This window comes from Primulina eburnea, unplaced genomic scaffold (assembly GCF_022965805.1).
Source record: "Primulina eburnea isolate SZY01 unplaced genomic scaffold, ASM2296580v1 ctg424_ERROPOS1667910, whole genome shotgun sequence".
Lineage (NCBI taxonomy): Eukaryota > Viridiplantae > Streptophyta > Magnoliopsida > Lamiales > Gesneriaceae > Primulina > Primulina eburnea.
The window spans coordinates 449204-521292 of NW_027331236.1; the positions used below are offsets into that span (position 1 = coordinate 449204).

Here is a 72089-nt window from a genome sequence, read left to right on the forward strand (position 1 = left end):
GAGTATCGTTAGTGACAGAGATCCTCGATTTACATCTAGATTTTGGGGCAGCTTTCAGCAAGCTTTGGGCACTACCTTGAGTTTGAGTACCGCATATCACCCAGAGACTGACGGTCAGTCAGAGAGGACTATTCGTACTCTTGAGGATATGTTGAGATCTTGTGTGATGGATTTCGGGCCAGCTTGGCAGGATCATCTGCCGCTGATAGAGTTTGCATACAACAACAGTTTTCATAGGAGTATTGGTATGTCTCCGTTTGAAGCATTGTATGGTCGATGTTGTCGTACTCCTCTGTTCTGGGAAGAAGTCGGAGAACGACAGGTCGAGGGTCCAGAATTGATTCAGCAGGCCATGGACAAAGTTCTTGTGATCAAACAGCGGATTAAGACTGCTCAGGATCGACAAGCGAGTTATACGAACACCAAGCGCAGACCTCTTCATTTTGATGCAGGCGAGAAAGTGTTTCTCAAGGTATCACCTTTTCGGAGGATTCTGAGATTTGGACTCAAGGGTAAGCTATCTCCGAGATTCATTGGTCCTTTTGAGATCTTAGAATGTGTGGGAGATTTGGCCTACAGATTAGCTTTGCCACCGTATCTGTCTAGTGTTCACAATGTGTTTCATGTGTCCTTGTTGAGACGATACGTAGCGGATGAGTCTCATGTTTTGCATCCGACAGAAGTTCAGCTGAATCCGGATTTGTCTTTTGTGGAAAGACCGGTTTCGATCTTAGACCGTGTAGTAGCCCGAATTCCAAATTGGGTAATTAACGGAGTAATGGTGATTAAGAAGGTTTAATGTGTAATTTTGACCGAGTCATGATCGGACGGACCGAAGATGGTTCGGAAGCACCGAAGAGTTCGGAAGGTCCGAAGTGGGTTCGGTGGATCCGATCATGAGGTGTCAAGAGCAGCTGGACACGTGCATGTTCGGACGGTCCGAAGTGTATGATCGGAGGATCCGATCATGAGCTGTCAAGAGCCAATGGACACGTAGCGTTCGGACGTTCCGAAGTGTTGTTCGGAGGATCCGAACATGGCCTATAAATAGTGCTCGGATTTCTCATTTTTGACTTGCCAATTTCTTGAGTTTTCTCTCATTTTGGAGAGTTTGGAAGGTTTCTAGGGTTAGTTGTTGGTCGAGCGATAGCCAAGAGCTGCCAGGAGTAGTAGCGTAGCGGCGCCTGAGTTTCGAGGCAATCGACATCAAAGGGCTGTCGACGGACGAAGGTAAACCCTAAACCTTTGGTAGTACTAGGGAGTACTGGTTTTGCTAGTCGAGCATGGTAGTATTGATTGAGTATGCTTTTGATGCGTAGGCTTGTGCTAGACCTGATTAGCGGTGTTGCGTAAGGCTAGGCTTGCTGTGATAGAGGTACGAAAGTACTATCCGAGATATCCTGGTTGAGTATACATTCATATATGTGTTGCATGATTATGTGGTGCATTGATATATGTCATATGATGCATGCTATTATGTCACGTTTATTACTGCACGTTGCATTTCATGTTGAGCCGTATTCTCCTTCGAGATAGCCTTTACTGTTGAGCTGTATCTCTTTCGAGATAAGCTATATCTTGGGGCCGCTCAGCCCTGTCTTGTGGACGCATGGACACCGAGAGTACACAGTGGCCGACGGGTCGGGAGGGCTTCGGTGGTCCGGGACATTTTAGGTCCACGTCTGTCTTGTAGTGGATGCAGTGACCCAGAGGTGTACCGCGCGGCACTATCCACTTGGCGCCTCTAGACTGAGCATTTTGAGATCCTTTGTGATTCCTGTTTCTTGGACACCCCATTCCCACGGGGCAGGCCTCAGGTTGGACAGCTCAGGAGGAGCAGGAGGAGGACGTTGAGTAGCTGGTTGGTTTAGTTTATCGGTATTGTTTTGATTCGATATGGTTGTATTGGATATTCTATTTTGAGTTATTCTAGACTTCGATTGGGTTGTATAACCATTATTTTGTTGACTTTTTCCGCTGTTATCTCTGATTATAATTAATTAGGTTAATTGCATGCTTAGTTTTTGATTAGTAGGTGATTCTGGAACGGGTCACTACAGACCGGAAGGATAAGGTACTGCGGAATAAGACTATTCCTCTTGTCTTAGTGCAGTGGCAGCGCCGAGGTACTGAAGAAGCTACTTGGGAACTAGAGAGTCGCATGCGGTCAGAGCATCCAGAGTTGTTCTAGTTGTAGTATTTTCAGTAATGATTGTAATTTCAGTTGTACTTTCAGTTGTAATTCATTCTTAAGTTGAATGTATTGTTGTTCAGAATTGTCATTCTTCAGACTCGATTTCGCGGACGAAATCCTTTTTAGGGGGGGATAATGTAGTATCCCGATGCCTAATTTGAGTTAATTATTGGATTAATTATATTTCGGTGGGATCGGAAGGACCGAACAGAGTTCGGATCGTCCGAAGCGGGTTCGGATCGTTCGATCAGGGTTCGGATCGTCCGAAGACAGGTGTCTGGACACGTGGAAGACATGCAGAGTTCGGATCGTCCGATCAGGGTTCGGATCGTCCGAAGACAGGTGTCTGGACACGTGGAAGACATGCAAGGTTCGGATCGTCCGATCAGAGTTCGGATCGTCCGAAGTGTGCCGGATCGGATCTTCCGAAGTGGATCGGATCTTCTGATCGTTGTCTATAAATAGAGGCGCGAGGTTTCACTTTTTACTCGCCAATTCCGAGTGTTCCAGAGCGTTTTAGTCGTTTCTGATAAGTTTCTAGTCTTTTCCCGAGGTTTAGGCACTAGCGGGGAGCTACTGGTTTTGTAGCGGAGCTGTGCTCTAGTTGGGAGCTAGCGGTATCAGTGGGCTGACTACGGACGCAGACTTGATTCTAGGGCTGATTGCTAGGATCTACTGATTTGAGGTACGAAAGTACTATCCGAGATAGCAGGATTGAGTATGCTTTACTATGTGTTGCATGTTTATATGTTGCATTATTATCTGTCATATGATGCATGGTTTATTATGCGGCATTTGCATAATCATGTTGAGCCTGACTATTTTTGAGATAGCCTGTTGAGAGGGTGCTCAGCCCTCGTTTGTTGTGGATGGTTGGACCCCGTTGGCCGACGGTGGTCAGGTCACCGGTATATCCACAGGTTTATTTTGGTATGGGAGCCACCTCCTGGTGCGACGGCGCAGAGTGCTACATACCTTGACGTCATTTACCTGAGCAGTATTTCGTTATACCCAGATCCTGGTATCCAGTACATTTTGCATACATGCATGTCATAGTCTTGTATACTCATGCTTTCGGTGCTGAGCGTTTTATGCTCACGTCCTCGGTTTATCTCTGTTTTGGACACCCTATTCGATGGGGCAGGTCTCAGGTTGGGCGGTCCAGGAGGGAGTGGACAGGGAGCTGGCAGAGGTTGACCTATAGTTATTGGTATTTGTTCTTGGTATTTAGTTCAATCTGGTTGTTTAAGTATTTTGTACCTACAGATTCGATTGGGTTGTATTACTGTTTTTCCGCTGTTTTACCTGATTCAGTTTTAATGTTAATTTTGCATGCTTAAGTTCTGATTAGTAGGTGATTCTGGAACGGGTCACTACAGTGGATAAATCAAGGGCTGATAATGAGGTTCAAGGGCTTGAGGTTGGGAGAGATAAAATTGTTGTATCTCATTTACAATTCGCTGATGACATTCTATTCTTCGTCAAATCGGAACAAGCTGTGTTGGCCATCGTGAATATACTAGGTGTGTTTGGTAAGAATTCGGGGTTGAAAATAAATTTGTGTAAATCTGTACTGTTGGGGTTAAATAGATCGGAAGAGGAGGTTCATGAGATGGCATACAAAATTGGATGCATAAAAGAGAGTTGGCCTATTAAATATTTGGGAGTACCACTGGGAGACAACCCTACAAGAAATGGTTTCTGGGAACCGGTGTTGTCGAAGATGTCCAAGAAACTTGCAAGTTGGAAAAAATCTTTCTTATCTAGAGGGGGTCGGCTTAAGTTGATTAAGGCAAAGTGCCATTAAAGGTGGCTGCGAGAATGGAAAAAACAATGAGGAACTTCTTGTGGGATGGACACGAAGGGGAGAAACATTGCCACGTGGTCGGTTGGAAACAGGTTTGCAAACCAAAGGAATTAGGAGGTCTGGGGTTGGGGAATATAAGCCTAAGGAACAGGGCTCTTCTTGGTAAATGGTGGTGGAGATGTTCGGTGGAGAAGGGATCGTTGTGGCGAAAGATCATTCAAAGTGTCTATGGGCTTCAGGAAAATGGGTGGGACTTGGGTTTAGCGGAAACAACAACTTATAGAAGTCCATGGAAGTTATCTCTCGATCGTATCACGTTTTTCATCAACTTATTAGAGTGGTGCCTAGAGAGGGTAACTTAATTCGATTTTGGGAAGACATTTGGGAGGGGGACATTGCTTTTAATTTTAGATTCCCTTCATTGTATCGGTTGAGCAATTCAAAGAATAAGACGATTCGTTTTTTCTTAGAGGTCGTCATTAGGGGGGGCAACTCGACTTACGTATGGGATGTGAGGTTCAGGAGAGATCTTAACGAGTGCGGGTCTAGTGAGTTTGCTGTTTTGATAGGTGTTTTACATAACGTAAGAATTCAATTGGGCATCGAGGACTTTAGAGTTTGGTTGGGTGATTCATCGGGCATTTTCTCTGTCAACTCTTTTAACAACTCTTTCTTTCAAAATTCAAGTTTTCATACTTTCAATTACTCCAATTTCATCTGGAAAATACAAGTCCCACAAAAGATCAATATTTTCGCTTGGATTGTGGCATTGGGGAGGCTACCAACTTGTGAATTTATTCAAAGACGGTGGAAAGATTGCGCTTTAAGGCCTCAATGGTGTTGCTTATGTCGACATAATGAGGAGACTCAAGATCATATTCTTCTGCATTGCGAATTTTCCAGACGTATTTGGTCTAATGTCCTCAGAGAGTTGGGTTTTCATTGGGTATTCCCTAGAGAGGCAAGAGATATGTTTCGATCAGACTCTTTGTGCCCTATAGGGAATAAATTCAAAGATTTCTGGTATTTGACGGTTCATTGCGTTTTCTGGTCATTATGGTTGGAAAGAAATAGAAGGATTTTTGAAGACGGATCGGAGTCAATTGATCTAGTCTGGGATAAGATCAAATTTACAGTGGCCACTTGGACTATCAACTTGAAGGATTACAGACACTTGAGCATTACAGATATTGTTAGGGATTGGAAATTTGTAGGGTTGTGATTCGATTGTTTCGATGACCATCTCTAGTTTCTTTTAATCTTCTTTTAATTTTGGTGTTTGTAATTTCAGGCGGATTACTCATCCGCGTTTTGCTGTAATCTCTTATTATTATAATAAAGTTAGTTTTCTATCAAAAAAAAAAAAGATCATGAATTAGTAACTGCATCCAATTTCAAAAAAAAAATCCCAATATTATTGCCTTCATTGCTGCTCCTCCAGTAGATATTGATGGTATTCGTGAACCTGTTTCTGGATCTTTACTTTATGGAAACAATATTATTTCAGGTGCCATTATTCCTACTTCTGCAGCTATCGGTTTGCACTTTTACCCAATCTGGGAAGCAACATCCGTTAATGAATGGTTATACAACGGTGACTGTATTTAAAAAATCTGAGTTGCATTGTTACTACCAGCTATAGTTTTTAGCAAAATAGAAAGCACTCACTCCTACAATTGATATCAGAATAAATGTCACGAGTTCGATTCTCATTAATTTCAAAAAGTGCAATTATTGGGAGGAAAATTATTAGGTGCAATATTTGTCCATGCTAGATAGAGCAATCGAAACTTTTTACTTGAGTTGCAATATAATTTAAAAAGATTAGAATTGCATTGTTATTATTATCTATAACTTTTGATAAAATGACAAACAATCAGTCTTACACTAACAGAAAAAATGTTTCTCCTTTGGATCACGTGTGCATTTTCGGATGAAATTCAGTACAAAATATTGAAAATCTGGAATAAATATATGATATTTCAGAACTAAATATTTTAGATATGATACTAATTTATAATTTTTTAGTAACCAAATACGTATAACAAATTTTAATATATTCGGTTGAAAATTCTGTACAAACCCTTGAAAATCTAGTATTAATATATGATATTTGAGTATTAAAGTATCATGTATGAGAACAAATATATGATTTTTTAGTACACAAATATATATAATAATTTTTGTATTAATGACACGGTTTTTCGTACGAAAATTTGCAAAAAATGTAAATATATAATATTAATATATGATATTTAAGTGAAACTCTTTCAGATCGAGTATTAATATATGATATTTGAACACATAAATGAATACAGTAAGTATTAATATTAATATAATTGATCCAATTTTATAATCAAAGTTATATTTTTTCTAAAAAAACTAAACTAAATTGTTATAAAATAACAAATATATGTTTCAAAATTTCAAAATTTTGTATTATCCGAAAAAATAATTATGATCCATAGAATACAAAAATATTATTTTTATGAATTACAGATGGAAGGGAAAATTTTGATTTGACAAAAATTGAACAAATATTTAATTATGACGTTGAAGATTTAAAAAAACAACTATCACATAATTAAATGTGACATTGACAACTCCCCCACAGTCCATGTGGGGTCGAATGCCCCGACAACTTTTCATTATCCCATTTGGGAAAATTACTATAACCATAAAATCACACTAAGAAATTTCCATTAAAAAACACTATTTATTTATTTAATTTTTTAAATAAAAAGCCCCATCAAATCACAACTCTTTTTAGTTTTTACCCCCTAAAAAATAAAATGTCTTTGGTAAAAAAAAAAAAAAAAACCAATTCATAAAAAATATATTATTTTTTATGTTAAAATTATTGTTTTTCATTCAAAACATAGATCGTATCGATTCGTCTCAAATATATAGATTCGTGAAACCATCTAACATGAAACATATCCGACACGTATATTCATTAAGTGATGTTAGATTTCTCGGTTAGGAAAAATTATAAATGTTTGTAATAAATATTTGTATAGTACCTTTGGGTGGTTTCTCATTAATATTATTTTCCCGTATAACATAAATTCATTGCAATTAAGGATTTAACTGCCTCCCTCGTGGCTGTGGATATTTGGCTGAGGGCCCTCCAAATATGAATGATTTGGAAGAAAATTAAATGTTTCATTTAATGTACAACTTCATCTTTTTTGTTTTACCTTTCATATCAATTGCCTTTTAGACACACAAAAATCGCATTTTTGATTGTGTGTATTTTTTTTAATGACAGTAGTTGTTGATATTATCAAATTTCAGTTTTATTTTGTTATTTTTAGAAAAATTAAATATTTTTTCTGATTTGGAGTTGATGTGACACTGAACTTTGTAGTGCCACGTCAACACTCCTAACAAAATATAAAAATTACCCTCAAATCGAAAATACGAGATGAAGACTGAAATTTGATGATATAGAATAGGGGTGTCAAAATGATACACAATCCACCAACCCGACACGGTTCAAATAAAAAAAAAAGGTTTGGGTTTGATGTTTTCGGGTTCGGGTCAGATCAGGTTGGATCCGATAACTGACACGAAAAAATGATCGGGTTGAGTTAAGTTGCTTGACCCGAAAATTTAATTTTTTAAAAATATATATAATTAATAAATATTGCCTATATTTTTTTATATATATTTTATGTCTGAAAAATATTTATTGTATATTTATATCATAAATTTCCATAATTTAATATTTATTTTGACATTTTTTATTTTTTAAATAATTGTTTATTTGATTTATTAAATATACTTTATTTTTCTACGATTAGACTTTCAAATTTAAATCATATATATGAAGGAGATTTTGTTATTATATGTTTAAATTAAAATATTATTTTTTTTTTGAATTTTATTTAATTTTCTTTAAAAAAATTCAAAATCGGGTTATACGAGTTGATCGAATTGATTCAAGTTCAGGTTCGTGTTGAAAGTTTCGGGTCGGCTCGGGTTCGGGTTGATCAATTTTTGAATAGTACTGTTACTCGAACCGACCCAACCCACCCGACCCACCCGAATTGACACCCCTAAATTATAGAATATCAAAATTGTAAAATAATCAAACATAATGATTAAATTTCAAATTTTCTTTTCTAGATGTATGAAATGCTATTTAAAAATTAGAACAACATCTATTTATATTAATCAAAAGTAACCCACACAATTAGTTTTTAAAAATTATAACATTTCATCCAAAAATTAATTGTAACATTATTTTATACATTTATCAGGACAAAAAAAATAAAAATAAAACTATTGCAAGATTCTTTTAATTAGTATATAGTATAAAGAAATGATGACGTTGTTTAACTTTCTCTGAAATGCCATTAAAAGATGGACTACGATTGCTTAAAGTGGGCATTTATAAGTGGTTAAATTAAGTTTTATTTTCCTAAAAACGTGAGGTGGTAGGATACCTTTGATTTAATATAATATTTTACAGGAGCCCGAAGAATGGATATTGCTGAGAGTTTCCTCTGAAGGATCCGTTTCGTTTTGATTCGGAACGAGTCCAGACCAAAACGAAAATAATAGTACTTCTCTTTTGAGATAATTTCACGGAACTTTATCTATGAGACGAGTTAATTTTGTTGATATTTATAATAATAAGTAATATTTTTGACGTAAATAATAATACTTTATCATGAATGGCTCAATAGAATATTCATATCATAAAATTGACTCATAAGATCGTCTCACAACGGTTTTTGTGAAAAATTTCATATAAGATGAGAATTAATATGGGTAAACTTCAGTTTCGTTGTGTACACAAAATATTGATGTATTATATGATTTTTAATAAAAAAAAATTTAAAAAAAATCCCACGTTTGTGAACCAACCAAATTTACAAGTGGAGAAAGGTTGACACAGGAAATCCATTCTCCTTTGGAATCATTGTCACCAATTGAAAATAAAGTAAAATTGGTATCACAATGCATCTAAGAGATAAGCATTCATTGTCACAATTTTTTAACGTAAAAGATAAAATTACATCAATTCCATGTAAATTTCTAGGTCGGATCAAATTATATATATATATATATATATATATATATATATATAAGTCAAAAACTTGTGTGAGACGGTCTCACGGGTCGTATTTTGTGAGACATATCTTTTATTTGGGTTATCCATGAAAAAATATTACTTTTTATGGTAATATATTACTTTTTATGGTGAATATCAGTAGGGTTGACCCATCTCACAGAAAGATTCGTGAGACCGTCTCATAAGATATCCACTCTAAAAAAATACACCCAATCTATGGTAATTATTCTTGATATATATTATACATCTATTTTATTTCTCCAAAATATCTTCAAATATAAAAACACTTGTTTTAATTAAAAAAATAGATAAATAAAAAGGTAATGAAAGAGAATTTAATTTTAAACATTGAATGAAAATGCTAGTTCAATTATATTTTCAATTGAAATTTATAATATGTAAGAGTTAATATTTTGTATCAAACTATAATTTATACACACACATTCACTACTATATATATTAAATTTGCGTTAACTTATACTTCTTATGAAATGACTTTAGCTTAAAATATATGTGACATGATATGAATAATATAAAATGTCACACCAAAGATCATATATCAATTGGATATATCAAATTCGATGGGGCTTTTAAAATTAGAAATGATTTAGAATTTGACATAATACATAGCCAATTTTTGTTTTTGTTTTTTCCTTTCTAAAATACCATATGTATCCGTTGAGATCGGATTTTTCTACTAACAACAATATGACGCTGACATGAGATCGATCATACGCTACATTGTGCATCATCGTATCAACTCTTCAGACGAAAGATGATTCAAAACGTTAAAATCTAAAAGCTATTGAATTAAGATTAATTTTAATAACATAAACGACAAAAAATTGTATAACAAAAACATTTAAATATGATATCGATATGGTTCAAAGATATAAATAACAATGAATAAAGTAAAATGTATTGGATTTTAATCAAAGATTGTACCAAGTAAAGTAATATTAATGAGGAGATATAAAAAGACGATAAAGTTGGTTACCCTTTTTTATGTACTAACGATTGATATTATTAAATACAACCTTATCAAGTTTTTACAATTATTAATGTGACATCGAAATGTGGGATTAGACAAGGAATCCCAACATTTAATTCTATCAACTAGCATAGCAATTGTTACTGTTTATTCTAGAAAAAACTAATTTATTATTCGGAGTATGAAATATGATAGTTACGATAAATTGTTCTGTATTATTACTTTTTGTAAAATAACAAACAATATTTACTTGGTTGATTTCTACATAATACAAAAAATGCAATAATTTATATTGAGATTGCTAAGAAACAATAATTGTTCATAATAGAAGAACAATCGAATCGCGATATTTAAGTGTATACATTTGAGTTATATTGTTATAAACATCAACTCTAATCCTACTGTTTTTTTGATTCATAAATTTTTTCAATCGCTATACTAACATATGTTTCGCCTCATGTACCATTTTACTATATATTGATATAAAATATAAAAGGACGACACAAATATTAAAAAATAGTTTTTTCCAAAAAGTAAATTTAAAAAGTAAGGTTAAAATAAGTCACACCATGGAACCATGGACTATTATTATAAAGGCAAAACTTATGTGAGAAGATCTCACATGTCGTATTTTGTGATACGTGTATTTTATTTTGGTCATCCATGAAAAAATACTATTTTTTTATGCTAAAATTATTACTTTTTACTGTGAATATCGGTAGGGTTGACCTGTCTCACAGATAAAGATTCATGAAATCATCTCACAATAAACCTACTTTATTATAAATGTATTGATTAAGTGATATCTTCCTTTGATTATTAGCCTTATAGAATGGAAATCCACAATATGATATTATTAATTTTTCAATTTCTTGTCACATGATTCGATTACATCCATTTTTTCCTTGAAAATCATAATATAAAATTTGAAAGATGTCTATAAAAGTAAATAATGTGAACCATCGATCCATCATGCATGCACTATTCTTCTCACATGATATAGTACTTAATATATAAATGTCTATCCGATCTGGTTATGAAAATCTTAAAATATTTATTTTATATTTGGGGTAGATTTTTTTAATATGAGGTTTTGAACTCGAGATCTCGTAATTTTATTGAGACAACATGCCCATGGCTAGTAGAAGATTTAATTTTACAGTATATTACTTATGTGACCAAGATGTGCATTGCAAATAGTTTTGATATGCTGCACACCTACCGTGCACATCTTTGTGAGCACTGATGAGTTGTCACTCACCCATCACATCAAATGGGTGAGTGACAACTCATCGGTACTCACAAAGGTGTGCACGGTAGGTGTGTGGGATATCAAAACTGATATATATATATATATATATATATATATATTATAATTATTTATAAATTGTACAAATATCAAACTATTTTATAAAACTATAGGACTGCCACAAGTGGGCTAAGCCCATATATACCATATCTTAGCCCACTTATTACTACTAATGGGCCTTCAGTTTACCAAACTGAAGTTGAATTTAAACAAGATTTGTCTAAATAAAAAAAAATAGGTCTAATCCCACTTAAAATCTCATTAAGCCACAAAATTTATTTATACTAAATTGAATGAAGTAGAGTAATTATTTTATAATCTAGAAAATCAAAACACTTTATATAACTTCATAAATTTTAAAATTGAGAAAAAAAACTTAAATAATTACTTTATTCTATTATGTTGGTCTCTTGTAAGACGGTCTTATGAATCTTTATCTGTAAGATGGGTCAATCCTATCAATATTCACAATAAAAAGTAATACTCTCTTAACATAAAAAGTAATATTTTTTCATGGATGACCCAAATAAGAGATCTGTCTCACAAAATACGACCAGTGAGACTATCTCACACAAGTTATTGTCTATTTCATTATCAAAAACCTTAAAAAAAACGTTTTCATTAAAGTTCTTAGTTTTAACATAATCCATAACTTCTTAAAATAAAATTAATACAAAAAATATTTGAGGCTGTATGCATAAAATTACTAGTCAATTAAGCAGTCCATCTAAATACAAGAATAATAAAAATAAAATTAATAATTGATTGGCTATAATAATATTCATGTTGGAACCAATTCTCCATGCACCGATTCCCCGTTGCACCTCATTGAAATTAGGACAAAAATGAACACAAACAGCAAAATCGAACACAAACAGCAAAATCACTAACCAAGCCATTGCAACAACCATGCACCTTCCACCTCCGCCGCCTCTCATCCTCCTGCAGCCGCTTTTCTCTGCCACGTTCCCCGGCTCCACCACCGTCTCCTCCTCCTCCTCCTCCACCCCCTCTTCCGACAAAATCGAACCCGAGAACGTGCATGATCGCGATCGGCTCATTTTCCCATCACCACAATTTTCATTCATGATCACTTCTCGTTCTTGGATCATAACACCGCTATTAACCTCATAATCCCACCCCAGTGCAATCTCATTTGCCACCTCCATCGAGTCGAAAACCAGGCGTCTCCCCTTCAGTTTACCGCTCATGATCACATCCCTTCTGTCCATAATCACTTCTTCAACAGCAATATCACAGTTTCTTGCGTTCGAAATCGTGTCCGAAGGCGATATTGTGCTTTGAAGAGAAGACATGAGCTCTCTAGGCGAATTCTCGAGTAGCTGATCAAAAGAAGTTAAAATGTTGCCACCTTTTGATGTGCCAGTTAAATCCCTACGTTGGTTCTGTGGGGGGTTGGGTTTTTGTAAAGATATCATCAAATCTTCTTCAAGAATCTCGAGTTTTTGGAACAATTCTTGGTTTTTCTCACTCAACTGTAATTCGTTCGAGTTTCCTGCTTCTGATGATTTTTTCATGGTGGGATCTGTCTATTATGTTGGTTATTTTCTTGATGAATCGATGGATTGGTGGTGGTGTTAATGGATGAGAATTTAGTGGGATTTGAATTTGCCCACGTTCCTGATTTTTCTACTTTTTAAATTTAAAGCCTAAAGTTCTAGATTACGAAATCTCCTTTTCTATCGCTGTTCTTGTTAAGGATAGAACACAGTGATTGAAAATGGAAAAAAAAAATCGGATTAAAATATTATGGTGGGGATGTACATTCAGATTTTTTTTCAAATACCGAATTCCCAAATTATATTTTTTCTCAAATGTCTTACAAGAATGTTACTCATCGATATAACTCAAAAGTCCAGAATGAGAAATTATGTGCAGAGTTGTCACGATTATGGATGATTAAGTCAAAATTATTTGAAAATCTATGTGAAATTGATTTAATAAGACACTAATATTGTAAAAGGGTTTTTTTTTTTTAAATCCAAGTGTTTATCATCTAAGCTAATTGCTCGACACGAAACTGCTTCTATTTCTTTTTAAAGAGCTACTTGAAAAGGTATCCAATAGTTCTGGCTGTTTGCTTAAACAATGCTGCATTGAGTAACAGATTCAGATTCAGATTCAGATTAAAAAAAAACATCATTTTCCTAGACGGTAGTAAACATCTGTATTCCAGTGAGCTGGAAAACACGAACCATTAGCCTAATCCGAATAATTAATCGAGAGCCTAAACTTCAGCCTTCAGTTTTCGCCTTGGATATATCTTCGATCAAACCTTTACCATCCATTGCATCGTAAAAGAAGAAATTTTTTAGCGGATCACCCTTGCCTGATATGGCTTTAATGACTTCCTGCGTGGATGAAATTTTGGAAATCAGCGGATACTGTAACTCATTTGCACAGCTACATTCAAGAGACTGTTTGGAAACATGGTACCTGGCCAAGGATTCCACCAATGATGGCACAAACAGGTGGGAATTCTGTTTTACCTTTCAACAATCTCACCAGGAGGGAGTCGGGTATCAGCGACTCACTCACTGACTACATAAGATTATAAAAGATCAGGTACAAAAATGGATGTTACTCAACTGTATGATTGATGAAAAGTGCACAAGACATACGTTTGCCTCACAAAGTTCCCTCCTCAACGTTTGGACATTGAACAAGTCGGAGGTCGATGTTTCCCCTGGACTGCGGCCTTCAAGCTCTTCAAACTTTTCTATCACTGAAAAGATTCACATAACCACTTCCAAAATGACAAGGTATAAAAATTGGTAATCACAACATGTATCAGGAGCAGTATAAACCAATTGTTTCCACTTCAGTAATCTTCTGTATTGCAAGAAATGACGACACCAAAATCATACCTCTCATAGCTAGGTACAACTTAGAAACCCTCTTTGGAAGTGATTTCCATGGGACAAAAATAGCCTCCTGTGTGGAACAAAAAAGGACATACGCCTTATGAAATATCAAGACAGAATTAGCAAAAAAATCAAGATTGTTAAGTGCATAAATAAAGAGGCAGATGGAAGCTGAATGATAATGAGTTGGTGTGCGGTGAGCCAGAGGTGAGATTCATGTTATCAGGAAACAGTGCTGGTTTCCTCCATAAGAGAGTATTAAGAGTCAGTTTTATGTTTCGAAGTAAAGAGCTTAAGCCCAAAGCATCTGACACCAGCTACTATTACCATTCACCCCTCAGCTTCAACAATCGGAACTATCCCTTATCATCTCCCATCTGTACCCTCATCTCTAACCCGCAGTTAGCATCGGCCAGGCTGATAAATGTTCTTGATATCTGATTCCCTACTCATGATCAAAATAGATCACTAATTAATTAACCACCTCTTAGAAGGAACTTTAGAGGTTCCTTTAGAGTGTCTAAAGTTCCTTTAGTGTTGCAACAGCAGTGGTCTATAAATTGGTTTCAACATGGCCTCTAAATTTCTCTTCTTTGCATGAATTAACTATCCAGTAAATGATCTTGTCGGTGATCCAAGATGGATAAGTTTGTCCTTATAAGCTGACCTAAATAATTTTCTCATTTTACCAATCAACTTTTTTAAGCTCTGAAGTCTGAAGTGGATCTTTTATATTCCAGTATTCCACAAGAAATAATGATGGAATTTCTACTCCATACTATATCAATAAAACTGCAGCCCACAAACAACAGACAAACTAAGAACATGCTTGTTTTTATCCTCAAAATTCTGGAGTTACCAGTTTACTACTACCAGTAAAGTTCTAAGCTCAGTTTAACTTTCTTGGAGGTTTATGCATCTTATATGCCATGTCAAAAGAAATTCTACAGCATCTCCCAATAAGAGTAAAATGGTAAGTCCAGCAATCCGAGTCACAGTCTATTTTTATGTTTACATTTAGCAGAAACTAAACCATCATCTATTGTAAATAAATTGGTAAGGTGAGAGGTTAGAAAACTGGTCAAGCATAACAATCATACCTCAAAACTGGGATACTCTACAAGGCATTCAAACTTCTCATCACCTTTTTTCTGCCACAGGAGAGAGGAAAAGAAATTGAATTTCGATTTCAACCAAAAATACACAATGAAGACACGGTAATAAGTTCAGCTGAATAAACCACACAAAAGACTGAAAATCTCAAGCTCAATCCCATAAATCACTTAACAAGATCATTTAATTTAAGCAATTCACAGTCCATTAAAGGAAATAAAATCATGGAACATGAAAAGCATGTGCCACACAAAACCAAATAATCGCAAGGTAAAATGTTGAACTGAGTTATATATCACCTTCAAGTATGTGTAATTCTGCAAATCAACAAATATTTCAGCACATGTGTCTCTGCAATCCAATGTATAAAAGGCAACTCGTTTTAACATTTTGCGGCACTTCTCATTAACAGATTTCTGCAGTAGATTCATTCAAAACAAATAATAAGAAACCTGCATTATGTAAAACAGTAAAAAACAACAGCCCAAAGTTTAACTTTCTCCAACTACATAAGGGATGCTGACCTTTGTTGCTAGGGAGCAACAATTTATAACTACCGCGTCAAACTTCCCAAATAAATCAATACTAAAGCTAGATAATTCACCTGAAAGAATCAAGAAAACTTCATATTAGATTAAGAAGTCTACGACAATCATAGCAGCCAAATCCACGACACTTGGACCAGTTGATGATTAAAGAAGATGAAGCAAAAATTAAACCGGGGTTTTCCGGAACATTACTCAACCAGAGATCATAGATATTCAAAGCCACACATAAGTACAAAAAAAAAAAAAGAATCCACAAGCAAGAATCCAAGTTTCAGAATTATCTCCAAACTCCAAACTCCAAATCAAGCAATCTTTAATCCAAGACGAAGCCAGGATCCCACCTCTTTCAACAGAAACTCTAACCATGGGGTTAAAATCTTTCAAAGACTCGCAACACAGCTCAGCAAGAGATCTCCCAGAGTACACGCTCTTGTCTAGAGGTATCAAAAAGTTGGCCGACAACAACTCCTCAGTCGCCAAACGATCATCGTTTATAGTCACACTGCCTACTCCAGCTAACACAATATTCTTGCAAAACTGCATCAATATCAGAAAAATGGTTATCATAAAGTTCCCAATTGATTCAACCCCACCTACAATAAAACTAAACCTCAAACTCCGACAACTCAGGCATCATAAGAAAGTAGCACAAATACCTCAATAACACTGCCTTCAAGCCCACTGACGAGTATGTGAGACTTGCTCAGCCTGAAAATCAAATAAGCATTATACACACTGCATTAGAAACAAATAAAGCAAGAATCTTTAATACCTTCGTTGAGCATCGGCGCCCCATACACGAATTTGGCGATCATAGAGAGCAGTTTCGTGCTCCGTTAACTCTTCTCCTTCCATTTTCGAGTTCAGCCTGAGGTTAACAGACCAAATAAACCCTAAGCGGGAAATTAAGCTAGCAGGGGAAGGATCTCAAAAGCGCGTTTTAATTGACAAATAACCATAAAATCGCTCTTCACCATAAAATCGCTCTTCACCATAAAATCGCTTATTCAACAAAAAAAAATCGAAAACAAATTAAATCTATTCAAGCATTAATATTAAGAAAATTTAAGTTAGTAATTAATCCAAACATGTTCCCTGATTTCTTACCAATTACTTTTGTAAAAACATAAAATCATATAATTTGAAAGAACGATATTTCTCTTCATATATACAAAAATGTCCAAAATACGGAAACAAAAAATAAAGTTTATAGTACATACCTTAGATTTAAAAACCTAGAAACGAGCTTTTGCTGATTGTTTCTTGACAATAAATTCGAATTCTCATTATCTTTTTCTATGTCGTCGTTTTCCAACAACATTTTCAGACCTAAATCAATAAAATATAATCCATAAAATGTAATCCATATAATCCATAATTTTTTTCCAAAATCCATGAATATTATCGTATATCGACAAGTAGTACACATACCTGAATCATGAAGGTCGTGTATCCATACTTTGGACATATCCCCGGAACTTATTTTGAAGTTGAAACTAATGAGAAGTGTAGATTGAATCTATTATATAAGCTTGGTGGATTCATGGGGGCAATACTTTAACAACAAGAAGTTGTTCATATTCCATTTTATCAGCAATTAATGACTTTCAAACAATTATTATTGGCAATTATATTATTATTATAATGAAATATAAAGGATAATTCATGCAATTTTAGACTCCTAATATTCCTCCCTTTTTCAGGTGAATTGCACACCAACAGTCGAGCCTGTATTTTAATTATAATTTTGTTAGTGATATCTCAAAAATATATAGAGGTGAAATTAAAATATTTTAATACTAAACAAAATTTTGAAATAATTTTTTTTTAAAAAAAATTGACATTTATTACACGGGAGAGTAATTTTCGACATCATTTAATTTACAACCAAGTTGAAAACATAAAGTTTATATTTTAAATGACAAATTTTTCTAGAAGAGAGAAAAATGGTTTTCATTGGAAAAAATATAAAAAGTAACTATTTTTAATTTGGATTCCGATTATTTATTATTTCTAAAGATCAAGATTCTGAAAAAATGAAAGGCGGATGTCAAAATTTTAAAATTATAAATTTAAGCTAGTTAAATCGAAATTTAAGCGTAAAAAAATGTTTGTAATTTCTAGTATAATTTTAATAAACTTGAGCCAAATAATAGTGAGATAGTAAGCCTATAATTTTTAGGAAAATAATCTCGAATGGTTAACTTTTAATAATATTAATAATTAAATTAAAATCCAAAAGATCGACACAATAACTAGCAAATCACGTTAGAGATATATCTATTTGAAGTTAATATTATAAATATAAAAAGAATGAAGTATATAAATGCAATATAAAATATGAATTTTGATTTTCACGATTGACATTGTAGTATTATGTTGACGTCAAATATAAAAATAAAATATAATAAAAAAATTAAAATTTGACATCATAAATAATTAAATTTAATACAAATACCCGTCTCATTTTTTTATTTTGTTTTTACTAGATTAATTATGACACTGGGAACTAAGAAAATAGAATCGTTCTTCGCTTTATGTATTAGGGACTGCATAAATGCGACTCTCGCTGTATTCATAGTCCTCCGTACACAGTGGTCCGAAGGCTCGGCTACTCTTCTTCTCAGGCCGAAAGCGGCGATGGAGAAACAGTCCATTCGATCATTGATGGTGAAAATGAAGGAGAAATTCCATTCGGCAAAGGTGGGCGGCGAGAATATCATCACCGAAATAAGCGATTTAGTAGAAGATCTCTTACAAAAAATCCTCAGCCAACTGCCGGCCGTATTCTTCGCATCATCGGCGTGCGTCAGCCGCTCATGGAACGCTCTGTTAGATGGAAACTGGGTTCCTTAGTCTGATAGGCTGTTATGGATTTTTAACTGTAGTTTGCTGATTTTTGAAACTGGATAAACCAAATCTGTTATCATATAAACCAGATATTTTGCAATGTCATAGATTGTGCGAGTTCGATCCATAATTCCGTGCAAATTTAGCAAGGGTACTTAAGGATATGTTTAAATCCAGAGTGACATGTAAGCTTTTAGGTTACTATTTTTCAATTATTTTTTAAGAACTCTATGTAGCAATATGATTTGTGGCTTCTAAGAAAATGCAGCGCGATCATAAGAAAATCTATCTGTATGGTGGACGATTTTGAATTTTCAGCATTCGATTAATCTTATTTTATCTCGGTTCTATCCAATAATAGTATGTCTCTCTGTTCTTATGGTAGGATGCTGTGGATGAGGTTGTGAACAAGGTTTCTCGGAACCAATTCGACCTCATTTTGTCCTGGTATCCTTTGCCCCTATAACCTATTTGCACTTTATAGCAGCTCAGGAGCTGGTATTGTTCCCAGTTCTCTGATATGGGTATCCTATACATGGTGTTTTATTTTTTATCTAGCTGGGTAACAAGTCGATGCTCTGCAGATTGAAGAAAAATTTAGTCCCACGATTCCATAATTTTCACTGTATCTGAGTGAGTCGTTGGGAGAGACGTGCTTACTGATGAGCTAACAGAGGTAATTACTTATTGTTACGATGTTTATGGTGATTCGCTGCAATAATCTTGAACTTTTGTAAAGTCAGCATCACGCCTCCGTGCTTATTACTTAGGTAATTGTTCTTTGATTTAGCCTTTTAAAGTGTTGATTTTTTTTTTAATTATATACTAGGTCAAAAAACATTCTACATTATCATATAACGTTTCAGACTTATCGGTTAGGTGCAATGGGGAACACATGAGGAGTTTGAAAATTTTGGAGATGGGTCTCCAAAGGAGGAACTTGGGAACATAGGATTACTATTGATAGTTGGCTTTCTACCAGGAATAAAGACAAATATCATTTCATTGCCGGTCAACCATCAGGTAATTGTTGTTGGTTTATGTTCCTAGAACAAAATTGTTAAGCTCGATGCATACTTTTTATTTCAAAGTTTTAATGTACTACTCTGGAGATGTGGCTCTGTACTTGTGATCTGAGAGTTTAAAATTTGGAAACACAGCTACCTTCTGTGCTAACTGCTAGTTATCATAGGATTGTCCGAATACCGTTGTATCTCAATTCGCTTATATTTGATATGGGTGCCAAGAATCTCAGTCACCGGGCCTTCACACTGATGACTTTGTGATGGATATCAGACATTATTCATCAGCTGTTTCGGAATCTTCATCTCCTACTGGAATCCTACTATTCGTTGTGAGTTACATTATCTTGGGATTTTCTTTATCATTTTGTCTTAACGATGTTCAAATAATTTGGTTTGTTTTTATCCAGAAAATCTAGACATGTACAATTTCTTGAACGTTTTCCTTGTTTTGAGATTTGAGATTTGAATGACCCCCTATGGATGTTATTTACCTTCGATATCGGCTTTAGCGGTGACTTATCTCATGTTATTACTCTGTAGAATGGTGCATTAAATTTTTGTTAAGCTGATCATGTTTGCAAGTATGGAAACCGGGAACTCTGATACCAGTTCAATAGTCAAAGACTTGTAATAACTTTATTGAAGTTTTAGACAATTTTTGGAATTTTTTATTTGAAAAGTCTACATTTTAAAATGTTTCTCACCTTTAATTATTATGTGCCAGGATCTTGGAGAAAACATCAAACCTATCCTACAAGTGATGGGTGAGTATTGAGTAATTATATTATATCCAGGCATTATGCATGATATGAAATTAATTGTATATGATATACATTGATGTTTAAAGTGAAATACAAGTACAGTTGTCAGTAAGTGGAAGAAAAGTTAATTGTATTCATATAAATAGTTGAGCCTGAATTTTTGCGTATCAGCATAGATTAAGATGAACAATATGCCATTGTTTGTTGCCTGTTGTTGGCAGAGTACGCCTTTCCAATAGACACTGTCATTGTAGGGACTCCGATTGTCATATCTTACACAAATGTCCAAGCAGAAATGGTACGAGACAATGTTCCTATGCTGCTGCAGTTGCACTTGTATCGCAAAGGACATGAACAAACGAGAAGGTGAGGTTTCTTTAATTCTGCCTTACACGTAAAGTTTCTCATAGAATATCATGTGACAAAAAATTGTTTCACACCAGTTGATCATCTCTCGACTGTAATTGTTTAGCTTGATTAGGTCTCTGATACCAATATCTCCTATATTTTGGTGGCATATTTATTTGTTAGATGTTGGTGAAACTCAATTTGATGTCATTTTGTCAAGCGGCATATCACCAATTGGTACTCCATACAGTTTCTGTTAAATGTAATGACAGTCAATTTTGCTCACTGCTGAGAGATTAACACATCATGAACATCTTGATGGTCAAGCTATCTTGAATCAAATTTATGACGAGGTAGCTTTTCAAAGCTTTTTTTAGAACTTATCCAAGCTTTACTTCGATAATGTATTCTTATTTTGAGCAGATAAAGTGAACAAAAATTCTGAAAGTATATGCTTTCGTACCCAAAACTAAGATTTAAGCTTATTAATCGTGTTGATCAGCAAGTTTCCAAGTTTCCATGGGAAATGAGGCATGTATCATTAGTTCTTTGGAGACCATTTATGCATGATAAAGTCCTCTCTAATGCGTTAATTTATACAGCTTGGAGATCGCGTTCTGGATCCCGTTCTATACATTGGAGTCACGAAAAAAAGAAGATGTTCAATTGGGACGGAGAAAGTTAGATGGCTGCATTTTCTGGAATTTATGAAGTTAGGGTTTTTTTTTCAAGGACTCACTATCTACATTCTAAACTTGGTTAGCAAAATGACATTAATCGGTAAAAATAGTTGGAATGCTTCATGTTTTTTGGAATCTTGAGATTTAGTCCAATTTTAGAACGTGTGATGCTTACTATTTTGATGAAATTTTGTTCTGTGGAGGCGGAAATAAGAAACTGTGTCGTGTCTTGAGACAAGCTTCTAGGGACGACAGCTTCTCTTGTTTTTCAGAGGAGATGACATTAATCGGTAAAAATAGTTGGAATGCTTTCATTTTGTCTCGGACTCCAAAGCCGCTTTATCATCTTGCAATGAAGTCTCTGATACCCTCCGACATTTGAAACAAAGTTGCGACAAAAGAAAATTTTTTGGTGGCATCATCTTCACCTGCTGTGGTCCTGGTGACTCGTTCTTTGGGCAGCCCTGTATTGATAGCTCCCCATTTTTGGAAAACTTTCCCGGTGGTTACTTTTTCTGGAACTTACTGCGCTGGGGAAATAGATCGTGGAAAGTTGAGTATGTATGATGTAGGCGTCTCTGTTCGGAGCTGTCTGCACTTATACATTGCTGTTTACCTAGTTATGTCATATACTCCGGCTCCACGGTGTTAGAACCCGGTGGATGTCTTTTGCAGTTTTGTCTTCTCTTGAATCGATCCTTGTGAACCTGAAAATTTCGAAGGCGGGGTAGAGGACTCGTCGTTGCTGGGAGTTGAGTGCATCTAGTAAGTATATAGTTGGTATGAGCGCACATGACTTAACTTTTGTGCAGACTGTAAGTTTGGTGCATCTTCTGTCCGTATCTGTTATTTGATAATTCACACGGATGCCCAAATTGCGATATTTAATTGATAATTTTGTCACTACTCTTAAGGCACGATTAATAGTTATTCTATAGTTTTGTTTCATTTATTGTTCTATATATGTACATGAATATTTTTATATGTTGCGAAGTTTCTTTCTTTACAAATGTTGAACATTACCATATAGTAATTTTGCCAACAAGAATGAGAAGCAAAACATCATAGAAAAATTGGAAAAGAAAAAAAAAAGAAACTTGATAAATAATAGATCAAATTAATAATTATCTGAAGTATATTCGAACATGTTCGAGTTTGTCTTACTTGTTATTTTTGTCTAAAGTTGTAATGATACAAATGCATACCCTTCCTATTTATCTTGCATTTTCCTACATTTAATGGCCAATTTCAAACGTAAAAATTTAATGTATCAATGAAAATAATTCACCATATGACGATAATCTCTTCTAATTTTTATTCAATCCACTGCCAAAAATATTGATCAATTAATTATTATCAATAATAACGAGTTAATAAAACATAAATAATTGAGAAATCTTATGTATTTGAATGTGAGATACGATATTCTCTTACAAATTATTCTACTGAATGTGGAATTTCTCATCATAACCATTTTTACACAAAACGTTTGTGAGACGGTCTCATCAGTAAATTTTGTGAGGCATATATCCTATTTAGATCACCAATGAAAAAATATTAAAATGTTTATTATCGAATTTTTCCAATTCTTTATATTGTTTAACAAAGATCTGCTACCATCTTAAAATCTTTATTTCTGATTTTTTTTTTTCAATTCTAGCTCTTTCAGTTCAAACACAAATTTAAATCAATATTACAAAACTTGATATGATATTGGCACGGCTCAATCAAACAAAATGACCTAATTCTCGGGCGATTTGATTTGATTGAGCCGTTCCAACATCATAATTAGCAAATTAGACCAAAAAATACCACAACATAGTTTTTGAAATTCCATAAAACATTACCTATATTGCATCTTGATATCATGAAGAACCTCAATGATTTGCAGTGTATTTGACACCAAGGTTTCAAATTCGAGACCCAATTATAACATATCCCTTTCTCGACTCAAAAAAATAATCATGAAGAAAGAATTCATGGACTCATTATTTAATCAACTCCTTCTGTATTCAAATGTATGCCTTGGGATGGATAGGGAAAAAAAAACAGATGATAGAAAATTAGAAGTGAGAACGAAGGAGAAAACATAGAAACTTGTGTTTTTGATGTTGCAAGTTTTTGCCACACTCAAAAGGTTGGAATTTATATAAAAAAAATCCCTATTAAGTCTTCCATGAAACATAGTGGTTGGTGACATATATGTAATGACACAAGGTGTCCCTATCTTTAAATCTATTAATCAATATTAATGACTATTTTAGAGCATTTGCCAACTTGGAAAAACCTAATTTTGATACTAAAAGTTACCATTGGGACATCATTTGCAAAATCTTTCTGCAATGGGAAAATAATTTCGACAAAATCACGAAAAATATTGGACAAGAGTTGTCGTGTCTTGTTAAGATAAAAGTTTGTATGATAATTTTTGCACGTTTCTTGATTTGGATAAAAAAACAATGAATAGTAATAATAATTTGAGTTAATCATTTTCAAAAATTAAAATGAAGAAAAATTAATTGTCGATGAAACCCGTTATGCATAATAGTACTTAAAAGAGTCTGGAACTAGATCGAGAAGTGACACTTTTAGTTCGAAACTCGAGTTGGATGAACATTATATTGGATGATTTAAAGAGTTTGCGACCATTAAATTATGGATTTTGAAGTTAAATTCACGTTGTGCTTGAAGTTCAATAAATGAAAAGGAAAAATGAGTCAAAGAAAACATGTTATTGTGAGCAAGAAAACCAAATATCAAATTTGAAAATATTACCCTATATTTTTTTTTAACATATTTATTGAAAAAGTTCTAACAATCATTGGGATAGTGTGATTTAAATAACGTTTCTTCACAAAGTATCTAACTTGTAAGATAATTAATTTTCTACAATAATTTAGATTCCATTGACAATTATTAAATTGTTTTGGGTTTAGAAGTTTCCTCTTACTGGCTAAGTGGTTGGCCAATTGACAATTGTGGATGGGATTCCCATTATTATAAAACAATATTATTTTAAACAATTTATTTATTTTTGTCTGTTATGTATATAGTGGAATACATTAATTACTGGAATCAAATCTATTTGGAGATATGCACATGAATTCATCAATTATGATAAAAAAAAAATATTCGTTTTATTGCTTATTTCAATTTAATATCTGGGAAATAACTTTTTTTTTTAAAACCCATTTAAGCATTTTTTTCCTATTAATAATTTCCTACTAATGCTCTCCTGATTATCGAGCACTGGATAATTCCAGACTCCTCAAGTTTAAGTCTTCACACAGATGATTGTAATATCCTAAATAAATATATCATCTCGTCGTAGTTTTGATTTTGCGTTTCGATCAACAATCAAGTTACCTATGCTCTGGCTAGGAAAGTTGTTTCTATGCATGGTCAGGTGAGATTACACCATCTACTACTTTTATTTTCAATTTCATTGTAATTATTCCGGACTTGTTCTAACAATATTCACAGAATTTTCCAAAAATATGATGTTGAGTTGAGAAAAACAAGCGATCTTGATTTTTATGATAATAAAATTTGTTATTGTATTTCTAAGATTTTTATTCAACTGTGAAGTTGCTAGCTCAAGTTAGAAGCTGAAACTCGAAATCAACCAAACTAAAAATCTGGCGAGCTGTAGTTTTTCGATAATATCTCACACTGAATATAAACTCAATTTTCCACAAGTCATATGTCACAATAGCTTAGTTGGTTTGAATGTTATCTAGGCGAAATATTAGTCGCAAGATCGAGCTGTCGGAAAAGAAAACAACAATCAGCTCAGTCTGAGCAGTTCTGATATTTTGATCATATATCTCAGCTTGGTTATTCAAATAAAACGATCAATATGTGTTACAATGCTAAGAAAATTATATACAAATCATCTTCATAAGTCAAAGTCTGAATCAGAACAGAAGTAGCTGATAAACAAAGATGAAATCACTTATTTTGCACTGAATGAAGAACATGTTCCAGATTGCAGATAGTATGATCTTTCAAGAATATCTCTCTCATACAAACTCTAAATTGAGTGATTCTTGAGTCTATGGAAAGCTATGGGAAATGGCTACGATTTTCATGTTCATTACTATGCCTAGAGATCTACGAATAAAGAGTTATAATCCAAAAGAAAAGAACAACTCACTTGGAACAACTCTCATCAAATCAACAACTCAAGCTAATCAAATCAATTCAGTCAGCAGATCAGCTCCGTTATTCAAATCAGCTCAATTTCAGGAAATGACCAGAAATACGAATTGATCGTTGCAATGTCAAAATCCATATCCAACATTTCCAAACGATCATACTCTTGTATCTAACATCTATATCATTCTTGGGGGCCATAGATACAACATATTGAAGACTAAATACAAGCTCTGGAAGAGGATTCAAAGTTTGAGCAAACTACATGAAAAATTATCTAGAATGAGAGCAAGTCTAAGTGTGATGATATATTTGATATATACATATATTGTAAAAATCCTCACACATATACATGAGAGTCGAGCTTCAATGTTTAAATGAGTGACTCTTCACACAAAGACATGAACGATTGTTTTTGTAGTCTTAACATAAGAGACAATAAATATTATCCGGATTGTGAGTTTACGACCTACAATCGTGAGTGTACTAAGGGTTTCAATTAGACAATAGATAGGTTCTAAGTTAAACTAGGTTTTACAAGAGGTTGTACTAATCGAAGTCTTCTAGAAAAATCTTTCCTAAGTGGAAGAAGGGGACACAAGATTTGTTAATTTTTGAACACTATAAACAAATCCGTATCTATATATTTATCGCATTTACTTACTATTGCTACTTATTTCAAAATAAATTGTTGAAATATTTTATGTGTTTTTCAAATGTAAAAATATTGCATACAAAATGTTCGAACATTGCTTATTTTGAAAATATTTGCATCAAATAGTCATCCATATAATTTTATCAATTTCAAACTTTCAAAAATATAGGAGGATAACTAATTATAATTTTAAATGGGAGATTGATTTCAAATATTGAAGAAGAGATAAATTTTGATCCTAACCTAATTTAAAAATCTATCTTTTTTATTCATATAAAAGAGGGAGAAATATGTAAGTTGAATAATTGTTTATTCAAGTTTTGTGATCATTAAAAAAAAAAGATCGTTGGATTGTTTATGGCAAGTTTTGTGCTGCCTTAAGTAAGGAGACTAAGGATAAAGTTGGATTTTTGGCAAAGAAATTCAAGGTTATTGCCATTATCAACGGAAAAGACAACATTCAAATTTCAGTATTATATCATCAAGGAAACTCGGTACCTTCGCTCCAATTTTTATTTATTCTATGGTACTTGAGTAAAATACTAATCTTCCATCTTATGCTATCTTGGTTAGCAATTCTTTTGCATTTGTTGATTGTGCTTAATGACTATTAAAGAACACTTTAAATGTTTAAGAATATTGGAATTCGCAAGCATGTCTTGATTTTGTGTTGGTTGAAATTTTTGAGTTTGAGTTGTTTATTTTTGTTGAAGCTAGATGTTTGAGTAATATATTCACGAGTTGGATATTTTATGCTATTATTTGAGCACTGCATATTTTGAAAATATTTGCATTTCTTAGTCATTCATTTAATTTTATCAATTTTAAACTTTAAAAAATATAGGGAGATAAAAAATTATAATTTTAAGGAGAAGATTGGTTTTAAATATTGAAGAAGAGATAAATTTTGTGCTTAACCTGATTGAAAAATCTATCTTTTTGATTCACATAAAAGAGGGAGAAATATGTAAGTTGAATAATTGTTATTAAAGTTTTGTGATCATAAAAAAAGAGATTGTTGGGTTGAGAAACACAAAAATTCTCGATTTTGATAACAAAACTAGTTATTGTGTTTATAACATATTTACTCAATTATAAAATTTGCAGCCTAGTTGTGTACGATCAAAAGAAGTTTAGTGGATCAAAAGAAGCTTATCAAGTTGAAACCAATGTACTTCCACAAGAAAGGAGATTAAGGATAAAGTTGAAGTTTGGCCAAGAAATTCAAGGCTATTACCATCATCAATAGAAATGACAAAATTCAAATTTCAGTCATATATCATCAAGAAAACTTGGTACATTCGCTCCAAGTTTTATATTTATTTTATGGTACTTAAGTAGAATACCAATTAGATCTTCCATCTTTTACTAGCTTGGTTTGCAATTCGTTTGCATTTGTTGATTGAGCTTAATGACTATTAAGGGACACTTTAAATGTTTATGAATATTAAAATTCGCAAGCATGTCTTGATTTTGTGTTGGTTGAAATTTATGAGTTTGAGTTGTTTATTTTTTTTTTTTGAAGCTAGATGTTTGAGTCATATATTCATGTGTTGGATACTTTGTGCTATTATTTGAGCATTGCATATTTTGACAATATTTGCATTAATTAATCATCCATCTAATTTTATCGATTTTCAAAATTTCACAAATATAGGGGGATAACTAATTATAATTTCAAGGAGGAGATTGATTTTAAATATTGAAAAAGAGATAAATTTTGTGTTTAACATGATTTAAAAATCTATCTTTTTGATTCACACAAATGAGGGATAAATATGTTAGTTGAATAATTGTTTACACAAGTTTTGTGATCATAAAAAAAAGATATTGTTGGATTGAGAAACACAAAAAATTTTAATTTTGATGATAACAAAATTTGTTATTACGTTTCTAACATATTTACTCAAGTGTAAAACTGCTAGCTCAATTTAGAAGCAAAACTCTAAATCAACCAAACTGAAAATCTAGCGATCCGAAGTGTTTCGATGATATCTCATAGCTCGATGATGCAAATGACAAGCTGCCAAAATGACCGAATATAAAACTCAATTTTCCACAAGTCATATTTCACAACAGCTCAGTTGGTTCGAATGTTATCTAGAAGAAATATTAGTCACAAGATCGAGCAGACGTAAATAAAAACAACAATCAGCCCAGTCCGACTAGTTCTAATATTTTGGTTATATATCCCAGCTTGATTATTCAAATAGAATGATTCAATATGTGTTACAAAGCTAAGAGAACGATCTACAAATCATCTTTCATAAATCAAAGTCTGAATCAGATCAGAAATAGCTGATATAAAACCAAGATGAAGTCATTGATTCCGCACCGAATGAAAAACATGTTCAAGATTGTAGACAATCCGATCTGTCAAGTATATCTCTCTCATACAAACTCGGAATGAAATGATCCTTTAGTCTATGGAAAGCTAAGAGAAATAGCTATTATTCATGTTCATTGCTTTGTTTAGAAATCGATTAATCAAGAGTTATAATCAAAAGAAGAGAACAACTCACTTGGAATAACTTAGATAAAATCAACAACTCAAGCTAATCTGCTCAGCTCAACTCAGTCAGATCAGCTCAACTCAGTCAGATCAGAAAATGACTAGAAATACAAATTTGATCGTTGTAAAGTCAGAATCCGTACACAACTTTTCCAAGAGTCATATTCTTGTATCTAACGTGTATATCATTCTTGGAGGTCATAAATACAATATATTCAAGATGAAATACAAGCTTTGAAAGAAGATTCAAAGCATGAGTAGACTATACGAAGAAATTATCTAGAATAAGACCAAGACCAAGTGTGAGAATACATTTGATATATACACACTGTAAAAATCATCAGAATGAGAGCAAGACCAAGTGCGATGATACAGTTGATATATAGATACACTGTAAAAATTCTCACACATAAACACGAGAGTTGAGATTCAAAGTTTAGATAAATGACTCTTCACATAAAGACATTAAAGATTGTTTTTGTATTATTGACATAAGAGACCTTAAATATTATATTTATTGTGAGGTTGCAACTTATAATTGTGAGTAAGCTAGGAGTTTCAATTAAACAATGAATAAATCTCAAGTTGAAGTGGGTTTGTACAATAGGTTGTACTAATAAAAGTTTTCCAATTAATTCTTCTTAGATGAAAGAAGAGGTCTTAGGAGTTGTTCATATTCGAATACCATATACTAATTGGTGTATATTTATTTATCCTATTTACTTATTATTTCTATTGTTTTTAAAATGCATCGTTGAGATATTTTATGTGTTTTTCAAATGTCAAAGTATTGTATACAAAATGTCTGATTAAAATTTTCAACCAAAACGTTTTTTAAGCATTCAACTTACATATTTTTTAAATATTTTACAAACTGTTTGATCGATTTCTAAAGTGATTATTTTGAATGTTTTCCGCTTGATTTCAAAACAAAATTAGATTTAATTTCTCGGTGCCCAGTTCATTTTCGAACATTCAAAGAACAAGTTATTGTAACTCAATGTTTCTACCCAATCGATCCTCTCACATAATGATGGTTAACATGTTTTAATTAATTTGTAAAAGACATTTTAATGATGATGAAACAATCTAACCGGCTCACCAAATTCAATTCAAACCGGAGCACTCCAAAAATGACTCCGCAATTTCAACAAAAAACCCACTAAGAAACATCATAATGATGTAGTAAACATAACAAAAAAAAAAAAAGAATCAATGGATGGAAAGTATTCAAGATCATATACAATTTCTAAGCATAAAAAAATAAGATGAAATTCAAACTAAGTTGTTCAAGGGCCTGCAAGAATCTTACCGTTGCTTATTTCTTCCAAGAATACAGAGTTAGTATACATACGCACTTCAGATTGAAATCCCGAGGGACTTCTTCATCTTCTCAACTTCCAAATACACCGTCGTGTAAGCTAAAAACTCGGAAAAGTAGCTTTTGCTAAGATCGTTCATAGCAACAGCAAGTTTAGGGATCTCTAATGTTTCCTCATGAGTCAAAGTCCGAATGTCTGGCCCAGAGCTCGCCAGTTGGTATTCTCCTTCCTGGAGGAACTGCAGACCCAGCTTCAAGAATAGAGTGTGTCTCAACCAATGAACCCTCCATAAGGATGGAGTGCTGTCCGAATACATTTAGGCTCGATCGTGCAATATCGCAACAGACTATAAGCGCCAACCGTGACAAATCTTTCAATCAATGTTTCTGCTGGTAGCCCTGTCGAATATCAAAGAAAACTTTAGCAGGCGGCTGCATCAATTGTACCTTATTGTATCTAAATGGAAAACAAGATCACGGTTAAATACATATGTTTGCAAAATATTTGATTTGTGGGCGTGCCAAGTGCGAAAATGCACCAATGTGTGTGAAAATGATAAAATCTAACTTCTAAATATTCAAGCGGCGTGAATTCTAAATTCGACCGTCAGTTATAGTCTCCTAAAACAAATGCAATGCCAAAATAAAGAAAACTATTGTGAATCGATGCAAATAATCCCCTGACATAATTTTGAATTTACAAAACTGTAGGAATTCATCAAAACTTGAAAAGTATAATAACTTGTGCTGAAATCTAAAATGAGAAAACGTAAAATGCTAGAAATATACTGGAAAGTTTGAAAAACTATTGCTTGAAGATTGTAAATTTAGCAGATAGCTTTTTGCAGATTCTTGTCTGTGAAGAGAGTTGTGTGTAGACCCTTCTGTCAGTGTTTGCCGATCCCTTTTCTCCCCCATCGCTGTGCTGTTTCACTCCACTCCCCCATGATCCACGTCCCCGCTTTTCACGCCACGATCTCAACCTCCCACGTTCTTTTCTCTTTTGGCGCTCTGTGACCTGTTTTTGAATCGATAAAAATCAATCCGCCACACTTAACGGGCCTATACAATTTAATTGGGCTTGTGATTAATGTGGGCTTCATAATTAATTATTTTTAACCCAAACAATTGCCCCCCGCAAGCATTGGCCCGTGGGCCAAAATGCTTGTTCGTAAGCCAATTTTATTTCTTTTATTTGGAACGGCCCGTGGGAATTTATCGTGGAGTGGGTTGGTAAGATTGGGCCGAGCCCAATTCTTCATTGGGTTTCTTCACGGCCAATTTTCCCTCATATTCAAATCCCCAATCGGCTCTATCTCATCTTCCCGCTCGTTGCTCTTTGCTCCCTCATCCTTCAATCGTCGCGCCCCACGCTCGTCAAGCTTTTTCTGCCGCCGCTTTGTCCAATTGCTTCCCTTTGTCGGTGTCGAGGTTCTCATCCGGCGCCTCCGCTAATCGAGCGTTGTGGTCACTGTCTCTCCCCAAGTTAAAGTCTCTGTCCTTGCCGCTGGTTTCAGCCCGTTCGCCGCCACTGGTCTCAACCCATTCTCTGCCGCTTCCGGGCTATCCATGGGTGTCCACTCGAGCTTTGGCCAACCGTCTACCGCTATGGGTAATCCCTTATTCCCTCTTGAATTGCATTTAGTATTTCTCGATTCCTCGAATATTGTTTGTGTTCTTGATTGACTTGCAATTCTATTCCCTGCATTGTATGATTTGGTATCCTAGAAACCAAAGGATGGACAATTGGTTTATCTGTATAATTGGGCTAACTCTTTTGACGCCAGGTTTCTATGGGGAATTATGGATTTGGTATTATTAGGCCATTCATTAGCCTTTGCTTTGCAGGTGCGGTAAAGTGGCCATTATTTGGCCATGTGCTATACATCAGTAGCCATTGATTTTTTCTGAACATTTCTTGCGTTTATGCAGTGGTTTTTGACCCCAATCAATCTATCGACCCTAGCTTTGTTTCTGTGGTCGCCCCTATTGGTGCTGAAAAAGATAGGTATGTGTTGTATTTGTCCTAAAGAATTGTGGGGAATTGCTTTGTTTATGTCTTATTGGTTTACAGGTTGCCAGCTGCAACGTCATCCCCACCTCTGACTGCTCTTAATACTCCTACCCCATCTTCGGTAAAAGTTGTCCTATCTGCATCAATTACCATACCGGCCTCGATTCTTACCTCGGTGATGAATACTCCCGTGGTTCACTCTTCTATGGCATCTGGTATGTCCTTGGCTCATAATTCATTTGTTGGATAAAGATGTTTAAGATACCAATGAACTTCGTGTAGGGGTACCAGTGGTTAATCAACTTTCACTCGGTTCCGGGATCTCTCACCCGTTTGTGGTTGCTGCTAAGGATGGGTATGGACCGTTTTTTATGCATGATTGTCTGTTTGCTTCTTGTATTGTAGCGTTCTTATCTATCTATTTTTCGGATTGCAGGACCAAAGCTGCGAATTTCCTTGCCTCTGTTACTATTGGACCTATCCGACATCCTTCATATCCAGCCAATCAATTCCCCCCACCGGTCCATCAACTGTTCTTCCCCTGCCTTCGCTACACCCTAGGGATCTGTTGCTCTCCCGACATTTATTCCCTCATAGCGAACCATCCCAATTCAAGTCGTGGCCACGGGTTCCTGATGGTTGGATTGAATGGATAGACCGTTTGGAACCCCACTTTGGACGGCAGTGGCGCCATCAGGGATTATGGCCTCTGGTCATGGTTTCTAAGGTGAAGATAATCAGACAGTCCATTCTATTCGATTGCATCCTTAGGTTTTGGTCTCCTTCCTGTAATGTCTTCATCCTTCCTTTGGCCCATTATCCATAACCCTTTATGACATATCCTTGCTCTTGGGGTTGCATGTGCTGGGGGCGGATTCCCCTTATTTCATCGATGACTCTGCCGCTCTTGCTTTGGCCCACACTCGCTACTGCTATCCGTCTTATAAGGCTGTGGTCAAAGAATGGTTCTCTCATCTCGGTATCCCCTCTGAAGTTGAGCACACCATGTTCCTTTGGGTGTTGATCTGCCAATATATATTTTGTCATTCGTCTGGCAAACCTTCTTCTTAATACTTACCCTTGGCGTGTTCTCTCAGTACGGATAAGGTTTATAATTTGACAACCATGTTGTTGGGGTCCGTATACCGTGGGTTGAATCAATGTCTGCGTCACGACTCCATTTCCAGATTGGGAGGGATATCATGGTTCCTGCAGGTATGGGCATTTTCTTATTTTCCTGGTGTGATAGATTTCCCCGCTGGTCCCCAGACCATGCTGCGTACCACGTCATTAATGGGGAGCCGTTTGACCTTGTCTGCCCCTACCTTGATGCATTATCTGCAACATCTGAAATTGGATTCTTTTAATGTACCATCGCGACCCGATGTCCCCTGCCTAACACAGCCTCTCTGGGATGGAGCTTTTCCAGATTTCCATGATCGCTCCCCGGACGATGTTGCTGCCTTACTATTGACCCAGTACATTCATCAGAGGTTGCTGGTGGTGGATTGTTGCTCTACTCGTCCACCCTACAATGACACAGCAAGATGGTCTTTTGAATTTTACCGGCGATCCCTCAGGCTACTTTATCTTTCCCGGTGGACCTGACTCATATTGCTTCTGAAGTGGTCTCTAGAAGACTTTCCAAGGCCACAGTGCAGCTTCTCTCTACACTGCCACATAGATTTCTTGGGTCTATACTGCAACTAGATCATAAAACCACTGAAACATTTGTTGCTTGGTGGAGGACTCGATATCTCAACCTTATTCCCTCGGTGATGCACCACCCTGGTATTATTCCGCATACTACCTACTTGCATGAACGTTGGCATAGTTTATTTGTTACTAGTACCTGTTGTTTTGGTATTTTTTGCAGGTACTCGCAAGCGAGATTTGGCTCCCAGTGGGGACAGTCCTGTGTCTGTCAAGCTCCCAAAAATGGAAACTCAGGGGAGTTTGAAACTCAAACAGGATTCGGTCACAGTGCCCCAAAAATCTCAATCCTCAAAGACCAAGGCCGCTCCTAAAGTTGCTTCGACACGAAATATTACTCCTAAGCTCCAGACGGTGGGTCGGCGATATCATACTCGCCATTCAACTAAGCTGATTTCGGGCCCTAGCAACACTTTTGATGATCCCATTATTCTTGGTGAAGATGATCCACATCCCGTGCAGCCAAGTCCCAAGGATTCTAGCATCAAAATCTCTGACAACAATCAAGCTCTTGACACTGATTTCAACTCAGCAACATCTGGACAGGGAGCTCCCCACGCCGGAATTTCTGGTGTCAAACTCGATGGCGATCCTGGTGATTTTGGGAAACGAACCAATGACTTCTTGGCTGAGGATGACGCGTTTGTCTTGCGGAAGTTCCTCTCTACTGTCTCTTTTAGCCCAAATTCTCCTAGTTCACTGCCTACTGTTGCCACTCCCTCCATGGTAATCTCTTTCGATTGTTTTTCTGTCCTGTAAGTTTTCAATACTACTCATGCTTGACTTTAACTTTATTTATTCGACATGATCTTACATCTCGTAGGGCGCGACTCGGACTCATTGGCGAGCCGGAAAGCCAATTTGATCTGAGCTTCTCCGATAGCGTTTCCTCTGAGACTTCTACTCTTGAGAGATGTGCCCCATCCATCGAAGCCCTTGCTCATGCCAAGATGGCGGTTCGAAATTTCCTTGGTCTTGGCTTGCACCAGCTCAGGGAGTCCCAGAGATTGGCCATGCTCTCATCTATATCCATTCTTAAGACTTCTCCAGAGTTCGCTACCTCGGAGTTCAGCATACTTGATGGTCTTTCGACCATCTTTTCGCAGTCTGATGCAGCCTTTGCCGCCAGCGTAGATATGATATCTCATCGCGCGTCCTTCCAAAGCAAGCATGAGAAAAAGAGGAGCTGGACAGGCATGACAAGGCGCTTCGTGCGCAGATCGTTGCAGCAGCGGCCAGTTATGACGCTGAGGTCAAAAAGTTGGAGGAGGAGATTCAGAGACGCCGAGCTAGGATGGTCACCTTGCTGGATGAAGCAGAGACTTTGGAGGTTAATCTGTTGGGCAATAGGAGAGATTCACAAGCTATCGGCCAACAACTCCTTAGTCTCAAGGATGACTATCAACACTGGACCAAAAGGTTTCGGGAGGCCGAAAACACTCAATCGGAGTGTCTAGCCAAGTGGGAGCAGCTTCGTGCTTTATTCCCTTGATCTTGTTTCGCTTAGTTGACTAGCATGCATTAGTTTGAGACAGCCGCTTGTATTTTGTTTGATGAGCACATTTGTAGGAACTTTACTATCTTTTCCCCTATTTTAGATTTGATTTCCTGCCTTTAGTGCCCCCATTTGTTGGTTTCTCTTGTGTACAAAGACGCGTTTATTCTCAGCAGGTAATGAAGGAATACAAACTGGCCATGGGTTGGCCTTAGTTCCTTTGTATATTCGATATCCCAGCCTCGGCGTCTTTTGAAGCACATGTACTTCTCAACTCTTATTTGCTATTACGTGTTGTTATATGGTGCATCCATTCAAGACCACTCCCTCGTCCTTTACATCACGCATTGCACTTCAGTCGGACTTTTTTCCCGCATACACGTATATGCATCTGCACTTCAGTCGGACCCCTTTCCCAGAATCACCAGTATCACCATCGAGTTTGACACCAGAAATTCCAGCGTGGGGAGCTCCTTGTCCAGATGTTGCTGAGCTGAAATCAGTGTCAAGAGCTTCATTGTTGTCAGAGATTTTGATGCTAGAATCCTTGGGACTTGGCTGCACGGGATGTGAATCATCTTCACCAAGAATAATGGGATCATCAAAAGTGTTGCTAGGGCCCGAAATCAGCTTAGTTGAATGGCAAGTATGATATCGCCGACCCACCGTCTGGAGCTTAGGAGTAATATTTCGTGTCGGAGAAACTTTAGGAGCGGCATTGGTCTTTGAGGATTGAGATTTTTGGGGCACTGTGACCGAATCCTGTTTGAGTTTCAAACTCCCCTGAGTATCCATTTTTTGGAGCTTGACAGACACAGGACTGTCCCCACTGGGAGCTAAATCTCGCTTGCGAGTACCTGCAAAAAATACCAAAACAACAGGTACTAGTAACAAATAAACTATGCCAATGTTGATGCAAGTAAGAAGTATGCGGAATAATACCAGGGTGGTGTATCACCGAGGGAATAGGGTTGAGATATCGAGTCCTCCACCAAGCAACAAATGTTTCAGTGGTTTTATGATCTAGTTGCACTATAGACCCAAGAAATCTCTGTGGAAGTGTAGAGAGAAGCTGCACTGTGGCCTTGGAAAGTCTTCTAGAGGCCACTTCAGAAGCAATATGAGTCAGGTCCACCGGGAAAGATAAAGTAGCGTGAGGGATCGCCGGTGACAACCAAAACTGATATGCAAACAAGGACGGATTGTAAAATTCAAAAGACCAGCTTGACGTGTCATTGTAGGGTGGACGAGTAGAGGAACAATCCACCACCAGCAACCTCTGATAAATGTACTGGGTCAATAGTAAGGCATCAACATCGTTCGGGGAGCGATCATGGAAATCTGGAAAAGCTCCAACCCAGAGAGGCTGTGTTAGGCAGGAGACATTGGGTCGCGATGGTAGATTAAAAGAATCCAATTTCAGATGCTGCAGATAATGCATCAAGGCAGGGGTAGGCAAGGTCAAACGGCTCCCCATTAATGACGTGGTACGCAGCATGGTCTGGGGACCAGAGGGAAATCTATCACACCGGGAAAATAAGAAAATGCCCATACCTGATTCAACCCACGGTATACGGACCTCGACAACATGGTTGCCAAATTATAAATCTTATCCGTACTGAGAGAACACGCCAAGGGTAAGTATTCAGAAGAAGGTTTGCCAGACCAAGGACAAAATATATATTGGCAGATCAACACCCAAAGGAACATGGTGTGCTCAACTTCAAAGGGGATACCGAGATGATAGAACCACTCTTTGACCACAGCCCTATAAGACGGATAGCAGTAGCGAGTGTGGGCCAAAGCAGCTCCGGCAGAGTCATTGATGAAATAAGGTGAATCCGCCCCCAGCACAGGCAACCCCAAGAGGAAGGATATGTCATAAAGGGTTATGAATAATGGGCTAAAAGGAAGGATGAAGACATTACAGGAAGGGGACCAAAACCTAAGGATGCAATCAAATAGAATGGACTGTCTGGTTATCTTCACCTTAGAAACCATGACCAGAGGCCATAATCCCTGATGGCGCCACTGCCGTCCAAAGTGGGGTTCCAAATGGTCTATCCATTCAATCCAACCATCAGGCACCCGTGGCCACGACTTGAATTGGGATGGTTCGCTATGAGGGAGTAAATGTCGAGAGAGCAACAGATCCCTAGGGTGTAGCGAAGGAAGGGGGAAGAACAGTTGATGACCGGTGGGGGGAATTGATTGGCTGGATATGAAGGATGTCAGATAGGTCCAATAGTAGCAGAGGCAAGGAAATTCGCAGCTTTGGACATACCAGATGCCATAGAAAGTGAACCACGAGAGTATTCATCACCGAGGTAAGAATCGAGGCTGGTATGGTAACTGATGCAGATGGGACAACTTTTACCGAAGATGGGGTGGGAGTATTAAGAGTAGTCAGAGGTGGGGATGACGTTGCCGCTGGCAACCTGTAAACCAATAAGACATAAACAAAGCAATTCCCCACACTTCCTTAATACAAATACAACACATACCTATCTTTTTCAGCATCAATAGGGGCGACCACAGAAACAAAGCCAGGGTTGATAGATTGATTGAGGTCAAAAACCACTGCATAAACGCAAGAAATGTTCAGAAAAAAATCAATGGCTACTGATGTATAGCACAGGGCCAAATAATGGCAACTTTACCGCACCTACAAAGCAAATGCTAATGAATGACCTAATAATACCAAATCCATAATTCCCCACAGAAACCTGACGTCAAAAGAGTTAGCCCAATTATACAGATAAACCAATTGTCCATCCTTTGGTATATGGGATACCTAATCATACAAAGCAGGGAATATAATTGCAAGTCAATCAAGAACACAAACAATATTCGAGGAATCGAGAAATACTAAATGCAATTCAAGAAAGAATAAGGGATTACCCATAGCGGTAGACGGTTGGCCAAAGCTCGAGTGGACACCCATGGTTAGCCCGGAAGCGGCAGAGAATGGGTTGAGACCAGTGGCGGCGAACGGGCTGAAACCAGCGGCAAGGGCAGAGACTTTAACTTGGGGAGAGACAACGAGCGCAACGCTCGATTCAAGCGGAGGCGTCGGAGGAGAACCTCGAACCAATGGCAAGCCCTCGGCAACCGCAGCAGAACCAGCAAGCGCGGCGGGCGGGCGGGGAGGCAGAGACGATGGCTGAAACAGAAAAGGCACCCGCAGTGCTCGGTTCGGATGAACTCGCCAGAGAAAAACCTTGAACCATTGTTGAATCTTCAGGCAGCAACAGCGACGTCTGCGGAGAACGAGCGGAGTGGGTTTCAGAGCACAAGAACGCTACTGAGAAATGCCGCAGTGGAGCAATCGGACGAAGCGGCGTCTTCGACACCGACAAAGGAGAGCAACTGGACAAAGCGGCGGCAGAAAAAGCTTGACGAGCGTGGGGGCGCGACGATTGAAGGATGAGGGAGCGAAGAGCAACGAGCGGGAAGACGAGACAGAGCCGATTGGGGATTGAATCTGAGGGGAAATTGGCCGTGAAGAAACCCAATGAAGAATTGGGCTCGGCCCAATCTTACCAACCCACTCCACGATAAATTCTCGCGGGCCGTTCCAAATAAAAGAAATAAAATTGGCTTACGAACAAGCATTTTGGCCCACGGGCCAATGCTTGCGGGGAGCAATTGTTTGGGCTAAAATAATTAATTATGAAGCCCACATTAATCACAAACCCAATTAAATTGTATAGGCCCGTTAAGTGTGGCAGATTGATTTTTATCTAATCAAAAACTGGTCACAGAGCGCCAAAAGAGAGAAGAACGTGGGAGGTTGAGATCGTGGCGTGAAAAACGGGGACATGGATCATGGGGGAGTGGAGTGAAACAACACATCGATGGAGAGAAAATGGATCGGCAAACACTGATAGAAGGGTCTACAAAAATCTGCAAAAATCTCTCTGCTAAATTTACAATCTTCAAGCAATAGTTTTTCAAGCTTTCCAGTATATTTCTAGCATTTTACGTCTTCTTATTTTAGATTTCAGCACAAGTTATTATATTTTTCAAGTTTTGATGAATTCCTACAGTTTTGTAAATTCAAAATTATGTCAGGGGTATATTTGCATCGATCGATTCACAATAATTTTCTTTATTTTGGCATTGCATTTGTTTTAGGAGACTATAAATGACGGTCGAATTTAGGATTCACGTCACTTGAATATTTAGAAGTTAGATTTTATCATTTTCACACACATTCGTGCATTTTCGCACCTGACACGCTCGCAAATCAAATATTGTGCAAACAAGAACAACTCTTGTTTACAGTAGGTGGCTTAAATAACTAATTTATACTTTATTATGTCTAGTCACATGTGAATTGAAGACCAGGAGTTTATCCAGATTTAATATATAAGGATGACATGTGTATATTACTCCGTTATTTGATTTGACAAGTGAATTGAAGACCAGGAGTTTATCCAGATTTAATATATAAGAATTACATGAATATATTACTCCGTTATTTGATTTGACAAGAAAGGCCTAAGAATTAGTATATAATAAGAATGAAATATACGAGAGTTTCGACGCTAGAGGTTTGTTTCCACATGTGCTCATATCCCAAACAATAATTTCACAGCTTCATGAATAAATATCACAATTTCCTTTTTTTTTTTATTGATAAGAAATGATTTTGCTAACAAACATAGATGCACAATTGAAATATAAGACATCTTTATGGTCGATTTTTGAAAACGACAAAAACTTGTGTGAGACAGTCTCACGGGTCGTATTTTGTGAGACGGATATCTATTTGGGTCATTAATGAAAGAGTATTACATTTTATGCTACAAGTATTACTTTTTATTGTGAATATGGGTAGGGTTGACCCGTCTCACAGATAAATATATGTGAGACCGTCTCACAAGAGACCTACTCTTTGAAAACATAGAATAAAAACCCAATTCGTATCTCAATTCTCAATGCAAACACATTAAACAATCAATTTTATCAAGTGACAGCTATAATATTAAGGAGCCTGATTCATTTTTGCATCCAGATGATAATATTAAGGAGCCTGATTCATTTCACATTAAACACATTATAACATTCAATTGCAGCATGAAACTTTTAGATGATTGTAGCATATCAATCAATATCAGGAACAACTTCAGTCTTTTGCTCTATCCACTACTCCTGAGCTAACTATTAGCAACCAGACCAAATATCTCCTGATCTACCGAAAACAATGACTTGTACAATGGTGAAACTCAAATCTTTTAAATTATAAAGTAACCCAACCCACCATATTTCGATCGCTATACATAGTCAGCTGCAAAAAACAGGAGCGACAATCACTGCTCGCCAATAGGCTAAATAACCGTTCAAACTACAATCCACTAGTTTCTGCAAAAAGAGTCTATAAAATACCGTGTCATCACATAAAAAGCTTAATAGGTCAATCTACAGTTACTAAACAGATGACCATCAAAACGATGCTAAGGAATACTATATTTCGGCAATCCATTACCATTCTTCTACAACATCTCGTCCTCCTTCAATTAGCGAACATAACAGTTTAAATCAATCTCCTAGTACTTCAAAGTTTCAGTCTCCAGTCATCACCAGGCACACAGCTGAAATGCAAGATATTATGCTCAACTGCATAGCAAGGTTGTAAATGGCGGGAGGCGGTGGCGGGACGGTCACCTCAGCCGTCTAGGCGGCGCCCGGTTGAATTTTTTAAAGTAATTTTTTTATAGATAATCATGCAATATAATCATTTTTATATAAAATGTGCAATTAAATAATGTTTAAGCACAAAATATAATATCATCTAGATAATGTGCAATTAATAAAGACTAAATATTCATCATCATATTAATGTTATTATGCTAACAAAGTAATATAATTATTTTTACCAAAAAACTAAGTTTAAATTTTTTATTTATTTTTTGACCGCGGCAGTAGGCGGATTGTGTGTGGTGGTTGAGAGTTAAGAGTTGAGAGTGAAAACCAAAAATAAAATAAAGAAAGTGAGGTGTGTTAGGATTTTAATATTTAAAATTAGTTGACTTTGATTAAGTTTTTAAAATTGTTGACTAGGTTTTAAAATTATTGACTACAACTTAAAAATCTTGACTGCCCTGCTCGCCCGCCTCCCCAACGTCGTATAGCTTGGACCGCATAAAACATCCGCCTCATGCATAGGCGGTGCGGTCGAGGGCCGCCTACCGCCTAGGCGATCGCCTCGACCGCCATTTAAAACACTGCTGCATAGCATATTCTGAAGAAGTTCTAACAACCCCATCTAAAGCGGAATCGAATTGACTACCGTTTCCATAAACTTTATCCTATAAGCTAGATAAACAAAGCTGATTAAAATGCGAAAAAATCCATAGTAAAAGAGACATGTCCATATTGCAGCATCCATAGAATTGCTAAGGACAAAAACCTTTCCGGTTGCCCTATCCAATGCTGGACAAACACAGAAGGTGAAACAAAACGTACAACCATTTCTGCACAATGTACAACAAGAGAGAGTAAAAAAACCGACCTGTAGGGGAAGACCAGGCGGCGTGAACAACACATCGCTCCTGCACATTGGAGCAGAATCCAACAGTGATCTTATTAAGATCCCCGCGCAGAATGGCGCTGTTCCACACGGAAGCGCCGTCGTAGACGACCACTTGACCTGCCAAAACGACATTGGGCGCCACGTAAGAATCGACAGCTGCCTGCGGGATCCACTGCCCTAAAGGTATTACCTTTCCCTGCCCCCTGTAGTCCCATTTCATCCGATCCGTGGACTCCCTTATCGCCTGAGCTGGTGGAGCCTGCGGTGGGACCGATTGGACTGCTGCTTCCGCCGAATAAGCCCTGCCCGACAGAGGTCTGGAGAAGGTTCGTGGCAGGATTCTTCGAAATAATCGAGCTGGAGCCGAGCTGCCATTTTCCCTCTTTTTCTTGCTTTGATTTGTAGAAGAGAAGGAAGAAGGTCCAGTTTGTCGAAGGCGGAAGGTTCGATCCTGGGTGTGGGGGCAGTGCCCACACCCAAGATCAAGGGTTGAGATTCATATTATGGAGAATAAAAAAATTAAAAAAAAAAAATTGGGCCAGAACTTGGATGTACCCTACAGAGTGCCTGTAGAGGTAGGGTGAAATAATCCGTCGAGGGCCGAGTGAGCTCGAAAGATGGATCGAAATGGTCCGGGTTGGCCTTGGGAAGGGTCGGGTTCGTATATGGGCTACGGGCTACATGTCCAATGGGACTACCTCAGTAACTCTTGATGATCCAAGTTTTAGAATTATTATTTTTTAAATAAATTCTGAGACGGTCTCACGAATCTTTATATGTGAGACATGTCAACCTTACCGATATTCACAAAAAAAGTAATACTCTCAGCATAAAAAACGATATTTTTTCATGGATGACCCAAATAAGAGATTCGTCTCACGAAATACGACTCGTGAGACAGTCTCACACAAGTTTTTGTCAATTTTGATCTAACACAATATCTGTAAATCATGTTAATTAGACATACGATATATTCACTCGAAGATGTATTTTTCTCGAGAATTATATTGTTTGATTAAAACTTACAAATAAATCTTTTAAAAAAATTGATATACTCGATAAAATTTTGAATAAATAATGAAAAATTATGAGCATATATAAACAATATCACATTCACAAAATATCTATAATTTTAATAATATATATATATATATATATATATATATATTGTAAGATTTTTTTTTTGAACATATATATTGTAAGATTTTATAAATTTTAAAAATAATAAAATTATCCAACTTAAATAATAATAACCAAAAAGAATTAAAAAATTGATTTACAGACGGACCATTTATACGGTTCAATAATGAGCAAAAAAGAACCTCGATACAAGTGCGAGATTAGTGGATTACGTGTCTGTTCTCTATTGGCTAAATAAACATATCCTATTTATTAAAAAGATGTAAAATATAAACAAATAGAAAAATCCTGGTCCCTCCTTTTTCTTTTCTTACAACGTTGGAAATTCATTCATGTAATCGATTCCTCTTTGACTCCTTCAATACGATTACAACAGGTATGTTACTTTCCTGTGATCAATCCAATCTGATCCTGAGTTTTTTGTTTCGTGAACGACTGATTTTGTTTTTGTTGTTCCCGGATTTGTGTACGATTGTTAGGTGGTGAATTGCTGTTGATCGAGTTGATGATGACAAGTCAAGGAGGATTATCTTCGCGGAAAAGCGTGTCGTTGAACAGCTCATCGTCTCAGGCCAGGAGGAAGGCCGCCGCGGCTGCGGCGGAGAACGGTGGCGGAGGAGATTCGTCGTCTCACCGCAAGTCTCTGTCGGCTTCCCGTTCCATGTATGCTCTGTATCTATTTTTTTTTAAAGAAATCAGGATGTTTCTATGCTTTGTTATGTAGTATTAATTCTTCAAAAGTTTATTGGAAATGCTAGCGAGTCTTTTTCTTATTGCACGCTTGTACTTTTGAATGGTGTCGATGCCTTTTGAATTCAGTTTTAGCAGATTTTTCGTGTGGATACCGAGGGATGCAAGGTGTGTGTTTGCACGTGTTTTATTTTAGCTTCTATGCTGCTTTATCGTGCTAATTTGGGTGAGAAACGTGTCATTTTCTTGGACTGTTGACTCCTGAGATAGCAAACTTCATTTGGAGCTGGTGGTATGGTCAATTTTGATTGAAATGCCAAACCATTTTTTTTATGAATACAAAATTGCTTCGACGATCTACTTTACAGAAAGTAAAAGTTAGGAGATTTTTATCCCTTTTTATGTGCCTGAGTTTATTATCAAGCGATGTCATGAAATTGAGATTTGAGAAGAATCTGCAAAGATAATGAAACATATCTTATTAGTAGATAGTGTTGGGATGCAACCAAAGTCCCACATTGGAAGATCTAGAGAAAGCTCATGGGTTTATAAAGATGGAAGGATATCTCCATTGGTACGAGGCTTTTTGGGTGGTTCCAAAAGCAAAACCATGAGGGTTGAAACCCAAAGTGGATAATATCATACCAGTGTGGAGATATCCGGATTCCATTGGTCCTAACAAGTGGTATCAGAGCCAGGGTCTAGATCGAGCCGTGTGGGTAGAATCCTCGATACCTAAACGAAGGAAGTGAGGGCTCCCGGTAAAAATCCTTGGTTAAACTCTCGGGGTGGTTAATGCTCCCATTATTCATGTAAGGCGTGCGCCCTAACGCAATGAAGTGGAGTAACCTCGATTGGAGGACGAATAAGGCTTGAGGGGAGGCTCGGACCATGAGAATAATAGTGGAACTTCGTTTGAGGGGAGGATTGTTGGGATGCAACCAAAGTCCCACATTGGAAGATCTAGAGAAAGCTCATGGGTTTATAAAGATGGAAGGATATCTCCATTGGTATGAGGCCTTTTGGGTGGTACCAAAAACAAAACCATGAGGGTTAAAACCCAAAGTGGACAATATCATACCAGTGTGGAGATATCCAGATTCCATTGGTCCTAACAGATAGTGATCAATGTTAGTTAACAACCTCTTCTTTAATTGCCAGACGCGTGAGGTCAAAAACCATGTTTCATCATACATTGTTGATCACCGTTCACCGTAAAAGTTGAGGACATTAGTGTATTGGCCAACAGGCTAATTTCAATGTTTATTTATTTCTTTAATTTTTGGAGTTACTATAAATGAAACAATTAACAACTTTCTTCAATGTTTGAGTGCGTGCGTTTATAGAATCATGTTTTGTTTGTTGATAGTACTATAAACATCTTAAAGTCATTCCTCACATTTTCAACAGGGGACTGACAGGAGAACGAACAGTGAAGCGATTACGGTTGTCAAAAGCCTTAACAGTACCTGATACTACTAGTATCATTGAAGCTTGTCGTAGAATGGCTGCACGTAGAGTTGATGCTTTGTTGCTGACTGATTCAAATGCTTTGCTGTGTGGAATCCTGACAGATAAGGTCTGACTCAGATGGACGTAAATGACAGTACTAAGCGCTTTGGATTTTTATTTGCAATTTTATAATTTACTTTTAGTAGTTTCGTTTCACCGAAAAATGAAAAATTTGTTGTTTCTGGCCCTTTGTCTTCAAAGGATATAGCTACAAGAGTAATTGCACGAGAGGTTAATCTTGAGGAAACACCCGTTTCCAAGGTTATGACAAGGAACCCTGTGTTTGTGCTTTCTGACACTCTTGCAGTCGAGGCCCTTCAAAAGATGGTTCAAGGTTGGGTTTTCATCTAAACAATAGCGCATCAGACTCCAAGAAATATATTTTTTCAATCCCCCACCCCCGCTCTGCCCCTACCATTTTAATGCCATAATTTGTCCACAGGAAAGTTTAGACATTTGCCAGTTGTTGAAAATGGAGAGGTGATTGCTTTACTCGATATCGCAAAATGTCTGTATGATGCTATAGCTCGTATGGAAAGGGCATCTGAGAAGGGAAAGGCCATCGCGGCTGCAGTTGAAGGCGTCGAAAAACACTGGGGAACATCAGTATCTGGTTGGTGGATGATGTTTCTTTTCAGAGTTTTTTCCTACTGCAGTTTCTCACTTTTGTTGACTCTATGATCATATATGTTAAAACCATCACTTGGCTCGACTATTTCAGAACTTACTTTTTTAAACTGGATGATGTGTAGGCACCAACACATTTGTTGAGACACTTCGGGAGCGAATGTTCAGACCCTCCTTGTCCACTATAATCTCTGAGAATTCAAAGTAGGTAATATCTAGACTTTTCTTATTAAATTACTTTGAGTCTTATGACCATTAGAAATTAATCACTGTAAAATGGGATTTACATAGCCTTTTTACCCCATCATTCTGTTGATAGGATTGTCACACTTGATCCAAGCGACACCGTGCTAGTTGCAGCGAAGAAGATGCTTGAAATTCGAACTAGCTCTGCTGTTGTAATCATAGAAAACAAACCACGAGGAATACTAACGTGAGTTATGAGGTTTCTCTAATGTTTGAATTTTATTAGATGTTTCTGGACATGATAAAGTTAAGATAATTTGAATTGTGTGCCTTCTTACTCTTCGTCAGTTCAAAAGATATGTTGATGAGAGTCATAGCTCAAGATCTTCCTCCAGAATCTACTCTGGTGGAGAAGGTGATGGTCTTCCCGCTTCTTCCTGCATCTCTTGTTAGAGAATTTGTTTATTCTGCATGACTTTGAAATATATTTTGATAATTAGATGATAATCATTCAAATTCATGCTTGAATGGTATCAATTGAATGGGCTGTATAATATCACAAATAACCTGCAATAATATTAATTTACCTATGTTTGGCTAGATGCATATTGACCTGTAACTTCTTTCTCTATCTCTCTCCTATATTATTTCTTCAGGTGATGACCCCAAATCCAGAATGTGCTACAGTTGATACCCCTATTGTTGATGCACTTCATACCATGCATGATGGAAAATTTTTACACCTTCCAGTTGTTGATCGAGGTAGATATGTTTCTCTATTTTTGCTGTCAGCTGATGGAAAGTAATGTTATGATTTCATTGTTCTTTACAATGTACTTGACAAATGCAAACGAAAAACACAGATGGAGTAGTTGCAGCTGTTGTTGATGTGCTTCATATAACTCATGCTGCTGTCGCCACAGTAAGTCAGTAATATTCGATGATTTTAATGCCGGGAAAAGTTATTGAATTGTGGGTATTAAATTTTCTGCTGATGAATTAGTAAAGGCATGATTATTTTATCACGTCCAAGGAATATCATTTATCCCTAAACTCTCATCTGATTAGACTAGTCTCTGAATAATGTGGTGTTCTTTAGTGAGGTTTCTTGGGCATACAATAGTTCGCAATTTTTCGACAATCGATGGAACATATTTCTGTTGAAACACACTAACCATTTTTTGCTGAGAGTGGTTATCATGCCTGTTAAACATATTGTGTCTGAAGTTTGAACAATTTTATAATATTATCAGAAAATTCGGTGCGCATCATATAATCCATTTACAACTTGCAACAAGCAACATTATTGACAATTATATAATATATATACAGTTTATGATTCTTGCTGAATTTGGCTGAAGGCAGACCTTTGTTGTCTACTTATGTGGTATGATGAGCAAATCCTGTTGCACTTCATATTAACTAACAGTTAAATCCCTGATGTGTGCGAGTATTCAGATAACAATCAACTTATTTGGTATATTTTACTTATTGATTGAGTTGTCAATGAATAACATGTTAGTTTTTTGAAGACTATATTGGCTGATTGATTGTAGTTATCCAGGTTGGTAATACTGCTGGAGTCAATAATGAGGCAAATAATTTGATGCAAAGGTTCTGGGATTCTGCAATGGCTTTAACTCCAGATGACGAAGATGAGACCCGAAGGTTGTGCACTTTATATTAGATACCGTTTGTGGATTTGAGGATCTTCTCTTACATTTATGTATGATGTTTCAGTGAAAATTCATTGAAGATGCCTTCTGATGGAGGAGAGACTGGCCGATCCCTTCCCTATCCTTCTTCCACTGCACCGAGTAATTTTGCTTTCAAAATTCAAGACAAAAAAGGAAGAATGCATAGGTTTATATGTGGTACGTTGAGGCAAGTTCTATTTAATGAAAACAAAGCCTTCTGGCTCTAATTGTGTTGCATTAATATTTCATTTGAAATACACCAACTGTGCTACAAACACTTATTCATCTTTTCATCCAAGTCAATAAAACTGGCCATTTTTTGTTCCAGTTCATTAAATTCCTATTTAACAGTTCAAGTCTGAACACTAGTTAAAATATGTGCTTGCACGTGTATGAAAAAGTTTGGTATTCCATGAATGAAAAGTTTTATCTGCATCATTGTGTTCTAATTTTCGACATTTGACTTCTTCCAGTAAATTATTCAATGGTCATGATTTTTCTTATTGTTCTGATTTTAGATACGCAGAATATGGCTGAACTCATAACAGCCATCCTTCAGAGAATAGGAGACGAGATTGACCGTAACAACCTCCCACATATTCTGGTTAAAAACTGCCTATAAACCTCAATTTCTACTTGATTTTTTCGTTTTCTGTAAATCTTATGAAATGTCATCATTCTGCAGTACGAAGATGAAGACAATGACAAGGTCATACTTGCATCAGACGGTGATCTTCAAGCAGCTGTAGACCATGCAAGATCAGCCGGTTGGAAGGTATCAAAGATTTTTTCTTGACTCCGTAGTGTTATATTATGGAAAAAAAACAAAAAGAAGCCCAACACAAATTAAATCAACAAGTTTCCCTTTATGGTACACTTGCATTGCTCATCGGTGTGGCACTTCCCTTCTCTCTCTATCTCTCTCTCTCTCTTTAAACTGATGAATCTGATTTACTGAACTTGGCAGGGATTGAAATTGCATCTAGACTATTCAGGAACTCCTGTTCGTCGAAAGGGATCCTACTCCGGAGGCCTGGAATATGCCCAAGCAGATGCTTGGGCTTCTGCATACAGCACTGTTGCAGCTGGGGCTGCAATAGTCGCTGGTTTAGGTATACTAGCATTCTTGAAACGAGCTGGAAATTGACCTTTTCTAGTAATTTCCAGCTGCCTGCGGCGAACTTTTTCAATACTTTTTTAGGGTTGAACACGAACTTGAGTGCTATATCTCTATTGGATATTATATCGAATATGCATAGAGAGTGTTAATGTCTTCACCTGCTGCATGAATGTTTGCGGGTGTGATTCTGGCGAAAAATGGATTTGGTCATTCGATAGCTTGTTGAGAAGGGAGTTCTGTTTCTTTGTGTATAAATTTGAAGAAATAACAGTTTGGCTTGTATATTATAGTCCTTTAAAGGGGTGCACGGCTGCACGCGCACACACAAAAGATTTACCCAAATTTCTTCTTGTTCTTTCAATTTTGGAGGTTGTTGTGGTCCGCAAAATATAATATCTATATTATCACGTGTATAATTTTTGATTTTATAATAGATAACTTAAAAACTTGTATCTGGAATTTACAATAAATAGAAGGAAAATGAATATTGTGGGCTAGAGAGGTGGTTTCCACCAACATTCTGTATAGCATTTTTTCTCATGTACTCAAGTAAGATATGTACAATCGAGAATTTACGATCCAATGTAAATTCACATTTTCGAACTGAAATCACGTTGTTCAAATGAACTATATACTCGAGTTTAAACATGATGTTCATTGGACTCACTTTCCGGACCGAGATCGCGTTGTTCAGTGGACTAGCAATCTAATACATACAGTGACGGAGTCAGAAATATGGCTCCGTCTGAGCTAAAATTTAAAATCTAGAATCTTTTAATATTTTAAATCGATCTACCCGGGCTAATATCATATTTCCAAAATTATATAAAATTACATATAATTTTTTTTAAAAAAAATTGGATCACCCGAGCTTATATGTGCATGTGGCTCTGTCACTGGATACATAGATCGTTGTCCAGAACTCTAATCATTCATTACCACACATGAACTAATAATTCCAGAAATTGAAATATGCATAACAATATGATAACAATATGATATATATATATATATATATATATATATATATATATATATATATATATATATATATATATATATATATATAAATCGGTAATTTATAAAAATTTAATTTAAATTCCAGACAGTATGCCAAAAAAGCCATAATTGAAGGAAAAACCAGTAGTGAATTCACTGTATAAACCTTACCTCGATGACTTACTATGTCACCCCGTTGATGAGCTTAATCCAAGATAATTCCCTATAATATAATTTGAGTAACTTTAGACTAGGTAAGATCAGAAGTAGATGTTATAATATTTTGATATTCATTTTTGTAAAAAATTATACCAGATAATTTTGGTTTAAATTTTGTAAATTCATATTAAATCAAATATATGTCCATAAATTATGAAACTTCAATAGATGGCCGGGATTATGTCGGAAATTGATCGGAAAATGTGAAAAATAGCTTCTGGCCAGTGTGTGTAGTTGTTCCGGCGACCACACGCGACTGCATTTTTCTAGAAAAATGTATTTTTGGACGATCTACAACGTTAATGTTTAAGACTTTTCGAAATTTGGAACTGATTAATAGAATATTTTGAAAAGCTAGAGTGACTGCCAAGCTCGTTTTGGATAGCCGAAATCAGAATTTCCGGCAACTTTGAGGATGATCGGTCAACATATATGTAAACTAAAAATATTTTGAATACTTTTTATTTTATAACCAAACTGAAAATCATTCAAGTAGAAATAGTAAAATAAGCTGAATGTAGCTACCTTAAACACAAATTTTTGTAATTTTTCCAGAAATTGTTCTTCGCGGTTCTTAATTTTCTAGGCACAATCGATTGATTATTTTGTTAAACCTCCAATATTTTCTGGATATGAGAGGATTGTTTTATAAATATTGGAATTTTTTGGACAAAGGTTGGTATTTTTTCCTTAATTTTTATCTTTTTCTAACATGTTTTTTCTATCTACAACACTATATTATTTCACTTACTAAGACACAAAAATTGGCCGACTAAATGTGAGGAAAACAACTTGGAAGGGATCTATTTATAGGCAAGTCACATGTCTTTCATCCCATAAAATTATGATATATGTTTATTTTTAGTTGGATATTAGAGGAGGTGGAGTGTTTAAACAATCTATATTATATAAGATATAATAATACATACTAGTACATCGATGCACGCGTTGTGTCTTTGTACAATTTTTTATAATTCATTTGGTTTATATTTAAATGATGATCAAAATGTAATTATAAAAAATAGTGAGAGATTACAATGTAATTTTGATAAATGAATTAAAAAATTAATAGGAAAACGAAAGAGAAAAAAAGAAGCAAAGTAGGAATTGAACCTACAACTTAAAGTTTAAGATACAAATGCTCTATCTGCTAAGCTACGCTTAGCATGAGATTTGCATTGAAATTTTAAAACATTATTAATATATATAATTATTAAAACAGACCATGATACCAAAGTAGTTACTCTAAGGATCTCACACTTAATAATATAGTATATATTAATGCACCGACGCACATGTTGCCTACTTTTATAATATTTTTTATATTGATTTAGTTTATATTTAAATAAAGATCAAAATGTAAGTATAAGAAATATTGTGATGCTATATTGTAATTTTGATATATGAATTAAAAAAAAATAGTAAAAGAAAGAAAGAAAAAGATCAAAGTATGAATTAACATGCTTAGTGTAAAGACTCTATCCACTAAGCTACACGTGACTTACATTAAAATTTTAACACTTTATTAATATATATAATTATTAAAACAGAAATGAAACTAAAAATTAGTTAATTTAAGAATTTCAAACTTAATAACATAATATAAATAGTTTATCCAAATCTATTAATTAAGTTTTGATTAAACACTTCAAATTTTTGGAGTGTTACAACAGCATTAGTCTTGATATTGTTGGATTTCTGTATCAATATACCTCGGCCCCAATCTGAATACACCAAGAAAAAATTCAATTGATTTAAGGAATTTTTTTTAAATATATTGTTGTCCTAAAATTTCAAAGTAATTAAATATCTTTAAAGAATTGAGTACATTGAAAATGGAGTAAATCTTCTTTGACATTTATGTAGCATTCAATTCCATATTACATTAATAATTAGTATTAGTCGTCACATATATCAAATTTTAACTGATTTCTAAATGTAACATAATTATGATATATTATCTATACTTCTATATTATATTATTAAGTTTGAGACGTTTAGAATAACTAACTTTTAGTGTCATGATCTATTTTAATAATTATACATATTAATAAAGTGTTAAACTTTAATGCAAAGTCACATGTAGTTCAGCGAATAGAATATTTGTTTCTTACACATCAAGTTATGAATTCAATTTTTAATTGGGTCTTTTTATTATTAATTTATTTTCTAATTATATTTTTAATTCATATATCAAAATTACAGTGCAGTCTCTCGTTTTTTATAATTATATTTTGATTTTCATTTAAATATAAACTAAATGAATTATAAAAATATTGAACAAGCACACAACTCTTCAGTGCGTTCGATACATTAATATCGATAAAAAATGACAAAATGATTTTTTTTTAATTGAAATGTAAAGAAAAGGGACAAGTTCTAAAAAAAATAAAATTAAGCAACTGAAAAAACTGAAATATTAATCTCCAAAAATGATGTTGGGACCGAGGATTCATCCCCATCTTCCTGCCACATTCTTCATCTCCAAACCATCCCAAAAATCTAGCACAAAATCTTCTTCGACAAATATTCGGAGTAATTATGATTATATTTTCAAGAATCGACACTGTAAAAAAGATGATAGTGGCAAGAATTTAAGGCCTTCCGATTGGTCTAACAACCTCATATCTCTGGCAATTGCTGTGGCTTTGATCACTCCACTGCCTTCTTCAGCAATTCCTGCTTTCGGCTCCAAATCCCTTTCACTTCCTTCCGCCGCTACTCCGTTCTCGCAGGCCCAGAATTTCCCTACTGGACTGGAAGATGGGTATTTTTTTGCTGTTCTCCGTCCTTAAATTTTAGTTGGTTTCTTGTGTGTAATTTTTTCCATTTGCTCTGTATGCTTTTTTATATTGAAGATGTGTTGCTGGTTAAAATACGAAAAGGGTTATTGCTGATTTTTGTTTTTCTACGTTATTTTTCTTCTTCTTTGGGAAGGGCATGGGTGCTATGGCTTAGAATATAATGCTTAATGAATTATTTGTTTTTTTTCCTTGTGTTGGTGTAAGCTCGAGCTTTGCCATTTACGAAAAGACAATGATTTTCGATCCTTGTGACAGAGTATGCCATTATTGCTCCTCAACTATTACAATCGGGATTCAGCACTTCAGTAGATTTCGTTGTTCTTAAGAAATTTTCATGTGAAAACTCAAGTTGTGTATGATACTCAGTTTATACTTAGATCTTCATCTAAGTCATCTGACAGCATTGTTGATTTGAGAGTGTGATTGTAAATTATTTTTATGTAAATATGTTTTATAAATCAACAATATCGCAACTTAGTTGAAAACATGAAATGAAGTTTGATGCACAGAGGTTAACAAAATCAAATCAAATCAAACTTGAATGTATACCGTGTGTCGGTCATCTGGTATTCACTAGGCGTAAAACAGTATACCATCTGTGTGTGTGTTTATATATAAGTCAAACAAAACACACAGCAGAAGATCTTTAAAGAAGAAAAAGAAAGGAAAGGCTTTTGAGACTTCTGCTTCTAAACATACTCCAGTGTACTCGGGGGCGGATTGAGAATCCTCAGTCTTTTATTTACATGAGTGCTTGATGTATGCTTAGTCTCTTTTATACTCGATAAGTTGTGTTCATGAATCGTGATCAACATTACCTGATGTCAACCGGGCAAATCGGGTAGTAGCCGGGTATGCAATTTGCCAAGTCGGATGCGTGGATGTACTTGCGATTGAATATTTTTCAGTGTAAGTTGTGAGTAACCCGGGCCAGTTGAGTTCCCTGTCGCCTGAAGGGTAACGACCGGGATGAATTGCGTAGTAATCCTGAAATCACAGAACGTTAGGGGGGCGCCGGAAGTTATTCCGGCGTATCCACTCCGACGCTCAAGTCAGTAATGCACGCAAAGGAAAACTGGGAGTGGTGATGCCCCCAAGGGACCTGGGCCCGGGTATAGACCCTGACCCGGGAAGTTCTCGAATTCAGACAAGACCAGAACGGGGAGTAATCAGCCAATACCCGGGGAAAAAACTTCTCGGTTCGAGAAGTACCTCAGAGGCACCCGGATGGGAAACACCCGGGAAAGAGACACATTCTCTCCCTGATCACCACGTCTTCCAGACATCGCGGAGCCCATTCTCCCACGTTCCATGACCAGGTCAACTCTTAGTACGTGGCCCATTACTTTGCAACATTGCCCATGACCCCGAATCATAGACCACCATCCGAACTTTGCGGGCAAGTTATCTACCAGCTTCATCTATAAATACCCTCCGTCGGTATTTCAGAAGGGGGTCTCTTCTCTTTTCTTACTGACAAGCACTCACGAACACTCTTATTTTCTCTCCCAGTTTTCCTTTGCGTGCATTACTGACTTGAGCGTCGGAGTGGATACGCCGAAATAACTTCCGGCGCCCCCCTAACGTTCTGTGATTTCAGGATTACTACGCAATTCATCCCGGTCGTTACCCTTCAGGCGACAGGGAACTCAACTGGCCCGGGTTACTAGCAACTTACACTGAAAAATATTCAATCGCAATTATATCCACGCATCCGACTTGGCAAATTGCATACCCGGCTACTACCCGATTTGCCCGGTTGACATCATTACTTTTTTGAGTTTGATAGGAATAAGAGGTCCTTTCAATCTTTTGCAGTTGGATCAAAAGACTTGTGACTAGTTCAATGATCTTTTATCGCAGGAAAATCCGACCTTGCCCTTCAATAAATCCAGGCTGTGTGTCAAGTAATCCTAAGTCATCAAGCTTTGCATTTCCATGGAGCATATTGGGGAATTCTACCAATAGTTCTGCTGTTCAGGTTTTAAGTGTTCGGTGTTTTCGTAACTAATTCTGTCTCCTAAACGAAGGGTCTTGTAGTACTAATTAAAGCACATTTTCATAATGACTTACCAGTTATTGGAAGATGCAATTCTTAAAACACAGAAGAATGTGAAGCTTCAGCCAGTTGAAGATACACCTTCAGGTGATTAAATTTGTAAAATGGGATTATAAAAACAAGGAATTTGGATGCATTGGCTCAGGGAGAAATAAGGGGACCTGTATTATATCCCCTTATATTATGCATAAGTTATATCCCATGGGCTAGAAAATGATAAGGTGTTTGTTTGTTTGTTTGTTTTTAAAGTTTTATGATAGTGTGAAAAAATTGTAGGTAAATATTTGCAAGCTGAGGTGGATGGAGGATTTGGTCGAGACGTTCTTGAATTTTTGGTGAATGGAAACGTGGTTGCGTTTCGAGCTATGGCTACCAAGGTTACATATGTGTATCCCTTCACGACGGCCTTAGGCGACTCAAGAGGACAGGAAGAAAGAATGAAGAAGATTGTGAATGAGTTAGGATGGTATGCTCCAAGTTTTGATGATATGGATTAGGTAACAGCTAGCAAAGTCCCTTGCACCGGTGATTCTACTTTTAACATCGGAAATCCATTCAATTTGATATGTTTACACATGATATGGCGTATTGTTCTTTATCAAACATTAGTTTTTTTTTTCTACTGCTTTTATACGGCGGAGCCGAAAATTAACGAGAGATATGATGAACTATAATTGTCGATTCAATTATATATGTAGCGCCATCAAGATTCAATATATCATAAATATAATTATCAATTATTATTTGAAGAAGAAGATTGTTATTTTTTATCATGTCATGTATATCAAAATGTTTTTTTTTTAATTTTTTTCCAGTAAATAGCTAAATATTAAGTATTTAGTAATCAAAACATAATATACCTTCAAAAAAAAAATTCATGTTAAAAACAAGTCCAAATTATAACAAAGTTCTCAGTTGGCTTTCTGCTAAAAAAGCTTGGCATGTATGTGTATAATTTATATTCTCATCTCTAACACGAAGTCAATTATATTTAAACATTCTTAGAGCAGTGGTTGAACTAACCCATTGTATAAAATTTACTAAAAATGCCTTGAAAATTTTAACAAAAGTAAAACTAATTTATTCATCAAAAATAAAATAAAATAAAATTAGAACTAACAAGACAAACATGCTTAATAGTACAAAAAAAATCTTATACCTAGTCAATTCCAAATTACCAAAAAATTTGAAACTTTAAATTGAGCGACAAAAATGAGGTCTGGAGAAAGAGGAGAACAATCTTTGTACCAGCAAGAAAAAAAAAATAATAACATTGTCATTTTCCAAATATATATTCTTTAGTAAACCAAATTTAATAATAAAAAAAGTTTAATATATGTACATAATCAAATTAAATTGTAATAATTAAATATAACATAAACATATTGTAATGCCCGGAAATTTAATCCTAGTAATCTGTAATTATTGAATTATAATTTGATATGATTATGAAGGGTTAAACGAGACACGGAATAAGATTACATATAAAGGGTGCAAGTGTTGGACAGAATTAGTGGCGCCCGAACTGTAAGAAATGACCGCCCGAGCGCCAAAGTTCCATAAAAACACATCTTGGACAGAAGGTGTGGCGCCCGGGCGGTAGTTTTTGACCGCCCGAGCGCCAATGTGCAATCCGGAAGGATTTGGACAGAGGATGCCGCGCTCGAGCGGTAGTTTATTACCGCCCGAGCGCCGACCAAAATACATGAAAATGTGCCACGCTCCTCTCTCATGCAACCGAGGATATATATATATATATATATATATATATATATATATATATATATATATATATATATATATATAGATATATCCTTCATTTTTTAAGATTCAGAAAGAAGGAAACCGAGAAAGAAGCTCGAGAAAGTTCACCGAAAATCCTTACGCCTTTTCTGAGAAATACGTCCGTCCAAATTGTAATCCGACTTCAGTACTGTAATCCTATTGACGTAGGCTACAACTGGACGTAAGTTTTGCTACGTTTTGACATGCTTTGAAATTATGATATTGTCAGAATTGAATGGAATTCATATATGATGTTCTTGATATGTTAGACATCATAGAATCGAAGTCAGATTAAGAAAATGATTGATTTTGGAATTGTTATGAATTTTTAGGGTATATTGATTTATACCAGACAGATTTGAATTATGATTGAATTACAGATTGTAATGGACATGAGTTATGATTTGTAATTGATGTCTGTTGATTTGGTATTGACGGAGATACTGAGATTGTACCGTTGTGCAGTTGATTTTGAATTAAATCCAGATTGATCAGATTGTTAGTGATTTGAACGGTTTATTGATATGATATCATTGGTATTGCCATTGTCAGATTGAGGGATTGACAGAGTTTGGATTCCAGACCGAAACTGCAACGAAAGGTATAAGTCAATGTGTATTGGGACATCGACTCAAGTAGGATGTACTTGAGTTTCCCTAAATCACATACTTCTTATTTGTTATCATTGTGTTTAATGATTTGATTTAAATGCTTGTTCTATGGAGTTATAGGAGCATGCATTAGACGAGTAATCTTGTGACAGAAGTACCTGATAGTTGCAGGTAACCACGGGTACATTGCACGATGTCACAAGATATGGTGATAGACCATAGTCTATGACTGATGCGTCTGGACACTGGATGTTTGGTTATATTGACTTGGATAGAACTGGAGTCTTTTCTATTACTGTTTGTCGATATAGGAATGCCACATCTGGACACCAGGATCCCTAGGCTAGGATTGAGTCTAGTCTGCATCGTGGAGTCACGAGCATTGTCGACAGATTGATATTGTTTACATTTCTGATTTTGATATGTATTACTGTTATCTGTTTCATGCTTTGGATTGAACATATGACTGCATGTTCTTTGATTTATACTGGGATTTATTCTCACCGGAGTTATCCGGCTGTTGTCTTGTTTGTATGTGTACATGACAACAGGTGGGACAGGTTCAGGGTCCAGGAGATGAGGAGAGATCGTGATTAGAGTGGAGGCTCCGGACTTGGATTGTATATAGGGTTTGAACACTTGATAGTAGTTGCTGAACCTTAGTTGTACTGATTTGTAGATGGTACAGGACTTGCACTTTTATTTTATAGTGAGTTGTATCTTAGTTTGATTTCATTACGTTCCGCATTTAAAAAAAAAAAAATTTAGACCCTGTTTTATAATTGATTAATTAGTCCCAATGACGATTATGATTATGATTAGCGTCCGGGTCCCCACACATATTATCATCTCAGCAAAAAAAAAATTGTATTTAGCCATAAGAAAGACTTATTGCAATTACATTTTTGATTTTATCATTACACTATTAATATTATTTGTTTTTGAGTTGAAAGTAAACTAACATGTGACCATACAATAGACACATCAATCAATATCATGAAATATCGAAATGGTCTTCATGGAGAATGTATAAGCCTACAAATGTCCCCATGAATTCTCTCCAAGAAGGTTGAAATCTCAACATCAACCTTTGTAGATGAAGATCTTAATATTAGTTTTTCTCGTGAATAAGAAACACATGATAATCATTGTGTAAAAGAACTTTATGTTCTTTAGGGGTATCCATATGAGTTAATTATTATTTTGTGCATAATTATTGTCCCAGGGTGACCAAGTTTGTAATGCCATAATTTGAAGCTTTGTTCGTAAAAAATGCTTGATCTGGTTTGTGTCAATGTTTGCTTCGCTAGTTTTTATTATTGTAAACTACATATCAGAAAGGAGTGCCCATAATTTTTCTTTTATATACTTCCGGTTCAATACAATAGATGTTATGCAAGTTTATTCAACATTATTCTCATTTAATGTTTTAATATGGTATCCATTTCGACGGATATCTTTAAAGATAAGAAATTTATACCGGACTTACTAGCATATATTACATTTTCAATATATAGGCGTGTACCATTTGGTAAAGTGATTTTTGTCTTTCCAGAGCTTTCAATAAATTTTTATGCACTCAATATTGTTATAATATTATATTCAGCTAATGTTAATTCCAAAAAATATATTTTATTTTTAAGAATGATATGTGTTGTATCACTGTCTGATGGACATTTATCATTATATGGCATCATTAGTCTAAAATAAAATATAATTCAATAAGCTACAACTTCAATAAAATATAAAAATAATGAAAGATTTTGAAAGTAAATGTTTTATTGAATAATAAATAAATAAATTCAAATAAAATTCAACGTCAATCCTAGAAGACCATCCCAATGTTATATTATCGAGTATGACTTTATTGATTATGGTGTGAGTTTGATCTCCCTATTCAACAAAATCCGCATAACTTAAATACAAGACATAAATCGCAACTACAAGAATAAATGCTTATGGTGACATTCATAAATGTCATTATATTCAATATTTAGTGACATTTAAGTTTTAATGACACCTCCAACAAATGTCATCTATTCCAATGTCGTCTTAAACTTTCTGATATTTTTTAATGTCATTATAAGAGGTTAATGACAACTTCATACGTGTTACTAATTATTCATATAATGACAATTTTAAATGTCAGAAAACTCATGTTTTAAATACATTTATACATGCATTGTTATTATAGTAATAATGACAAATTTGTATGTCAATTAAAATCATTTATAATGACAACTAAAAGTTTCGTGTATGTTATTTGTAGTGACAATAACAAATGTGAGAATATTTGGGTTGGATAAATATATGAGGATGGAAAAATAGATAAAATAAATGTGAGAATAAAAAAGCAGATAAGATTAGTTATCCTGACATTTTTAATTGATGTCATTTTTTATATAGAGGGAAACAATTATTTTCCCTTCTCCAATATTTATGCAACCCAAATATTCCCACATTTATTTATAGTGACAATTTTTAGTTTTTTAATGATTTTTTATGATGTGAGAAAAATAATTGTTTCCCTCTATATAAAAAATGACATCAATTAAAAATGTCAGGATAACTAATCTAATATGTTTTTTTATTTTACACATCATTAATTTTTTACAAGTGTCATTATTAAATATTTGTAACAACATTTAATTAAAAGTGTTTTACGATGAATAAATATTAACAATACTATTCTTTGAATCCAGAAACTGAATTTAAAACATATTTAAATTAATAAGTTTTAAAATTAAATTTATTTATTTACTAATTATACAAAGACACTGTATACGAATTTTTTTAATAAAGAAACAAATTTGTGAATGTTATAAATCTGATATGGACAAGAGTAATAATAATAAAGCAGATCGATTAGCAGCTTAATCTTTATGTAGAAAAATGAAAAACCAATATGTATATTTTAATTAACGGCAAAACTTGTGTGAGACGGTCTCACGGATCGTATTTTGTAAGACATATATCTTATTTGGGTCATCAATGAAAAAATATTACTTTTTATGCTAAGAGTATATCGTGAATATCGATAGAGTTGATCCGTATCACAGTTCGTGAGACCGTCTCATAAGAGACCCACTCTTAATTAACATATCAAAACATGCATATGGAGAACATATCATTTACTTGATATCAAATCTTTATTCTTTAGGAATATATATATCTTGCATCTTACCCAAAATTGTGTGTGCTACTTCAAGAACATCAACATAAAATTAATAGTTATGCTATTTGAAGAGCATATGCGTTATATTAAAGGTTGTCTCTTCACGAGCATAATAATAGAATTTAGAATTGTGCTATTCAGGAGCATCTATGTAAAAAAAAAAAAAATCACGTTCTTCGGGAACAATTAAAAAGAAAATTGTGCTCTTGACCATCATAGAAATTATGAATAAAATTATTATCAATTTATAATTATCTTAAGAACATAATAGAGCTCGTGCTGATAATGTGTTGTGGATAGTGAAGAATATAGAGATGAGAGAATGAATATGAATATTTTATTCATCATTGAAGACCTCTATTTACAGAGTACTAATTTCACAGAGTTTGAATAGTTGATAACATGATAAGAAAATCTTATCTCAATAATCTTCTAAAACACTTTATCTATAACAGTTTTATTCAAATTATACTATGTAACACCGATGAGATGATATTCACATATCGAATGTATAAACTTTCTATGTTTCATCACATCCAATATGTAGGGATGACAATGGGACTAGGCGGGGGCGACCCTTTTTTCTAATCAGGGATTCCCCATTTAATCCCCTCAGGGATTGAGTCCCCGTCAGGTCCTCATACTGGTTATATTTGATTGGCCTGAAAGTTCTCATACCGAATTCACGGACATTAAATCTTCATCCTAGTCCCCATCTTTATTTCAAATAATCTAGAAATGAAAACTAGGCGGGCGTCATATTTGTCATCATCATCCTTGACCTGACGTAAATTAAATCACTATCCCTATCATCACTTCAAATATCGATTGAATTAACCAATTTTTTCTTTTTTTTTTCAAATTCACTTAAAGAATATTGAAAAAATAACCCAATTAAATATATAAATACTAATATTATTTTAACAATACAAATTTTTGTAATTCATGGTTTGAATGTTATGAATTTGAGTTTTTTTGTGTGTTAATTATTAGGAAAATTCATTATTATTATTAGTATATTAGTAGTTAAGATTTTTATCGAGGGCTTAGAGGCGGGTTCAAGGATGGAGATAACACACCCATACTGGTCCCTAATTTGGTTCGAGGATTTAAAAACCGCCCTATTTCGGGTTTTTCCCGTAGGGCCCCAAACCTTCGAGGAAAATTTCCATCTGTACCAATATGTGAGTGATGATTAATGCCATCCCTACCAATATGTGAGTGATATTTTATCAGTGCTCACGTAAATGTTCACGACGGGTTAATATATATATATATATATATATATATATATATATATATATATATATATATATATATATCCAATAAGTGACAAAAATTGGCTATGACATAACGTTTGAATCATTTGAATTTCAAATCTATAAATAATATTAGAAAACAGAACTTAGTTACCTAATGACATTAGTTATATTAAGAATCTTGTTTGTTCTCTATGTCAGTTAAGTAAACAAGTAAGAACAAACTTCAAGAACAAATGAAGTAAATCAACATCAAGATGCTTAAAGCTGCTACATATGGATCTCTTTGGACTTATCTCTGTAATGAGTTTAGAGGGAACGAAGTACACTTTAGTTATTATTGATGATTTTTCTAGATTTACTTGGATTATATTTCTCAGTGGTAAATATCATACCAATATTAATCTAATTAATCTTATGAAATGAGTTCAAAATGAAAAATCTGTTTCAGTCAATAGAATCAGAAGCGATCAGGGCAATGAGTTAACTAACAAATATCTTGAGATATATTTGAATGAACATGTCATACAACATGAATATTCATAAACTATGACTTCTCGGGAAAATGAAGTAGTTGAGAGAAGAAACAAAACTCTCAAATAAACAGCAAGAACTATGCTTGTATATGCAGACATCTTTCAGTATTTCTGGGCATAAGCAGTTAATACTGCATGTTATACACAAACAGAATTATGGGCAAAATCAATGACTTTTGGGCAGATGCAGATGCTATGAGCATAATAATGGCAACAATTATTTATCTACTTTCAATTCAAAATCTGATGCTGTATTTTTTCTTGGATATGCCTCAGTTAGTAAAGCTTTTAGAATATTTAATAATAGAACTCTTAATGTTGAAGAATCAATAGTGTTGTTTTTGATGAAATTGTTGTTGCTCCTGAAAGTTCCGATATTTCTCTTTGAGTAATATATTGGACATGATTCATTTGTATATGGACATTGAGGATGAAACATCATCAAGAAGAAATGATTCTTAAAATACAAAACCAGAAATTCTCGAGAAAGAACCAGTAACTGGAACTCAAGAGATTCCAAAAAAATGTCTTAGAAGATCAAAAAACTGGTCATGAAGCTCCAAAACAGCCTGTTGTCCAATCATATCAAGAAGCAATAACTTCATAACCTAGTTATAAATGGAGCAATACTCATCCTCCCTCACTGCTTATTGGTAATCCATCAGCACAACTCAGAACCAGAAGAAAAATGATAAATGCTTATTGCCTTAATCTCTCAGATAGAACCAAAGAAGATTGATGAAGATCTAAGTGATTCATACTGGATTGAAGCAATTCAATAAGTGCTCAATCAATTTTTAAAAAAAGAAGTATGGATTCTGATACCTAGAAAATGTCATATCGTCTGTTATGGAAACCCGATGAACAGAAACAAGTTAAATGCGGAAGGAATACAAGTTAAAAAAAAGGTAAGCCAAGTGGCTCAAGGATTCAGATAAGAAGAATTAATAAACTATAATGAAACTTTTGCTCCAGTAGCTAAACTTGAAGCCATCAGAATATTTCTTGCATTTGCAGCATTTAAGAACTTAAAATATTTAAAATGGATGTGAAGAGTGTCTTTCTAAATAGTCTACTGCAAGAAGAAGTTTATGTGGAACAAACCCAAGTTTTGTAGAGCATTCACTTCCAAATCATATTTTTAAATTACATAAAGCTTTGTATGGTCTAAAAAAAAAAAAACCAAAGGCATGATATAAGGCTCTCTAAACCCTAACTCAGATTTATACTAACTCCTTGTACCTAAAAACCGTTGCCTAAACTACCTAAAAAGTTAAAAATGACAAAAATACCCCCTATAAGCGTAATTTATAATGATTGATTTTACGGGACCGAAATGGTATCAGATCCTAGGTAAAATTATTTCAAACATACAAATTTATTTTTATGAAGTAATTAAATGTTTGAGGAGGAGAATTTTCTCAAATAACATGAATCCAAACCCAGGTTCGAGATTAATTATTTACAAGATTTATTATAGAACTCTGGAATATTTGAAACAAGAAGATCTAACCAATGTTAGATATCAAGAAGGAACTTATCAGAGTCCTAAGGTAAACTTATGATTCAAAATAACAGGTTCTTAGAAATAGTACCGGATTCCTCTAAACTCTCAGGAGATCTTAGAGAAATTCAAAAGGCGGTACAAAATTATGGCAATATGTTGTATTATGTACCACAAAATATGGAGAAAATCCTTGAAAACCAGGAAGAAATTCTTGGAATATTAAAGGATATTCGAACAAGAATTCAAATCCTAGAACAATAACCAAGTTCTAGTAAGAGAACTTCAGAAAGAATGTTATCACCATCTTTTGGTACTGAACCCTTGTTACATCAACAAGAGAAAGCCAAAGTAGTGTTAAAACCTTTGATTGAAGAAGAAAAAATGATCAATCTAATTAAATCTGTCTCAAAAAAGAAATTAATCTGATGACAACCTTAGAAAGGATTGGTCTCGAGGATCTACAAGACCTTGCAGAATCATTTGCAAATCTCAAGGTCGTAGATCTGAATATGAACACCACGGGAGGTAACAACCTTCTATAACCTGTTCATATTCTTAGGAACCACCAAGGAAAAGTGTGAGATCTCAGAATATAAATATGAGAGAATCTCAACCCGATTTACATACTGGTGAAGAATCACACCCAACAGGAACAAGGACAAGCAGAAATCAAATTCCCTTGCACCGAACACCCTATTGGAAAACTGTTTTAGAAACTATACATCCTTATGGGGTTATGCTTAAAATTTGATGTACTAGATTTCAAAAACAGAGAAGATCTCATAGACGACTGGACATCTGCTATGAGAATCGCTGCGAGAACATTAGATCTCAACATAGAAGGATTCATTAAAATTTTAGAATTAAGTCTTATGGGATCAATTAAAATTGCTTGGGACATGACTTCATTGGAAACCAATGAGTCGGACCTATCTGGAGAATCTCTTAGTGAGATAGCTGGAAAAATGGCTACCCTATTTAAAGCACAATTTATAGGGGTAGACTATTTTAACAGTCAAGATACAGAGAAGAGGAAGAAATATGCTCAAGTTTTGTATAGCCTTGAATTACATGATATATGTTTAGTGGATGAATATATTATGTCATTCACTAAATATAGATGGAATTCAGGGGTCGAAGAAAATACAGCTATGCAGCTTTTCTTCGCTAAAATGCCGAGTCCCTGGAGAGAATTCCTTATAAGGGAATATGTTCCTAGCAATCCAGATACGTTGGCACGAAGAGCCTCTTTTCTCAAAGAAAAATTGGTATAATGGTGTTATATGACAGCATTGTAAAAGAATTACAAACGCTTAAGGGGTATCAGCAAAAGAAGAAGTAAGCCACAAAGGCAAAAAAAGAAGAATTTTAGATCTCATCCTCATGCCAGAAGTGGAAAAATTTCTTGGAAACCAAGAACAGTATGGTCTAGAAAAAATGTCAGATCTTATAAATCTGGACATAGAAGTGGAACCATCAAGAAGTAGGATATCATCCCAAGCATCGAGTACATCTCGAAGCACAGGAAGAACACCTACGAAGTAAAATTTCAGAAGAGCTCATACTCGAGCCAATGAAAGTTTCAAGGATTGTAATTGCTGGACATGAGTCATATCTCAACCAACTGTCCAGAAAATGAAAAAAGAGGTATTGAACGCTTCAATCCCACCCCGGATATTGAAGAAACAGTTTATTACCAAGATCTTATTCAGGTATATCGATTTGAGGATATCGCCTCAGAGGAAAGTATATATGAAGAAGAAGTCTGGAGTCAGGAAGAATCTGATGGAACTGAATCGGAATCTGACTGAAGACGAGGTGTTTCGACAAGAAACACATGAAGATTTGTCTGGTTTCTTTAGTCAGACAACAATATCTCATAACATGGTCCAAAGGATCATGAGAAAAAAACCTAGTCTTCAGAGATATCAAGGATCCTCTGCAGAACAGATAGAAAAATTCTTTGGAAGTCTTGGCCTAAGAAACAGAAAACATCATCTAATCTATAAAGTTTCTAGAAGGGAAATGACAATCCTAATAGAAATTACATGAAATAGAATGGAGATGCAATTAATTTGTTCTGGAGAAATTAAAGAGGAGTTACAAAAACTCAATATAGAAGTAGGAAGGACCATGTCCTGGATTCATATCGGAGCAATCCAGATTATAATAAAAGCTAATTTCAAAAAAGGAATAGATTCTGTAATGTCTACTCATTTTAAAAAATGCGGAAATATTTTTTTTAAAGCTCCCATTTTCGAAATAGCATTCAAACGTTTCGCATTCATGTGTTGTACAGAAAAATATAACATTTAAAATGATCTTAAATATTTGACAGTAAAAATAGCGCATTCTAAAATAACCAAACATCCAAAATCATACGTGAACATAAACGTATAAAAATCTTAAAATCATCGACATATGAAAATGTTTATCTCCTTTCAATCTCATAAATCATAATGCGGAAAATATGCGGTCCTCGGTTCATGTCATTGCACCAGGTCTGCCTACTCAGAGTTCGGCACCTCCAGTCTCCTCATCATTAAGCTCACCTGCATCACACACGCCTAGTGAGTCTAAAGACTCAACACACCTGCACCGTTAATAGCAAATACATATACATAGCACAGAGCAGTGAAAAATACCATACTCAACATACCTTTCATGAACTTTAAAAACATAATGTAAACATGTCGTATAAAATCATGACGTGTCAAAACAACTCATCGTTTATCATTTATCGTTCATCGTTCATCATTCATCATTCATCATTTATCATTTCCTTAGGTGAATTCCGTTCATTAGAGGTGAATATCGTACATCATTTACGATGGATCCATCATACATAGAACCGCGGTACCCTGCGACTGTCAGACATCAGTGACAATATTACCCATCCACTGTGCCTAGGCCTCATCATCATCATCAGCATTTACATATACGTCTTAAACATTTACATATACTTCCATAGCCACAACTAATTCCCATCATTCAAAACATTACCATTTTCATCACTTATAAAAATCATGAATAAATGCAATTTTTCTTAAATCCAAGCATGCGACGTATATCTTCATAAAATCTTAAAATCGTGATCATGATGCATAAACATTTAAAAATATCATAAATTTGTGCTCAGAGCGCTGCCAGAACCAAAATCTCACATCGGGTGCAAAATAACTATTTTGCCCCTGCAAACCCAAAAATTATCGTTTCACCCATAGACATAAAATTTCACGTTTTTGACATTTTCTTAATTCTATTGACTCTAACATGTCCCAAATAATTATTTAAGTCTACATGAATTTTTCCATTTTTTTATTTGGCATAAATCGATAACTTTTAAATTAATCTTTAACTATAACATATTAATGCGTTTTAAACCCGAATTAAACCAAACATTTACATAAAATTCCCAAATTAAAAACTTAGACTTCTAGTAATTATTTGAGCTTAAATATAATTTTCCATAATTTATTAAGCTTAATCTAGGCGTTTCAATTAATTCTTTAATTAATGTTTCGTGCGGCGACTAAATCCCGGATAAATTCAAAACTCATTATTTTGATTTGAAGCTTACCAAACTCCTTAAAATGTCCCAAAACATATTTAAAATCATTCTTAGACATAAACTCGAGCCAAATTCACAACTTAACCGAATTGTTTTAAAACTTGGACCGAGGTCCCGGTTTTAAGCCGAATCGACTCGAAACTCAACCAAATTATTCCCAACTTTTTCCTACAACTAATAAACATCAAAAAGGCTCTGAAAACATCCAAACCAGACCCCTAAACCCCTCGGCCAAAAACAGAAAACGGCTGTACCATTCCTTAAACCCACTCGAACCTCAAGCTCAACACCTCCCCCAAATTTCGCTGCTAGTCCACAACCAAGCAAACCAGCCCTTAACCCGCCTCTCCTAGATCACCCTAGGACACTACTGGACTGAACCAACCCAAGGATTCAGTACCATGCAACCTACACACTAAGCCTCCACGCTAGGAGCCGAAGCACCCCCACCGCGAGTTCCTTTGCTCTAGACTCGTTCGTGCTGCTCAAGGGTCAGGCCAGCAGCTTTAGAGCTCTCCCAGATCATGGTTCGAACCCATCAGAGGCAGGTCCCAAGCCTGGAATCACCCCGACGCCGGCGGCTTCCCTCCCCAACTCTCGATCTACTCGACATCCTTCAAAGAACCACCGATCTCACCTATAACTCTCACTCCCTCGGCCATCAGTGACTCCAGCAGCTGTACCACCTGATACCTTGACATAAAATATCCTAAACGACGACACCAGCAGCCTCTTTACACCACAGTAACAAAAAAGTGAGATGTACACAACAACATACGGTTTTCATGCCAAACCAAGAGCATAAAAGCTTTGCTATACCAATACTGAAAAATGCATAAACATAACACACATGACAGCACATATATGACGTGAATGATGCGTAAAAGAAGAAACATGGCGTGCCTTAGATGAAATGGCGCTAGAAGATCGAAGACAAGTGCCGGAATGATTTATTTTTCAAGAACAAGGAATAACCGAGGAAACCTTCAGCTTTATGAGGTGGGAAATGGATGGATCCGGGAGAATAATGAGGAATGAAGATTCAAAATTACCTGGGGCTGGCTCCGTCTTATATTGTATTTAGTAAAATAAATAATAAAATAAAAAGTTTAAAATAAAAAAACATGTAAACATTGACTTAATGAAAACATAGAACAAGAGTATTTAATATTTAATACCTTCAAAAACATGGAGCTAAAATACTACTGAAGTTGTGCTCTTCGATTTTTCTTAGAATAAAACTCATTAATTATTAAATCGTTATCAATTTTTTCAACCAAATTTAGTTCGATGTAGATTATCATAGAATCTCCGAAAAACTCTGCTTCCATTTTGTTACGAAGAGCTGTTTTAACAAGTTTCATTGCCGAAAATGCTCGTTTCGTTGTTGATGTAGAAACATGGAGAGTTAAAACAAGACGAATCAACCTTTCAATTAAATAAATATATTAGATTCGATAACTAAGTAAAAGGCTTAGATAAAAATATATAAATCACATGTCAATCAAATCGCAGGTTCCTGACTTATTTGTCTCAAATAATCTTCGACATAATTCAGAAATAGTTGATAAATTCTGAAATCTTTCATGGGCAACAACGTCAAGTTTATAGTGATCCTACAAAATTCTGAATTTTTCAAAAATTCGTACAAAATTCCATAAATTCGCATTTATATTTTCTATAGCATCTTAACATCCAAATAATAAATAATCAACATTAAAAATCGACAATCCCAATATAAAATCTGAAGATTCGAAATAATGCTCAAATAAATTCCAAAAACTTTTCAATACCATCAATCGGCTCAAATATAGTACATACAATCAACAATTTAATATATATCAATTATCGGAATTCAAAAAAATCAAAATACCCAAATTTCGAAACACTAAAATCTGAAATTACGTTTAAAATTCGAAATCTAACTAAGAACAACAAGAACAAACTGTAGAAAGTCTAACACTAAGATTTCCTCATGATTTTCAGTGAAAACGGCGACCGATGGACGACGGCTGATCTCAAGACGACATAGAAACTTCGAAATTTTGGTATTAAAAGAAAGCTTATACCGTGGGCTTTCCGAATTTACAATCGATTGTGAAAAATGACGATCGGTGATGAAGTTACAACCATTTGAAATAATGAAAATTGTGATAGTTTGAGGGAAAATAATAGAGATAACGTATCAGACAAGTAAAAAAGAGAGATTGGATTTTGGGGCTAATCAACAATTTTTTTTAAAATAAAACATATTTAAATTTTTTTTAAAATTAGGTGGGGCTGGTGCCCAACCCAGCCCCGCATATACCTCCGTCCCTGGTGTCGGTTGTTGGGGAAGAGTGATAATTGGTGTAGGGTCAAATAGGAATGATTTAAAATAGTTAACAATTAGTTTAATGGGTCTTTATTTTAAATTAACAGTAATTAAAAGAGTTTAAGCCTAATAAACTTAAAAATAGGCCCATTAAATCCAAACACCCTCCTGAAAAATATTTCGTTCTGAAATTTTTTTTGAAAATATTAGCCGAACCTTTAAAAAGTCCCCCAATTTGATAAAATTTGCGCACCGATAAAAATAAAACTCTTGCGGGTAAAATACCCAATAAATCCAAATTCTTGAAAAATACCTTTAAAACATCTTAAATTAATATTTAAAAACAAATCATGTAATTAAAATAATTTTACTGAAAAATCTCCGGTCTCCGTTCCTCGTTCGAGCGCGAAATGAAATTTAAAAATCTTTAATGAATGAATCTTTAAACTTCATGAATTAAATTCTACCATGCATGAACTATGCATAAAATGCATAAAAATATTTAAACACAAATTAGTGAAATAAAAATGCATTTAAAACAATTTAACAAAATACCAAAGAAATTTAATAACTTGCATGCATGTGGTTTACGTGAACCTTCAAATTTTTGGGACGTTACAGATTCACCCATTGATATTACTATATGCGATAAAAGAATGGGGAACCTTCAAGATTCAGCACTGGGAAATATCTCAGGAAATCTATGCGCATGAAAGATTGTAGGAGTAATCTATCCAAGAATAGCCTACAATCTGGAAGATCGAGATTTCAGTCGAGTTTTGACATTACATCAGAACTTCAAAGAAGAAAGGCTGATACAAGAAGGTAATAGACCATATTCTATTGCCTATCAGATTTCATATGCTCTATCTAATATACATAATTCAGAGTTGTTTATTAGAAATGAGTTCATTGAAATACATGAGATATATGGAAAAGTCGCCCATGCAATTTATCTAGAAAGAGTTGAGTTTCCTTTAATACATGAAACATATATCCAAATACAAGACAAACCGATTCTACAAATAAATCAAAGTCTTAGATTAGAATCAAGAAGACTATCTTTTCAAGTATATAGGATTAAGTTACAAGTGGGGAAAAACACATGTTCAAAAAACCCAACATGAGCTAAAAAGCTTTTCCACAATAGGAAAGCTCAGATGCCCAGAAGGATGGAAAAAAGTAAAAATAGTATTTGATATTACAAAACAAAAGAATCAATTCTCTTGTAATACCATATGCTATTTAGAATAACCTATGATAGGAACTTACCAAGGTATGATCAATATCGGAGAATTGGAAGTTCTATCAAAGGAATTCCAGGAAAAGAACGAGATCGATTGGTTCTTGGACTAGAGTTTCTCGAGAAACATAAACCTTGGAAACATCTAGAATATGGAATGGAGTTTATGGCTGAAGATAGGATATGAAAAATCCAATGACCACAAATCATTTCTCGATATACATTCCAATAAGAATGTTATACAAACAATATAAGACATAATATTTTGCTGCTTATATTGATTCAGGCGCTGGAATCTGTACCGCAAAAAGATGAGTTTTTCCAAATAATTTGGAAGAAGAACTACCAAAGATTGCTAGAAGAGATTTGTCTAGAAAAATCTTAATCTTATGCAAAGGGATTAATATGATTGAAATCGTAATTGGAGGTGCTGGACAAACACCTTGGTACAAGGTGAAAACACCACCAATTTATTTTCATGATACATGAGCTGACATTTTGCTAGGAAATAATTTCCTACAGATGTTCAAGTCCTATACTGAAGAAAATGAAATTAGACGATTGGTGTTCACAACAACCTGTGATCATAAAATCATAGTCCAGCGATTAAGAGAGGCATTTTACAGAAAAAATGCCCATTCAATTTCGCAGCAAGCGTGGCGATGAAGGAAAACTTCTGAACCCAAAAATGAAGGATTCTAGACGGTTTGGAGAAATAATTCTCCAATTAAGAGCAGATAAAGAGCTCCAACCTGAAGAAATAGAATGTCTTAAGATATCTCTACATTAGAATGAGGTAGAGTTTGAATCTAAGATATCATTGGAAGATATCAAGAAAAGGAAAAAAAAAATTACAATGAAGATCCTTTGGCATGGTAGGACAAAAATCAACTCAAACTTGCCTTAAAATTAAGGAAGACAAATAGTATAGATTTTTCTATTGCAAGCCTATCCCAATGAATATAATTGATCAAAGAGATATGCATACTATAATCAATGAACATTTCGACCTTGGTTTGATCAAAGTAGGAATCATAC

At 35.2% G+C, this 72089-nt stretch overlaps 4 protein-coding genes and 2 pseudogenes across 4 annotated transcripts; 4 read left to right on the top strand and 2 right to left on the bottom strand.

The window, feature by feature from the left end:
* Window positions 1-13481: 13481 nt before the first annotated feature.
* Window positions 13482-16870, bottom strand: LOC140821119 (SUMO-activating enzyme subunit 1A-like). The gene is made up of 10 exons (XM_073181533.1): window positions 16703-16870; window positions 16587-16638; window positions 16272-16467; window positions 15907-15986; window positions 15682-15798; window positions 15370-15420; window positions 14273-14339; window positions 14027-14130; window positions 13842-13946; window positions 13482-13756 (listed from the first exon to the last, which is right to left on the bottom strand). Exons 1-10 carry the CDS (start codon window positions 16783-16785, stop codon window positions 13640-13642), a joined length of 972 nt encoding a protein of 323 aa, XP_073037634.1. The 5' UTR covers window positions 16786-16870; the 3' UTR covers window positions 13482-13639.
* A 1649-nt stretch (window positions 16871-18519) lies between these two features.
* Window positions 18520-23749, top strand: LOC140821098 (F-box/LRR-repeat protein At5g63520-like; annotated as a pseudogene).
* A 6249-nt stretch (window positions 23750-29998) lies between these two features.
* LOC140821099 (gamma carbonic anhydrase-like 1, mitochondrial) lies at window positions 29999-42949 on the bottom strand (annotated as a pseudogene).
* On the top strand, window positions 33797-36940 carry LOC140821114 (uncharacterized). Its single transcript, XM_073181531.1, has 2 exons — window positions 33797-34042; window positions 34128-36940. The coding sequence occupies exons 1-2, from the start codon at window positions 34030-34032 to the stop codon at window positions 34721-34723; spliced, it is 609 nt and encodes a 202-aa protein (XP_073037632.1). The 5' UTR covers window positions 33797-34029; the 3' UTR covers window positions 34724-36940.
* Window positions 42950-43423: 474 nt separating the features above from the next.
* On the top strand, window positions 43424-49288 carry LOC140821113 (CBS domain-containing protein CBSCBSPB1-like). The gene is made up of 15 exons (XM_073181529.1): window positions 43424-43513; window positions 43617-43800; window positions 45238-45406; window positions 45541-45673; window positions 45782-45952; window positions 46092-46170; window positions 46286-46399; window positions 46501-46567; window positions 46809-46914; window positions 47016-47074; window positions 47717-47820; window positions 47893-48026; window positions 48368-48453; window positions 48535-48624; window positions 48817-49288. Exons 2-15 carry the CDS (start codon window positions 43643-43645, stop codon window positions 48994-48996), a joined length of 1650 nt encoding a protein of 549 aa, XP_073037630.1. The 5' UTR covers window positions 43424-43513; window positions 43617-43642; the 3' UTR covers window positions 48997-49288.
* A 3310-nt stretch (window positions 49289-52598) lies between these two features.
* LOC140821107 (thylakoid lumenal 17.9 kDa protein, chloroplastic-like) lies at window positions 52599-55669 on the top strand. Its single transcript, XM_073181521.1, has 4 exons — window positions 52599-52954; window positions 54855-54972; window positions 55068-55137; window positions 55327-55669. Exons 1-4 carry the CDS (start codon window positions 52620-52622, stop codon window positions 55545-55547), a joined length of 744 nt encoding a protein of 247 aa, XP_073037622.1. The 5' UTR covers window positions 52599-52619; the 3' UTR covers window positions 55548-55669.
* Window positions 55670-72089: the final 16420 nt, after the last annotated feature.

Coding starts and splice junctions, on each gene's coding strand:
- LOC140821119 (XM_073181533.1), bottom strand. CDS start 16,785: ATGGAAGGAGAAGAGTTAACGGAGCACGAAACTGCTCTCTATGATCGC. Junction 15,987..16,271: donor TAGAGTTTCTGTTGAAAGAG/GTGGGATCCTGG, acceptor TGATTCTTTCAG/GTGAATTATCTAGCTTTAGT. Junction 14,131..14,272: donor GTTGTACCTAGCTATGAGAG/GTATGATTTTGG, acceptor GAATCTTTTCAG/TGATAGAAAAGTTTGAAGAG.
- LOC140821113 (XM_073181529.1), top strand. CDS start 43,643: ATGATGACAAGTCAAGGAGGATTATCTTCGCGGAAAAGCGTGTCGTTG. Junction 45,674..45,781: donor CCTTCAAAAGATGGTTCAAG/GTTGGGTTTTCA, acceptor ATTTGTCCACAG/GAAAGTTTAGACATTTGCCA. Junction 48,625..48,816: donor CAAGATCAGCCGGTTGGAAG/GTATCAAAGATT, acceptor TGAACTTGGCAG/GGATTGAAATTGCATCTAGA.
- LOC140821107 (XM_073181521.1), top strand. CDS start 52,620: ATGATGTTGGGACCGAGGATTCATCCCCATCTTCCTGCCACATTCTTC. Junction 54,973..55,067: donor CCAATAGTTCTGCTGTTCAG/GTTTTAAGTGTT, acceptor ATGACTTACCAG/TTATTGGAAGATGCAATTCT. Junction 55,138..55,326: donor AGTTGAAGATACACCTTCAG/GTGATTAAATTT, acceptor AAAAAATTGTAG/GTAAATATTTGCAAGCTGAG.